We start from the raw sequence: 50675 nt of genomic DNA on the forward strand, positions 1-50675 counted from the left end.
AAAAGGAAATTGAGCTGTTGCACGGGAGCTTGGCCTTAATGAGTCGATGATAAGACGATGGAAACAGCAGCGTGAGGAACTGACTCAGTGCAAAAAGACAACAAAAGCTTTCAGAGGGAAGAAAAGCAGATGGCCCGAACTAGAAAATGAGCTTGAAGACTGGGTCAACACACAGAGAGCAGACGGCCGAGGTGTTTCAACTGTGCAGATCCGACTGAAAGCCAAAACAATCGCCACCGCAATGAAGTTTGAGGATTTTAGAGGTGGACCATCGTGGTGTCTAAGATTTATGAGACGTAAAGGCCTGTCCATCAGGGTACGGACGAGTCTGTGTCAGCAGCTCCCTCCCTCCCGACTACGAGGAAAAAGTTTCAAACTTCCGCAAATTCACTGATGCAAAGATAGAGGAGCATTCCATCAGCCCGCACGACATCATAAATATGGATGAGGTTCCTCTGACGTTTGACCTGCCTCTCACTCGGACTGTCAACAGGAAAGGCGAATCATCCGTCACGCTGAAAACAACTGGGCATGAAAAAACGCACTTCACCTGTGTTCTGAGCTGCACGGCATCGGGAGAAAAGCTTCCACCGATGTTGATTTTTAAACGCATGACGATGCCAAAAGAAATTCCCGAGAGGAATTGTTATGAAAGTCAACAAGAAAGGATGGATGACGGAAGGCCTAATGCATGAATGGCATATGGAGTGTTACGGCAAGCGACAGGGAGGATTATTTCACAAGGACAAGGCATTGCTCGTGTTGGACAGCATGAGGGCCCACATAACAGATTCTGTGAAAGAAGCCATCAAGAGGACAAACTCAATTCCAGCTGTGATTCCTGGGGGCACAACAAAGTATTTGCAGCCACTCGACATCAGTGTAAATCGTGCATTTAAGGTGGCGCTCTGTGTTCAGTGGGAAGCTTGGATGACAAGTGGGGAGAAATCCTTCACTAAAACGGGCCGCATGCGAAGAGCCACTTATGGTCAAGTCTGCCAGTGGGTCCTGACAGCGTGGAGCATTGTCAAAAAATCCACTATCATCAACAGGTTTCGAAAGGCTGGACTGCTGCATGTTGTTGAGGGCAGTTCAGCGGGGAATTTGCCTCCGGATGAAAGTGACTGAGAGCGACAATGAAACCGATCCAACATCGGATGAAGCAATTCTGAGGCTATTCAACTCCGACACCGAAGGAGATGACTTCAGTGGTTTCAGTGCACAGGAGGAGGAAGATAGTGACCAATGACTTTCTCGGTAGGCTACTGTTTAATTTTTGTTACAAGCCGTGTTTCGTTAAAGCCTATTTATTTTTGTTACAAGCCATGTTTTGTTTAAAGGCTGTGTAAAGTTCATTTGTTTCAATGTACCGGTAGGCACCTGCGGCTTATAGACATGTGCGGCTTATTTATGTACAAAATACTTTTTTAAATTTTTTATCAGTTGGTGCGGTTTATATTCAGGTGAGCTTAATAGTCCAGAAATGACAGTATATTAAAATGGTTTGTAAGAGCCAGTGTCAATAGCGTGACTCTGCGGTACTATGATGGAGCCAAGGTTTGTCCTGGTTTAGAATAAAAATTTGGGCTGCTGTTGATGATGTGATATTTTTCCTTTTACATTGACTGAACCATAATTGTCTGACTCACTGACACCTAGCAGCCCATAGCTACCCCGATAGAGGGCATGGGAAAGCGAAGGTTCTCAACCTGGGGGTTATCTGGAGACGTGTGGTTGGATGTTATCTCTGCTGGAGAGGCTGATGTCAGCTAGAACAGGGAAAGACCAGCAATGTTTAAGTGTGTATTACCTTTCTTGTAATGCTACAGTACAGTGTTTTAAATTGTTATAAACTGCACCAGTTGGGGAATTGTGAGCTATGATTTTAGAGCATATATTTTACTATACTTTACTATGCCTACACCACTAGCAAGGAAGGATATTACAAAGTGTCTGAGGTGATAAAACAGGTTCACGTTTTGGAGAAAGCTCCTTTGACGTATCAGTCAGAGCACACAGACCCTCTATCTCTCTATTTCCAAATTTAAAAAAAAAATGTTACGAAAACTGATCTTCCACAGTGAAGTTAAGTTTGATTTACACAGAAGCAGGGTTCTTACCTCAGCCGGCCATGCGGCTCCAGGCTTTAATCTGACTCACCAGAACTATGTTGACCTCAACACATGGCTGCCCAAACAGCCTGGAGAAAGACAAGAGACAAGGAAGACAGGCAGGTTAATAAAAAGACAGAGCGAGACTTAGAGTGTGAGTGACAGACATACAGACAGACACAGACAGATTTTGGCATCACTAGGACTTAACTTAATTTATGACAGGCTATATAGATAGATATACAACTGCTGCAGTAACGTGGATATATTCGTTGGAAATCTATGATTTCAAAAAACGATTTACTGTCCTGCTTGTTTTTAATTGATTTCCCAACAGCATCATCAGCATCGTAGTTAGTAACACAATTCCAAACTACTCAAGATGCTATCATGACAGAGACCGGAAAACGCACATGGAAATGTTAGTTGAAAGGAATCAGAGATCAGATTTACCAGATCACGTTTCAGAATGCATGGACGGGTGATGCATTTGAGATCATGGACATCCCCAAGATCAGAGCAGATGTTTCACAGGCATGGTGGAGCTGGTTTGGTTTTTTCTTCAGTAGCTGTTTGCTACATGGGAAGAGTGTTGGTGTGTGCCGTAGCAGTGCAAACCCAGGTTTTATAAAGGATTCTTCCCAAACATCTTCAACACCATAGGACTGTCATGTGTAAAAGAAAAGAGAGCAGTGCGACATGGATTTGTAAGACAATGGCACAACGTCTTGGTACATATTCGGGAAGGTTTTGTTTGATCTTTGACAGTTTTGCAAATTATCTTTGACTCTAGATGACCATAATAGGCCTGTCATATCCGGTCGGCCTAAAGAAGGAAGCAGCACAGCACATTATTTAGTCAGACCAGGCACCAGGAGCCAAAGCGTGACTTCCTGATTTTTGGACAACAACATGACCTTTAAAGGCGCTGCATGGTCAAATCCGACATCTGCATTGGGCGTGCAGCATTTATGGGGATACGGCCTCTGCATAAGTCAGGGCATTCATATTTCATGCACTTCACGGAGCAGCGCAGAACTGTTGTGAAGGAAGTTGTCAAGGATGTGAGTTTGTGTTTATACTGGACCTCCCGCCCCCACCTACCATCAACCAATCATGTCAATGCGGAGCTATACGGAGCCCTCCCTTGTTACAAAATGGGCTCGAACCAGGGACCCTTTCCACACAACGACAACAGTCACCTATGAAACCTCGTTACCTATCGCTCCACTTGCAGAGCAAGGGAAACAACTACTTCAAGGTCTCAGAGTGAGTGATGTCACCGATTGAAATGTAACTAGCCCGCACCGCTAACTAGCTAGCCATTTCAGAATGGTTACATACAGTGCCTTCAGAATGTATTCATAATCCTTTACCTTTTTCATATTTTGTTGTATTACAAAGCGGGATTAAAATGTATTTAATTGTCGTTTTTTGTCAACGATCTACACAAAATACGTACTGTAAACACAAATGTAGCCAATGTCTTATTTTTTATTGGCTTTACCATGGGAAAATTCCTCTACACACATTGCATTAGCACATTGAGAATGCACTGCATGCTCACGACATGGACAATTACAGATTACCCAAACATTATAATAAGATTAGCCAACCATCGTTGTTGATATGGCCTGTTAGTGACTTTGCCACGTGAAAGGTAAACAAATGAGCAGGGAAATAGCCTAACCTACAATCGATTTGACAGTTAGGTCCAACAAATGAAAGTCAAAGATGCCATTTTTTAACAGAATTCTAAAGGAAAAACAATAACCAGTCTATTCTATTGTATGAACCTGATGTTCCTAAACAGACTCCCTACAGTTCATTCAATGTGCATCGCATATAGGCCTTATGAGTCCAAACGTTTCACAGAAGCTGCATGGACAAAATAATTGACAATATAAAGAAAAAGTTAACTTGAATGTCTGTTGACTGTTTTGCTGCTCTGATATGGCAATAAAACATTGGTTATAGGTTACTAATTAGGATACTGTGTGATGCCATAACCAATGGATGGCATAACCAATTGCATTACCGCTAAGACCAGCTTTAAGGTTATAGGTTACTAATTAGGCTACTGTGTGATGCCATAACCAATCGATGGCATAACCAATTGCATTACCGCTAAGACCAGCTTTAAATAACAATAATGAGAATAATGAAATACCAGCTTTTGGTGAATCACTAGCGCTGCTTGAAATAGGCACACTGGCACACATTTTTAACGAACACACCTCAAATATTTCCGCCCCTCAGCACAAGGGGCTGATATAAGATGGTGCCTGGATTGGGTTGGAAAATACTAGAGTGCTGGCTTTTACATGTCGAAATTGCCAAAAAGCATGCGTTTTGACACTAGCGATGCCTTCCGTCAATTTAAGTACCATAATAAATCAATAACATCAAAATCCGTTGTTGCATGGGCTGAGTCTCAATTCACTGCATCCGCCTATGTCGGACTTTCACATCTGCGGTGGAAGGTGGCCAAGCTACAGCAGTGTTTGTCAGACCATGAGACATCCAGAAATTCGGTCTTGTCAGAAAAATGTCTGTAGCGTCCGAACGGTTTGGCCCACAAACTATTATGGAAAAGAGAGACTCTCACGAACACAGTGGTGTTGTCCGTTTTGACTCCCACAAGTGTCATGGGACTCATCTGAAGGTACCCTATATAAACGAGTGGAAGTATGGAGGTAGTTCTGTGTCAACTAAAATAAGAGGTTAAATATGTGTCCAAAAAAAACAAATATATTTCCTGAGCTTTCTTATATCTCCTAGATGTAGGACAGACACTTTAAAACTTTATTCCTTACGATTTATTTTTGACTGTCTTTTTTGACATTCATGCGATTCTATGGGCTATTGTAGTAAAGGCCAAATTCAATATTTTATCAAATATTTTGGGGAGGATTTATTTTTATACCTAAAATTCTAAATAAAATAGCTAAATGATCCATAGTATGATCATCTTAAAACAATTCCATATGTTAGCTTCATACTCCAGTGACATGATCCACCTGAAAGCCCAAGGGAATTGAATTGGAATTTGTGGCATTGTTGGGGATAATAATGAAGTGGGAATTGAATGATTGGAATTAACCTAACATTTGAATTGAGAGGAATTGAATTATCTCTGAATTCAAAGACCTGATCAGGTATTTGAATTGAATTAAATGGAATGTACAGGGAGAGGGAATTGAATTATAATTGAATTTGTGGAATTAACTGCAACCCTGTAACGTAATGTTTCTCCACTGATCAGCTACAGCAACACTAATCATTGGCCGGAGCATGCCTATTGATTATCATGATGATCTTTATAAGATGTTTAAATCTCTTAGATGGATCAGTGGACTGGTCCACTATTACAGTGCTTCCTTTGTTCTAAAAAAAATCCACAACTAACCGGCAGCTGTTGTACTAATCTGGAAAATAAATGTGGGGATGGTGCGAATGGGGGTGGGGGGCGGTGGGAGATATGCGGGAATCAAAGTGATATTCATATCATCCTGTCTAGGATCATCCTTGCAGTCTATTCATTGCCAATTGGATAATTGAATAGTCAGTTTGCATGCAGCTCTCATTTTCCACCCACAGAGGGCCTTGTGATCTAATGGTAAACACAGTAACCTCCCTTCCAGCATGACAGGAGAGCCTTCAAAACGTTATGAACAGTAGTAATTGATTGCCGATTGCCAATTTGTGATTTAATTTACTGATTTATAAATTCAGGAATATAATCCCAATGTTATATAAAGTGATAGTAAAACATTAACATGAGTTTATATTTTTTGCCCTCTTTCTGTTTGTGAAAACCAAGACACCGTGGGTAGCAACAGTCTACCCCTAACTCACAATGATTAACAAATGGCAATAAACAACGACCACTATCAAAGAACAGCAGAACCATGCAACAAATCACCTCCCACCCTCGACTCTCTATCCCACTGATATTCACCTGGAGAAAGCATCAGAGCGAGCGAAACAGGCCCTCTCTGTCTTACTATATCTAGCCCATGTATTTGATGCTGTCTGGATGATGAAGGAATTATCACAACAGCACCTGTCTTTTTACTAAAGAAATGTGTTAACTTTGTGTTAACTTTTCTTTTCTCTGCCCCACTTTTAAAGCACCTCATTGTTGCAGCTTAATTTAATTGAATTGCCATCATGTCGCGTGAAACAATGCATGGGAACTCTTGTCAGGGTGGATTAGTCCATTATTATGAACCAGACCATGGGTGATGAAAGACACTTGTTTCTAATATTATGAGAAAAATGTATTGATATTGATATTAAATATATGTATACTCTGTGTGGAAATGATTGATATATTATGAATAATTATGCGGCTGTATAGACGGGATGGTTGTTTAGCAACAAAACAGACACATGCGCAACGATGGGCCAAAAGATAAGGAGGTTGGCTTACATTGTTGATGTTGTAGATTTAGTCTCAAAATGTTTATTGAAAACATAAACACATTTGCACAATGAACACTTGTTGTCTCTTAAATACATTGTTACAGTTGTTGGTTAGCTAGCTAGGGATTTTTTTTTGCCATATTAGCATTGACATGAAATCAGCCAAAGCACCTCAAAACAGGAGATGATATCAAGAACAAGATCAAAACTAGCTGAAACATCAAGAACAAGATAAAACTAGCTGAAACGAGCCACCTACAATTCCCCGTATGGCAGTTTCTTGTCATTACTGCTAGCTACTGGTTCTAACCGTTCAGAATCATAACAAAGCACAGCTTCCGGCCACATTGATGCACGCTAATTATTTTCGTGAAGTTTTCAGACAACAGGTCTATGAATTCTTTTTTTTTTTAGCACACTGGCCAGGCAAACACACCCTCCCTCCCCATGTCCTTTGCAAATTTGAAGCTTCCTGAAGATTTTGCTGCTGCTGAACCAACTTGCTGAACCAACCTGTTGAACCAAGGGTTACGATAGCGATGAGCTAAGCAGCCCATGACAACGGTTCGTTTGTCGTGGGAGGAGGGGTTGGGGGGCCTCAAGTGGAGAATAAAAAAAAAAAATGTATTACTAGTATTTTTTTCTTATGCCCAGCTCACGAGCCCCCTTGATGATGTGAAGTCTGAGGCAATTGCCTTTTCTGCTTAATTGTAAGTCCATCACTGAGGGCAGAGAACTCTAGTTTTATGCCTCAGTCATCTTTAGGGGCTTGAGTTTTTTTCTGATCATACGATCTGAGCTGGAAAAGCTCTGGGCCCCAGTTAAAGACAATAACTAGGGAAAAACATTGTTTAATTTTTTTTGTCATTGCCTCTCTCTCTCTTTCTGTCCCACGTGACACTGAGAGGTCATGCTCTTGCTTACAGATGGAGAACAGCCGTAGTCTGTCATTCACTCAACCATAACCATTGGCAGAGATGGTTTACTTCACTCTGAACTCATTTCTCATAACTGAATGCTGGAGAACATAAAATGTAACAGATTCTGCTCAAACTTGCTCGAAGAGAGCACATACGTTGGCCCTAACTCAAACTGTATGCTGTATGAGTTCTGTATCCACTGGGCCGGTCACCGGGCCGGTCACTGAGTGAGAATGATACACTGAGGTTACCTGATCCTTCTGTCACCATCAGTGAACCTGGTCAAGGAATGGGAGCTATGCAAAGGAAATAGAAAATATGGAATTTAGAGAGAATAGAAGATGACAGAGAAAGATAGAGATGAACAAAGGGGATGTGATAACATGTCCAAATTGCAATCAATCCTGTTATACAGTGCCTTCAGAAAGTACATACCCCTCGACTTATTCCACATTTTGTTGTGTTAAAGCCTGAAATTAAAATGGATTATATCAGTGTTGTTGTTTTTTTACACACAATACTCAATAATGACAAATTGAAAACGTGTTTTTAGACATTTTTGCAAATGTATTTAAAATGAAATACAGAAATATACAATTTACATAAGTATTCACACCCCTGAATCAATTATTTGTAACAGCAGCTTTGGCATCTATTACAGCTGTGAGTCTTTAAGAGCTTTCCACACCTGGATTGTGCAACATTTGCCTATTATTCGTTAAGACACTCATCAAACCTGGCAAATTGGTTGTTGATCATTGTTGGACAACCATTTTCAGATCTTACCATAGATTTTCAAGTAGTTTTAAGTCAAAACTGTTACTCGGTCACTCAGGTAAGCAAATCCAGTGTTTTAGGTTATTGTCCTGCTATTTGTTATTCTGTACAGGCTTCCTTCTTTTCACTCTGTCAATTATGTTAGTTAGTATTGTGGCATTACTACAATGTTGTCGATCCATCATCAGTTCTCTCAGAACACAGCCATTAAACTGTCACCAATGGCCTCGATACCTTCCGGCAGGTTACAGTAGCATACTTTATATCAGTCAAATTCTCGCGATAGTTAGGACTTCCTAATCACACAACTTGTTGCTTCCTGGGTCTTCCTCTTGTTTGCAAGTTAAGACGATTAAGAAGAACGTTTGGACTACTGAATCGAAGCAAGATTTCCAGGTCTTATATCATTTTTGCTACATCGTAGTGTCATGAACAATGCATGTATATTTTTAACTAATGAAATGAAAAGCTGTTGCATTTGCAGAAATCGCAGTTGCATGCTTTAGCCCGCTGTATTTGCTAGGCTCAGTTACTACATCCAGTTGATTGCATGTTAAATTATTCGAGGTCACAAGTGTGATACAAAATCTAAAACTAACTGTGCAATAATGCATTATTTTTGTGAGAAAATAACACTGGGAACAATTAAATTATATGTATTCTATAGTTAGCAGGTCATGTGAGTTAAAATGGGGGCACTTGACCTCTCGTATACAACCATAGGTCTAAAGGGCTCTTCAGTGCAGGTTTGCCAGGTCTAGCTAAAATCTGCCCGACAGGTGTGAAAACTAGCCCAATATTTTTTCACGGGAAGAGAGTTGCCAGATTTATCCAATAAACCCTTTTTCCATAATGTTATTGAGCGAATTAAGAACAAATATCGACGTCATTTAACGACAGGCTAAGAAGCAACATTTGGTTTTCCATCAAAATAATAATTATTGCGAGTTTAATTAAGAATGTCGCAAGATAATATAAATCACCCTTATTAAACTTGCCAGGTAATTTTCCATCAATGAATGTTGATTTAACTTGTTTTGACTGCTATGATTAAGCAATACGAACCCAAGAGGTGTGGTATATGGCCAATTTACCACAGCTAAGAGTTGTTCTTAGGACTTTATTTTTTGTCATTCCCGTGCTACACGGCCTGATATACCACGGCTTTCAACCAATCAGCATTCAGGGCTCAAACCACCAAGTTTATAATTATTAATAAATCCTATTTGCGCATGTGCATAACTATAGATAAATATGATAGGAGAGTTTAAATGATCTAAGTTGTACAGAGGATCTCAAAACCTCTGGTCAAGAAACACTTGGACGAACTTCAAAAAAGTATTTTGGGCTAATTTCTGTCAAAAGGTGCTGTTATTATGTGCCAGATGTTAAGACAACAAACTATTATAAAAACCCTCTTAGGCCTCGCTCCCCCTGTCTGAGATATCTACTGCAGCCCTCATCCTCCACATAAAACACCCGTTCTGTTAAAGGTCCTCAAAGCATACACATCGCTGGGTCGCTCGTCTTTTCAGTTCGCTGCAGCTAGCGACTAGAACAAGCTGCATCAAACACTCAAACTGGACAGTTTTATCTCAATCTCTTCATTCCAAGACTCAATCATGGACACTCTTACTTACAGTTGTGGCTGCTTTGTGTGATGTGTTGTCTCTACCTTCTTTCCCTTTGTGCTGTTGTCTGTGCCCAATAATGTTTGTACCGTGTTTTGTGCTGCTACAATGCTGTGTTGTCATGTGTTGCTGCCATGCTATGTTGTCTTAGGTCTTGTTTTATGTAATGTTGTCTCTCTTGTCATGATGTGTGTTTTGTCCTATATTTTAATTGAATTTATTTTTAATCACCTGTCCCCGTAGGAGGCCTTTTGGTAGGCCATCATTGTAAATAATAATTTGTTCTTAACTGACTTGCTTAGTTAAATACAAAATATCCTATTTGCAAGATGTACTTGTCATTTCAATAGGGTAGGCTACTGACTAAAATCTGGGTTAATAATTGTAATTAATCTTTGCCATGGTTTGCTGAGCTAGATGCAGGTAGCCTATAGGCCCTGATTGGCCAGCCAACATGTCGAAGTCCACAATGAAACTGACATTAAATGTGGAGGATGATATATTAAGGACAGAGCTGTGACCATGATCACAATTGATCACTTCCAATTTATTTAACTAAACATGGCCATTACTAATTGCATAGATACACAAGGCTACAACAGCAAACTGAAATAATAGGCTATTTATTAAATATGTTTTCCAGCTCCAGGTAGGCTACACAAGTGGCACATTGATTTGCATTGACTCCAGTGATATCTTAATTTCAACATGTTTATTGTATCAAATGGTAGGCTACAGTAGCCTACAATGGCATATACACGAATAGCCTATTTGATGGCCAACAGATGCAAATGTATAATTCTACACATTTTAATGTCAGTTTCACGCGAGGGAGTTCCGTAACTACCATTTCAAATATCCACTCGCTCAGTGCTCCAGACCCTAGAACTGAGCATGCGTGAAAACCTTCGCTTTCCCAAAGGAAAAGTCGACATTAGAATGCGGTTTACTTTAAACCACCTCTGAACGAATTTATCTAAAGAGCTCTAGTTTTCCAATGCTTTGTCGACGCTATGTCAGTTTTAGCGCGTTAATATGAAATATGAATATAAAATAGGTGTCTCCGTAATGGCCAATCTAAATAGCCTACCAACAACTGGTAAAAAGTTGTCACGATGTGCGCGCATACTGCTCTGTCTCAGTGACTGCACCGCTCTAACAACCAATCCCCTTAACGCACACACCCCTCCGGCTCTTCCCCTCCTCACTCAGTAACAGCCTGCTCACTGCCTGATAGTCAGCAACAGCAGGTCACAGTGAAATATAGATTTTTTTTTAAGAGAGAGAAATGCCATGGCGGCCGCGGTGCAATTTAGAAGTAGGCCAAAAACCTGAAACCCACGAACAATACATTTTCACCCGCGACGTCGTTTTCAAAGTAGCCCAATTTTACCGGAAAACCACAAACATGGCAGCCCTGCTTGAGTGGGCACCTGGCTAGTCATATCTATTCATGTGAAAGAAGTGTGTCCAGTTGCTTTCTATCTCTGTGTTTTGCTGCTGGTCTCAATCAATCCAGTAATCCATCGAACTATCCATCAACCAAATAGTTTTCCCTATAAAAAAAAAGATTACCGTTTTGAAACTGCAAATACGGTCATTTCAGAATAACTGCAGTTACTCTGCAAACTTACTGCAGTAAAAAACAAAACGGTTATTCTGGATGCAGTATTTGCAGCATAATGCAGTTATACTGCACTCTTGACTACCATCGTTTTTACTAAGGAATATTTTTCTAGTACTGGAATATCTCATAACTAATAAGTTAAGTGTAATGTAGTAATTATAAAATATTCTATTCTGCAGGATTAAAACCCCCAGAGACCCAACCATTTCACCATGTCAGCCCTGAGCGGTAAGGTCCAGACGGTGTTGGGTCCGATAGAACCCGACCAGCTGGGTAGAACCATGACCCACGAGCACCTGACCATGACCTTTGAGTGCTGCTACTTCTCTCCGGCCCCGGGGGATGAGACTGTTGCCCAGGCCCCCATCCAGATGAAGAATCTATTCTGGCTGAAACAGAACCCTTACAGCAGGTAAACTCCCCTCCATATGTATTTCGACAGTGCACATTTTTATTTAATTTGGGTCTATACTCCAGCATTTTAGATTTGAGATAGAATGTTTTATATTAGGCGAAAGTACATAATGTCAGCTTTTATTTGAGGGTATTTTCATACATATCTGTTTTACTGTTTAGATGCATAAAGTCCTTTAATTTCTACTCTCACCATTTGAAGAAGTCATCATTATTTGGACACATTTACTTAGTTTAAAAATGTAGTCAAAAGTTTAGTATTTGGTCCCATATTCCTTGCACACAATGACTACATCTACAAACTTGTTGGATGCATTTGCTGTTTGTTATGGTTGTGTTTTGGATTATGTTTTGCATATAGGAACTGAATGATGAATAATGACTTCTGCCATTTGGAAGTCACTTCTATTGTAAGGAGAGATGTTTCTGAACACTTCTACATTCATGTGGATGCTACCTTGATTATGGATAGTCATGAATGATGAGTGAGAAGGTTACAGAGGCACAAAGATTATACCACCCCTCAAAATGCTAACCTTGCCTGTTATTGATAATGGTGCGAGGTTAGCATGTTTTGTTGTAGCCTCTGAACGACATCTCACTCATTATTCATGATTTGTGAAAGATGGTGCCGAAGAACATGGCTGACGTTTTACATTCTCCCAACCAATTGTTATAATTAATTTTTTTGTGTTTTGTGTAATTATGTTTTTTTTAAACTTATTTGTGTACATAATGTTGCTGTCTCTTACGACCGAAAATAACTTCTGGACATCAGAAAATAGATTACTCACCGCGGACTGGAAGAAACTAATTCCTTTAACAAGTCCGACGAGAAGGATGTCCTGCTTTCACTGGAACAGGCCCAGATCCACGCCTTTTTTATTTTTTAAAATTTTACCTTTGTTTAACCAGGCAAGTCAGTTAAGAACATATTCTTATTTTCAATGACGGCCTGGGAACAGTGGGTTAACTGCCTGTTCAGGGGCAGAACGACAGATTTGTACCTTGTCAGCTCGGGGGTTTGAACTCGCAACCTCACTGTTACTAGTCCAACGCTCTAACCACTAGGCTACGCTGCCGCCCCTTTTGCGTGAAGAGGGGACGCAGATCAGGGATCCTTCTGAGAATCCAAAGGCGAGCAAGTAAACTCCGAATGCCTTCCATTCTTCTTGCTAACGTGCAATCGTTAGAAAATGAAATTGATGACCTACTATTAAGATTATCCTACCAACGGGACATAAAAAACTGTAACATCTTATGTTTCACCAAGACGTGGCTGAACGAAGATACGGACAACATAGAGCTAGCGGGATTTTCCATGCACTGGCAGAACAAAGACGCTACCTCAGGTAAGACGAGGGGTGGGGGTGGGGGTCTTTTTGTCAATAACAGCTGGTGCGCAATGTCTAATATTAAAGAAGTCTTGAGGTATTGCTCACCTGAGGTAGAGTAACTTATGATAAGCTGCAGACCACATTATCTACTAAGAGAGTTCTCATCTGTATTATTCGTAGCCGTCTATTTACCATCAAAAAACGAAGCTGGCGCTTAGACCGCTCTCAACCAACTCTATAAGGCCATAAGCAAAGAAGAAAATGCTCACCCAGAAGTGGCGCTCCTAGTGGCCGCGGACTTTAATGCAGGCAAACTTAAATCAGTTTTACCAAATTTTTACCAGCATATCACGTGCAACCAGGAAAAATACATCCTAGACCAACTTTACTCCACACACAGAGATGCATACACAGCTCTCCCCTGCCCTCCATTTGCCAAATCTGACCATAATTATATCCTCCTGATTCCAGTTTACAAGGAAAAACGTATATGATTACGCGGATGTTACGCTACAGGACTGTTTTGGTAGCACAGACTGGAATATGTTCCGGGATTCATCCAATGTCATTGAGGAATACCACCTCAGGCATCGGCTTCATCAATAAGTGCATCTATTGATGTAGTCCCCACATTGATTGTACATACATATCCCAACCAGAAGCCATGGATTACAGGCAACATCCGCATCGAGCTAAATGCTAGAGCTGCCGTTTTCAAGGAGCTGGATACTAAACGCATTTAAGAAATCCCGCTATGCCCTCCGACGAACCATCAAACAAGCAAAGTGTCAATACGGGATTAAGATTGAATCCTACTACACCGGCTCTGACGCTCGTCGGATGTGGCAGGGCTTGAAAACTATTACGGACTGCAAAGGGAAACCCAGACACGAGCTGCCCAGTGATGCGAGCCTACCAGATGAGCTAAATGCCATTTTATGCTCTCTTCGAGGGAAGCAAGGCAAGCAGAACAGGGCTCCGGGCAGCCGAGCGGAAATGGAGGAAAACTCGCCTCCCTGCGGACCTGGCATCCTTTCACTCCCTCCTCTCTACATTTTCCTCCTCTGTCTCTGCTGCTAAAGCCACTTTCTACCACTCTAAATTCCAGGCATCTGCCTCTAACCCTAGGAAGCTCTTTGCCACCTTCTCCTCCCTCTTGAATCCTCCCCCCTCCTCCCTCTCTGCAGATGACTTCGTCAACCATTTTGAAAAGAAGGTCGACGACATCCGATCCTCGTTTGCTAAGTCAAACGACACCGCTGGTTCTGCTCACACTGCCCTACCCTATGCTCTGACCTCTTTCTCCCCTCTCTCTCCAGATGAAATCTTGCGTCTTGTGACGGCCGGCCGCCCAACAACCTGCCCGCTTGACCCTATCCCCTCCTCTCTTCTCCAGACCATTTCCGGAGACCTTCTCCCTTACCTCACCTCGCTCATCAACTCATCCCTGACCGCTAGCTACGTCCCTTCCGTCTTCAAGAGAGCGAGAGTTGCACCCCTTCTGAAAAAACCTACACTCGATCCCTCCGATGTCAACAACTACAGACCAGTATCCCTTCTTTCTTTTCTCTCCAAAACTCTTGAACGTGCCGTCCTTGGCCAGCTCTCCCGCTATCTCTCTCAGAATGACCTTCTTGATCCAAATCAGTCAGGTTTCAAGACTAGTCATTCAACTGAGACTGCTCTTCTCTATATCACGGAGGCGCTCCGCACTGCTAAAGCTAACTCTCTCTCCTCTGCTCTCATCCTTCTAGACCTATCGGCTGCCTTCGATACTGTGAACCATCAGATCCTCCTCTCCACCCTCTCCGAGTTGGGCATCTCCGGCGCGGCCCACGCTTGGACTTTGTCCTACCTGACAGGTCGCTCCTACCAGGTGGCGTGGCGAGAATCTGTCTCCTCACCACTGGTGTCCCCCAGGGCTCTGTTCTAGGCCCTCTCCTATTCTCGCTATACACCAAGTCACTTGGCTCTGTCATAACCTCACATGGTCTCTCCTATCATTGCTATGCAGACGACACACAATTAATCTTCTCCTTTCCCCCTTCTGATGACCAGGTGGCGGATCGCATCTCTGCATGTCTGGCAGACATATCAGTGTGGATGACGGATCACCACCTCAAGCTGAACCTCGGCAAGACGGAGCTGCTCTTCCTCCCGGGGAAGGACTGCCCATTCCATGATCTCGCCATCACGGTTGACAACTCCATTGTGTCCTCCTCCCAGAGCGCTAAGAACCTTGGCGTGATCCTGGACAACACCCTGTCGTTCTCAACTAACATCAAGGCGGTGGCCCGTTCCTGTAGGTTCATGCTCTACAACATCCGCAGAGTACGACCCTGCCTCACACAGGAAGCGGCGCAGGTCCTAATCCAGGCACTTGTCATCTCCCGTCTGGATTACTGCAACTCGCTGTTGGCTGGGCTCCCTGCCTGTGCCATTAAACCCCTACAACTCATCCAGAACGCCGCAGCCCGTCTGGTGTTCAACCTTCCCAAGTTCTCTCACGTCACCCCGCTCCTCCGCTCTCTCCACTGGCTTCCAGTTGAAGCTCGCATCCGCTACAAGACCATGGTGCTTGCCTACGGAGCTGTGAGGGGAACGGCACCTCAGTACCTCCAGGCTCTGATCAGGCCCTACACCCAAACAAGGGCACTGCGTTCATCCACCTCTGGCCTGCTCGCCTCCCTACCACTGAGGAAGTACAGTTCCCGCTCAGCCCAGTCAAAACTGTTCGCTGCTCTGGCCCCCAATGGTGGAACAAACTCCCTCACGACGCCAGGACAGCGGAGTCAATCACCACCTTCCGGAGACACCTGAAACCCCACCTCTTTAAGGAATACCTAGGATAGGATAAAGTAATCCTTCTCACCCCCCTTAAAAGATTTAGATGCACTATTGTAAAGTGGCTGTTCCACTGGATGTCATAAGGTGAATGCACCAATTTGTAAGTCGCTCTGGATAAGAGCGTCTGCTAAATGACTTAAATGTAATGTAAATGTAAGCAACACTGCATAAATGTGTGATTACGCTCTTGGTAGCCGACGTGAACAAAACCTATAAACAGGTCAACATTCACAAAGCCGCTGGGCCAGACGTATAACCAGGATGTGTACTCAAAGCATGCACGGACCAACTGTCATGTTTTCACTGACATTTTCAACCTCTGTAATATCTACCTGTTTCAAGCAGACCACCATAGTTCCTGTGCCCAAGCGAAGGTAACCTGCCTAAATGATTACCGCCCTGTGGCAGTCATGAATTGCTTTGAAAGGCTGGTCATGGCTCACATCAACAGCATCCTCCCGGACACCCTAGACCCACTCCAATTTGCATACCGCCCCAACAGATCCACAGATGTCTCAATCGCGTTCCACACTTCCCTTTCTCACCTGGATAAAAGGAACACCTATTTGAGAATGCTGTTAATTGACTACAGCTCAGCGTTCAACACCATAGTGCCCATGAAGCTCATCACTAAGCTAAGGACTCTGGGACTAAACACCTCTCTCTGCAACTAGATCCTGGACTTCCTGACGTTCCGCCCCCAGGTGGTAAGAGTAGGCAACAATAGGTCTGCCACGTTGATCCTTAACACTGGGGCCCCTCAGGGGTGTGTACTTAGTCCTCTTCTGTATTCCCTGTTCACCCACGACTGAGTGACCAAACACGACTCCAACGCCATCATTAAGTTTGCTGACAACACAACAGTGTGATGCCTGATCACTATGCCTGATCACCGACAACGATGAGACTGCCTATAGGGAGGTTAGAGAACTTGCAGTCGTGAAGAGGGCACGACAACACTTTTCCCCCCTCAGGAGACTGAAAAGATTTGGCATATGGGTCCCCAGATCCTCAAAGGTTCTACAGCTGCACCACATCTTGACCGGTTGCATTACCGCCTGGTATGGCCACTGCTCGGCATCTGACCATAAGGCGCTACAGAGGGTAGTGCGAACATCCCAGTACATCACTGGGGCCAGGCTTGCTGCCATCCAGGACCTATATAATAGGTGGTGTCAGAGAAAAGCCCATAAAAGAGACTCCAGTCACCCAGGTTATAGACTGTTTTCTCTGCTACCGCACGGCAAGCGGTACCGGAGCACAAAGTCTAGTACCAACAGCTTCTACCCCCAAGCCATTAGACTGCTGAACAACTCATAAAAATCGCCACAGGACAATTGACATTGACCCCCCTTTTTGAACACTGCTGCTTCTCGCTGTTTGTTTGTTACCTATGCATAATCACTTCGCCTCCACCTACATGTACAGATTACCTCAACTAGTCTGTACCCCTGCACACTGACTCGGTACCGGTGCACCCTGTATATAGTCTCGTTATTCTTATTGTGTTACTTTTTATTTTAGCCTACTTGGTAAATTATTGTCTTCTTCTTGAACTGCACTGTTGGTTAATGGTTTGTAGTTTGTAAGTAAGCATTTCACGGTAAAGTCTACTCTTGTTGTAATTCAGCGCATGTGGCAAATAAAGTTTGATTTGATTTTGATTTATTCATGATTTTTCTTAACCATGGCATTATCAGGATTAATTAAAAGTTTTCAGAAACATCTCATCTTCTCATTTAGAAAGAAAATTACTTCAGTCACAGGGCTCTATAAAATCTGTTTTATTTTTGCCCGATTCTGATTTTCCCCAAATTCTGTTTTCTCCATTGAGTTTTTCCAGGTTTCCGTTCATCAGATTTTTAGGTTTTCGATCTCAAAATCACACTTTTTTTAAAGAGTAACTTTTATGAAGAAAAAAAATAACATAATCGAAAACCAGATGTCTTAATTATAGTGAAACAAGTCAATTCTGGTCTTCATTTTGACTGTTCGTTACAAAAGTGATAGATTTGGGTCTTTCAGTAATAAATCTAGCTCTTTTTGCCCCTAGCGGTTCAACTCTACCATTGACATCATGATGTGTAGGCACCTTGAGAAGGTGCCTCTACCTCATCTCAAGGGAGGGGTTCGGTATGAAATACACTCCCTTCTAGATGTGCTGGGTGGTACCACCTTAAGCCTTACAATAAAAGTAGGCGACAGCACGCCTTATTTGGCAATGGTCTTGGTAAGTATAGTGTGCCAATATATTTTGCATGATGCTTTCTTGAATAGACAATTGAAGTTACACGAAATTCGAAAGGCAGTAAGGCACATTTCCTTATGACCAAATTCAACGTTTCATACACATTATGTGCTTTTCCGAAATAGAAAAAATGTCGGCTGAGGATTTTAAGTTTATATTTGTAGCTACATAATCTTAACAAGAAATAGATGACAATGGTTGTCATGACAACTTGGCTCATAGTTCAATGGTTGTGAGTTATTTAAAATGTTTAAAAAAATAAAAAATCAAGGTTAACTAGGCAAGTCGGTTAAGAACAAATTCTTATTTACAATGACAGCCTAGGAACAGTGGGTTAACTGCCTTGTTCAGGGGCAGAACGACAGATGTTTACCATGTCAGCTCGGGGATTCGATCTAGCATCCTTTTGGTTATGGGCCCAACGTTCTAACCACTACCTGCCTCCCCCTGCCGCCCTAATCCCACATGGGGCAGATATATTTTTTTCTCTCTTCATTTTCATCCCCAGCACACACACTTCTAATTCTGAAAACTGAAAGCATACCTTTGAGCAGGGCTGGATTAAGAAATCATAGGTACTTAGTTTTTTTTTTTTATAGCTTTAATAATACCACACAAATGACCAAAATGAGTGGCTACTCTGGACTGACAAACTGAGATCAATCTGGTCTTGAATTTTTTTTTAAACAATAGCCTAGGCCAAAGAAGCGACACAGATTGTACAAATACACTACCGTTCAAAAGTTTGGGGTCACTTAGAAATGTCCTTGTTTTTGAAAGAAAAGCTAATTTTGTCCATTGTAAAAGAACATCAACTTGATCAGAAATACAGCGTAGACATTGTTAATGTTGTAAATGACTATTGTAGCTGGAAATGGCTGACTTTTAATGGAATATTTACATAGGCGTACAGAGGCCCATTATCAGCAACCATCACTCCTAGCTAATCAAAGTTTTTATAGTTTTAAAAGGCTAAATGATCATTAGAAATCCCTTTTGCAATTATGTTAACACAGCTGAAAACTGTTGTGATTAAAGAAGCAATAAAACTGGCCTTTAGACTAGTTGAGTATCTGGAGCATCAGCCTTTGTGAGTTCCATTACAGGCTCAAAATAGCAGAAACAAATAACTTTCTTCTGAAACTAGTCTATTTTTGTTCTGATAAATGAAGGCTATTCCATGTGAGAAATTGCCAAGAAACTGAAGATCTTGTACAACGCTGTGTACTACTTCCTTCACAGAACAGCGCAAACTGGCTCTAATCAGAATTAGAGAGAGGAGTGGGAGGCCCCGTGCACAACTGAGCAAGAGGACAAGTACGTAAGCGTTTCTAGTTTGAGAAGCAGATGCCTCACAAGTCCTCAACTGGCAGCTTCATTAAATATTACCAGCAAAACACCTGTCTCAACGTCGACAGTGAAGAGGCGACTCCAGGATGTTGGCCTTCTCAGCAGAGTTCCTCTGTCCAGTGTCTATGTTCTTTTGCCCATCTTAATCTTTTCTTTTTATTGGCCTGTCTGAGATATGGCTTTTTTTTTGCAACTCTGCCTAGAAGTTGACGTTGAGACTGGTGTTTTGCGGGTTTCCAGCTACAATAGTCATTTACAACATTAACAATGTCTACAATATATTTCTGATCAATTTGATGTTATTTTAATGGACACAAAATGTGCTTTTCTTTCAAAAACAAGGACATTTCTAAGTGACCAGAAACTTTTAAACAGCAGTGCATTTACATTTATATATTCTTAGTCCATTCCTTTACTTAGATTTGTGTGTATTAGGTATTGGTTGTGGAATTGTTAGATATTACTTGTTAGATATTGCGGCACTGTCGGAAGTAGAAGCACAAGCATTTCGCTACACTCGCAATAACATCTGCTAACCATGTGTATGTGGAGCAGGTGGTTTTTAATGTTTTGTACGCTCAGTGTGGTCGAGCACCCTAAACAGCAAGTAGTCTATATAGCCCGTACAGCAGGCAGATTTCTAGAACCATACAGCAGGTAGTCTAGCACCTGTACAGCAGGCAGTCTAGAACGTGTTCAGGCTGAAGCCAATAGACAAATCTCTGTGTCCCTGTAACAATCTTCTTCAGCCATGAAAACCTGCTGCTGCTGCAGGAGACCAATGCTGTGCGGGAAGAGCTGCATGAGTACCGAAAGGCAGGAGGGGGTACCATCGTAGAAAACACTACCCAGGGTATCGCCCGGGATCTGCCCTGCCTCAAACAGCTGGCCAAGAATACGGGCGTCCACATCATAGGAGGGGCGGGGTACTATGTGGACGCCACCCACTCTGAGGGCACCAGGAAGATGACCGTGGAGAAGGTGGGGGAGGTTTATGGTAGTTTGTGTCTGTGTGAAGGTATACTGGCCCATTTGTAGAAGCCCTCAGTCAAATGTATCCAAGTGGCTTTGGTCAGCTGTCTCCCACCTGAGGGAGCTATGGCCAGTTTGTGTCCATTGTCTGCCACTACTTCCCCTGACTAACACTCGACTTCTCTCTCCAGCTCACAGACATCATCATCAGTGAGGTTCTCCACGGGGCGGATGGGACCGAAATCCGCTGCGGTGTGATTGGAGAGATCGGCTGCAGCTGGCCAATCACAGACAGTGAGAAGAAAGTGCTGCAGGCCACTGCACATGCTCAGACCGAGCTGGGCTGCCCAGTCATCATCCACCCAGGACGGAACCCTGGTGCACCGGCTGAGATAGTGCGTCTCCTGCAAGAAGCTGGAGGTGACATCAGCAAGACCGTTATGTCACACCTGGATAGGTGAGAGCTTTCATTCAGGGCCCAGAGTGGAATGGAGGGGTGGCAGGACTTTTTTTCCTGGTCAGTCACATAGTCAGGAAAATGTCAGAGGCCTACATGGGTTTATAATACAGTATGAACAATTATACTTATAAAGCAAGCTTCTACAGTGCATTCGGAAAGTATTCAGACCTATTGACTTTTTCCACATTTTGTTACATTAAAAGCAACAACAAAAAAGTACCACATTTTCATAAGTATTGAGATTCTTTACTCAGTTCTTTGTTGAAGCACCTTTGGCAGCGATTACAGCCTCGAACCTTCTTGGTTATGACGCTACAAGCTTGGCACACCTGTATTTGGAGAGTTTCTCCCATTCTTCTCTGCAGATCCTCTCAAGCTCTTGTCCCAAAGCCACTCCTGCGTTGTCTTGGCTGTGTGCTTAGGGTGTGACTTCCGTCTGGCCACTCTACCATAAAGGCCTGATTGGTGTGGAGTGTCCTTTTGGAAGTTTCTCCCATCTCTACAGAGGAACTCGGGAGCTCTGTCACAGTGACCATCGGGTTCTTGGTCACCTCCCTGACCAAGGCCCTTCTCCCCCGATTGCTCAGTTTGGCTGGGAGGCTAGCTCTAGGGAGAGTCTTGGTGGTTCCAAACTTATTCCATTTAAGAACGATGGAGGCACTGTATTCTTGGGGAGCTTCAATGCTACAGAAATGTTTTGGTACCCTTCCCCAAACCTGTGCCTCGACACAATCCTGTCTCGGAGCTCTATGGACAATTCCTTGGATCTCACGGCTTGGTTTTTGCTCTGACATGCACTGTCAACTGTGGGATCTTATATAGACGTGTGTGTCTTTCCAAATCATGTCCAATCAATTTAATTTACCACAGGTGGACACTAATGAAGTTGTAGAAACATCTCAAGGATGATCAATGGAAACAAGATGCACCCTATTTAAATTTCAAGTCTCATAGCAAAGTGTCTGAATAATTCTAAGGTATTTCTGTTTATTTTTGTATACATTTGCGAACATTTCTAAACCTGTTTTCGCTTTGTCATTTTGGGGTATTGTGTGTAGATTAGATTTTTTTTAAATTATTTTAAAAAATCTATTTTAGAGTAAGGTTGTAACAAAGTGTGGAAAAGGTGAAGGGGTCTGAATACTTTCGGAATACACTGTAATTGTTCAGGAATGTGTTAAGGCGTATTGTGGAGAATTTTAATCTGCTGATGCCTCAAAGATCGCTTCAGTGAGTGACTAAATTATTCATGGTTTGTTTTCCTAACACAGGACCATATTAGACAATGGAGAGCTGCTGGAGTTTGCAAAGATGGGGAGTTACCTGGAATATGACCTGTTTGGAACAGAGATGCTGAACTATGCCTATAACCTGGAGGTGGACATGCCCAGTGACAGCCAGAGAGTCAAGGCGTGAGTGCTCTTTGCTACCGAACTACCTACTAGACAACTGCAGCTAAACTAGGTCAATTTGGTTGTGTGTATCTACTTCACGATACTTTACTAAACCTAAAAAGTTAAATAACGCCCATGGATCTCTTTTGATGTGTGTGCGTGCATCAAATCAAACTTTATTTGTCACATGTGCCGAATACAACAGGTGTAGACCTTACCGTGAAATGCTTACTTACAAGCCCTTAACCAGCAATGCAGTTCAACAAAGAGTTAAGACAATATTTACCAAATAAACTAAAGTAAAAAAATATATAAAAAGTAACACAATAAAATAACAATAACCCGGCCATATACACAGGGTACCGGTACCGAGTCAATTTTCCGGGGGTACAGGTTAGTCGAGGTAATTTGTACATATAGGTAGGGGTCAAGTGACTATGCATAGATAGTAAACAGGGAGTAGCAGCAGTGTAAAAACAAACTGGGGGGGGCAGCAATCTATATAGTCAGGGATGCCATTTGATGAATTGTTCATCAGTCTTATGGCATGGGGGTAGAAGCTGGACCTAGACCTGGCGTTCCGGTACTGCTTGCCGTGTGGTAGCAGAGAGAACAGTCTATGACTTAGGTGACTGAAGTCTTTGACAATTTATTTTACTTTCCTCTGACACCGCCTAGTAAATAGGTCCTGTATGGCAGGAAGCTTGGCCCCAGTGATGTACTGGGCCGTTCGCACTACCCTCTGTAGTGCCTTACGGTCAGATGCTGAGCAGTTGCCATACCAGGCGGTGATGCAACCGGGCAGGATGCTCTCGATGGTGCAGCTGTAGACATTTTTGAGGATCTGGGGACCATTGCCAAATCTTTTCAGTCTCCTGAGGGGGAAAAGGTGTTGTCGTGCCCTCTTCATGATAGTTCTATGGTGATGTGAACACCAAAGAACTTGAAACTCTCAACCCGCTACACTACAGCCCTGTTGATGTTAATGGGGGCCTGTTCGGACCGCCTTTTCCTGTAGTCCACAATCATCTCCTTTGTCTTGCACACATTGAGGGAGAGGTTGTTGTCCTGGCACCACACAGCCAGGTCTCTGACCTCCTCCCTATAGGCTGTTTCATCATTGTCGGTAATCAGGCCTACCACTGTTGTGTCGTCTGCAAACTTAATGAATGCGTTGGAGTTGTGTTTGGCCACGTGGTCGTGGGTGAACAGGGAGTACAGGATGAGACTAAGCACTCACCCCTGAGGTGCCCCAGTGTTGAGGATGAGCGTGGCAGATGTGTTGTTGCCTACTCTTACCACCTGGGGGTGGCCAGTCAGGAAGTCCAGGATCCAGTTGCAGAGGGAGATGTTTAGTCCCAGGGTCCTTAGCTTAGTGATGAGCTTTGTGGGCACTATGGTGTTGAACGCTGAGCTGTAGTCAATTATCAGCACTCTCACATAGGTGTTCCTTTTGTCCAGATGGCAAAGAACAGTGTGGAGTGAGATTGAGGTTGCGTCATCTGTGGATTTGTTGGTGCTCCGGAATCCTATAGTAGGATTCAATTTTAATCCTGCATTGACGTTTTGCCTGTGAGGGCATAGCTGGATTTCTTGTAAGCGTGCGGTATGCAAATTGGAGTGGGTCTAGGGTATCTGGGATGATGCTATTGATGTGATCCATTTCGAAGCACTTCATGGCTACCGACGTGAGTGCTACTGGGCAGCTCGCGGCTGGTGGTCAGATGACGCGGATGCTACACTACAGGACTGTTCCATATTGATCAAGTCACTGGTACTTCCTGCTTTAGTTTTTGCTTGTAAGAAGGAATCAGGAGGATAGAATTATGGTCACTTTACCAGATGGAGGCCCGGGGAGAGCTTTGTATGTGTCTCTGTGTGGCGTAAAGGTGATCCAGAGTTATTATTATTTTCTTTTTCTCTGGTTGCACATGCTGGTGGAAATGAGGTAAAACTGATTTAAGTTTGCCTGCATTAAAGTCCCCGGCCTCTAGGAGCGCCGCTTCCTGATGAGCATTTTCTTGTTTGCTTATGGCCTTATACAGCTGGTTGAGTGCTGTCTTAGTGCCAGCATCGGTTTCTGGTGGTAAATAGACGGCTATGAATAATATAAATGAGAACTCTGTTGGTAGATAGTGTGGTCTACAGCTTATCATGAGGTACTCTACCTCAGGCGAGTTATACCTCGAAACATCTTTAATATTAGACATCACCCACCAGATGTTATTGACAAAATATGACACACACCCCTGCCCCTCGTCTTACCAGATGCAGCTTTTCTGTCCTGCCGATGCAGGGAAAATCCCACCAGCTCTATATTATCCGTGTCGCTGTTCAGCCGCAACTCGATTAAACATAAGATATTACAGTTTTTAATGTTCCGTTGGTAGGATAGTCTTGATCGTATTTCATCCATTTTGTTTTCCAATGATTGCACATTGGCCAATAGACCGGATGGCAGTGGAGGTTTACTCACTCGCCTACGAATTCTCAGACGGCAGCCCGACCTTCGCCCCCCTTTTTCTCCGTCTTTTCTTCACTCAAATGACAGTGAATTGGGCCCGTTCCTGAGAAAGCAGTATATCTTTCATGTCAGACTCATTAAAGAAAAACATCTTTGTCCAGTTCGAGGTGAGTAATCGCTGTTCTGATGTCCAAAAGTTATTTTCGGTCATAATAGACAGTAGCAGCAACGTTATATGCAAAATAAGTTGCAAACAATGCGAAAAATCTCATAAAACAGCGTAGTTGGTTAGGAGCACGTAAAACGGCAGCCATTAGACGTGTGTGTGTGTCTCCCACCCTCTCTAGCTTGGCGTTCCTGGTCCAGGAGGGATATGAGGACAACATTGTCATTGCCCACGACATCCACACCAAGAACCGTCTCACCAAGTACGGAGGGCACGGCTACTCACACATACTGAAGAACATCGTGCCCAAGATGCTGAGGAGAGGGATTAACCAGAACCAGGTGGACAAGATCCTCATAGACAACCCCAAACGCTGGCTCACGTTCAAATGAAGGATCAGAATCAGATCACCCAGAAGATAAAGGCTGCTCCATAGGCCTTTATCCTTTTCAACAGCTACTGAACTCGCAGTAAAAAAAAGTGTTTAGAAATGTTTTATTACTTGCAAATTACCAAATGCAATTAATGTCAGAAGTTGACATGTTTTATTCTTGCTACTTGTCTGTGATTTACTGAATCAAAGTGTTCTATTGAGAGGTAAACAAGGGGGAAAAACCTTGGATTGAACACTAACAACATTCTGATAGGTGAGTGAAGAGTAACGTTAAATCAAATATATTTGTCACACAATTACTTGCCATGACTGAATCAAAGCTTCAATTAATGTTTGTAATTAATTATTAATACTGTAAGCAAATAAATTAAACCATCCAGCTAGAAAATAAGTCGTAGACTAAATCTAAATGTGGTGCCAATATACACAGAAACCAAATGTCATTTAACAAGACAAAGCGACAGTTTCTGCCCCAAACAAACTCAAGGACGTGGACTGCACATCGTCTGCACCTGGTGCTCTACTCATAAATATGGTGCTTTCCGTTCTGACTAGTTTTAGTGAAAGCCATAGGAGTTTTGTTTGTAGTAATGACGTTTAACATAGATTCTTTGTGAAAAGTAGTAACATTGTTCCCGTTTTAGATTTTTAATTTTTTTATTGCTAAAAGATATTGGGGTACCAAAAGTTTTCTTTATTAATATGCTTGTTAGATGAGTTTTCATGATGTCACACTGTGACTGGGTGGATTTTGGAGGGAGCTGGTTGGCTGGTAGGTCATCCTGAAGGACATGGTCTTCCCTTCTGAGAACAGGTGGCATCACAGAGGGACTTCACCACATGAGCATCGACATCACAGCAGACGATACATAACCATTGTGTCACTTTAGGACAGTGTGTGATAGGATTTAAAAAGTTAGGGAGTAGGAGTGTATTTTTTTCTTTCTGATACATCACCAAATTGAACATCATGGTAGTCTGCCATTCAGAGGAAAATGTGACCCAGGAATATTTTCTTACCATTTTTAATGCTCTGCTAAAATTAGAACTGACCTGTTGATTTTTTTTTTACATGAATACTGTACCAAAGTCATTAAAATTGGTTTTGATTTATTTTCTCTAGTGGAATGTTTTTCTTCCATATAATGCATCGTTTCCATTTCAAATACTGGCTATAGACCTAATTAATCTTAGTGGAGTAGCACTTAATTCATTTTCCAGGAAAAAGTTGAATTGGACTGTGTATGAGGATAATGATAGCTCTTTTACACTTAATGCAGTAGTCTTATAAAGCATTTGTACTAGATCAGCACTGCAGTAAGATGCAGACAGAAACACACCAAACATTACTTTATACAGTATAGTTTTAATCACCTCTGAGTATTATTTCCTATTCTATAGACTAACATGAACTGAGATGTGTTACAAGACCAATTGAAATGAATTGATTAGTTGACCCAATGTCAAAAGCCATGAACAGCAATGAAGCATTAACACCATTCCTGTTTAACCATTAATATTGGTTTATACAGATGAAACGTTCACTCGTCACCTTCCTTGTTTCCACGTGTCCAAGTTTCTGTATTGGACATTGCATAATTTGGAGATTTTATGCACAAAACTAAATGTCCATTTTAATGTTAATTCAAAGGTTCATTTCTGACCCGCCAAACCGTGCTTCTTAACCCAGAAGCCAGCTGCACCAACGTGTCGGAGGAAACACTGTTCAACTGACAACCGAAGTCGGCCTGCAGGCATGCTACAATATCTTCAAAATGGTCACAGCAATTCCCTGTGCATGAGTGTTTGGAGAGAAGAGGGGAGCAGGGAGAGATGGTGATAGCTCTGATATTAGATGCATGTTGAGGGAAAAGTACTCCAATTCATATATTATGTGATCTCTTCCATCAAAAGGAGAGATTTTTTGCAATTTCATATTTGAACATCCACTAAGAGGCATGCTGTTTATAGAATGGCGTTTCTGGATGGCCACAGAGGACATGGGCAGTATGTTTTCTTGGTACCTGGCCACACCTCAGCTCCCCCTGTGTCCAATTAATCACTGGAGAAAATCAATAAAGCCACAGAGGGAGAGCATTAGGTGGGAGTTGGTTGTAGGGCATGTTTCCCCATACACATTAGCAGTGGCGATTTTAGCATGTAAGTCTTGGTGGGGTGAACTCCCACATTTTTTGGGGATGCATGCCAGCAAATCCACAACACAACACTAAACAGACAGAAACGGTTAGGGCCTACATAAAGCTGTCCCAACAGCAGAGCTTTCTTTTAAGCACCATGGAGTGAATCCTTAATACCTGGCTGTCAGGAGAGCCTTGTCTGACAGTGAAACAGTTCATTCAGCCTCATTTACTGCCTTTAAAAAAAACATGGCCGATATGGCTGACCTGCTTAAATAAATGTGGTTTCTACTGACAATTGATATGTACTAACTATGACATAAGGGGACGACGAGTGAATAAGAGGCTCTGTAATTTTGATTAAGACAATTTTGATTAAGCTCGGACGGACGTCAGTAGTTCAGCACTTTTGAGATGTACAGCGAGAGAATTCAGAACATGGGCCATTCTTACAGTATTCTCCCTATACACCAAGTCAGAACTGTAGGATAAATAAAGGGGTCAAATAAGCAGACAATGAAAGCTATTACAATATTGGATGATCATATTATAGGCTACATGTGCACCATCAAGTCAGAACAGTAGGCTAAGTTATGAGTGTGAAAGGGAACAAATATTTAGGATGAGACACATGGGCACAACAACTTACTACACAACATACACTTAGTATTACTTTCTTAGCTACAGTATACATATCTCCCTGGAATATTACATAATTTATGGAACAGCATACAATACATTTTTGGACAATGGTGCTGTGCTCACTTGAATAGGAAGGTGGCACGGCGATCCTTCATGTGGGCAAATTTTGTCATGAAACTTTGTCATCAAAGTCTGGCATTCTCTGGATTTATGGTGCTTTCAAGAGAACTGGGAACTGGGAACTCGAATTATGACGTCAGTGATCTTCAGGTCAGAGCTGTAGAAAGAGGCGCGACTTTGAATTCCGAGTTGGATGACCGTTCAAAACGTATTTTCCCAGTTGTCTTGAAGTCACTGAAGTCTAAGGTTTCCCAGTTACGAGTTTCTAGTTGTTTTGAACGCAGCAGAAGTCATTCTGGATTGACAGCATGGCCAATATTAAACCTTTTATGGCCCAATTAAGCTTGGAAAAGAGACCCTTAAACCCAGACTTTGGACCAAACATCCACTCCATGGAATAGCAGGCTAGTGATTGCTTTGCAATGCTTGCAGTTAGCCATGGATTCCTTCCAAACCACTCATTGTTCAATTTGCGATTTCCAACTTATTTTGTAATGTTTATGTCCAATGGCCGATGAGCACCGATATGTTTTAGATCATTTCTCTTCATATGATGGAAAAGGATTTGGCAGTAGATTGTCGACTTGATTCATGATTATGACTGCTTTCTTGCTTGCAAAAATGTTGAAAGTATGATGTTGATATGATCAGTCCAGTCAAAGCTACAGTAGATATAACGTGATTTAACATTTTATCTGTATCCAATGACCTTGAGCCTTCTTGGATGGGCACTTCTAATGTAACTCTATGGCAGCACCCAAGAGGCTTGAATTTTCGAGCTCTACCCGTAGGTTTTGCAGTTATGATGTAGTTCTGTGTCCCCATGGGTAACGGAACAGTGAGCCAATCACGGTGCAACTAGAGAACATTAGCAACCCCTACGCTCCATATTTTCTGCTGGCTGCCCCACCAGCACAGAAATCAAATCAAATGTTATTTGTCACATGCACATGTTTAGCAGATGTTATTGCAGGTATAGCGAAATGCTTGTGTTCCTAGCTCCAACAGTACAGTAATGTCTAACAATTCACAACAATACACACAAATCTAAAAGTAAAATAATGGAATTAAGAAATATATAAATATTAGGACAAGCAATGTCGGAGTGGCATTGACTAAAACACAGTAGAATAGAATACAGTATATACAATTAGTAAAGCAGTATGTAAACATTATTAAAGTGACCAGTGATTCCATGTCTAAGATGCAGGGTTGAGTAACCGGGTGGTAACCGGGTGGTAGCCGGCTAGTGATGGCTATTTAACAGTGGGCTTTGAGATACAAGTTGTTTTTCAGTCTCTCCGTCCAAGATTTGGTACTTCTGTACTGACCTCTCCTGGATTATAGCGGGGTGAACAGGCCGTGGCTCGGGTGGTTGATGTCCTTCATGATCTTTTTGGCCTAACTGTGACATCGGGCGCTATAGGTGTCTTGGAGGGCAGGCAGTGTGTGCCCGGTGATTGCGTTGGGCAGACCGCACCACCTTCTGGAGAGCCCTGCGTTTGTGGGCGGTGCGGTTGTCGTACCAGGTGGTGATACAGCCCGACAAGATACTCTTGATTGTGCATCTGTAAAAGTTTGTGAGGGTCTTAGGGGCCAAGCCAAATTTCTTCAGCCTTCTGAGGTTGAAGAGGCGCTGTTGCGCCTTCTTCTCCACACGGTCTGTGTGGGTGGACCATTTCAGATCATTAGTGATGTGTATGCCGAGGAACTTGAAGCTTTCCAACATTTCCACTGCGGTCCCGTCGGTGTTGATAGGGGAGAGCTCCCTCTGCTTTCTCCTGAAGTCCACGATCAGCTCCTTCGTTTTGTTGATGTTGAGGGAAAGGTTATTTTCCTGGCACCACTCTGCCAGGGCCCTCACTTCCTCCCTTCCTCTCTCGTCATTGTTGGTAATCAGGCCTACTATGGTTGTGTCATCTGAACTTGATGATTGAGTTGGAGGCGTGTGGGGCCACGCAGTCATGGGTGAACAGGAAGTACATGAGGTGGCTGAGTATGCACCCTTGTGGGGCCCCTGTGTTGAGGATCAGTGAAGTGGAAGTGTTGTTTCCTATCTTCACCACCTGTGGGCAACCTGTCAGGAACTCCAGGACCCAGTTGCACAGGGCAGGGTTCAGACTCAGGGCCCCGAGCTTGATGATGAGCTTGGAGGGTACTATGGTGTTTAAGGCTGAGCTATAGTCAATGAACGGTATTCTTACATACAGTTGAAGTCGGAGGTTTACATACACCTCAGCCAAATACATTTAAACTCAGTTTTTTACCATTCCTGACATTTAATCAGAGTAAAAATGCCCTGTTTTAGGTCAGTTAGGATCACCACTTTATTTTAAGAATGTGAAACGTCAGAATAATAGCAGAGAGAATGATTTATTTCAGCTTTTATTTCTTTCATCACATTCCCAGTGGGTCAGAAGTTTACATACACTCAATTCCTATTTGGTAGCATTGCCGTTAAATTGTTTAACTTGGGTCAAACATTTTGGGTAGCCTTCCACAAGCTTCCCACAATAAGTTAGGTGAATTTTGGCCCATTCCTCCTGACAGAGCTGGTGTAACTGAGTCGGGTTTGTAGTCCTCCTTGCTCACACACACCTTTTCACTTTTTCAGTTCTGCTTTGTGATGGCCACTCCAATATCTTAACTTTGTTGTCCTTAAGCCATTTTGTCACAACTTTGGAAGTATGCTTGGGGTCATTGTCCTTTTGGAAGACCCATTTGTGACCAAGCTTTAACTTCCTGACTGATATCTGGAGATGTTGCTTCAATATATCCACATAATTTCCCTGCCTCATGATGCCATCTATTTTGTGAAGTGCACCATTCCCTCCTGCAGCAAAGCACTCCCATAACATGATGCTGCCAACCCCGTGCTTCACGGTTGGAATGGTGTTCTTCGGCTTGCAAGATTCCCCCTTTTTCCTCCAAACATAACAATGGTCATTATGGTCAAACAGTTCTATTTTTGTTTCATCAGACCAGAAGACATTTCTCCAAAATGTACGATCTTTGTCCCCATGTGCAGTTGCAAACCGTAGTCTGGCTTTTTTATGGCAGTTTTGGAGCAGTGGCTTCTTCCTTGCTGAGCGGCCATTCAGGTTATGTCGATATAGGACACGTTTTACTGTGGATATAAATACTTTTGTACCTGTTTCCTCCAGCATCTTCACAAGGTCCTTTGCTGTTGTTCAGGGATTGTAGTCTGGCTTTTTTATGGCAGTTTTGGAGCAGTGGCTTCTTCCTTGCTGAGCGGCCATTCAGGTTATGTCGATATAGGACACGTTTTACTGTGGATATAGATACTTTTGTACCTGTTTCCTCCAGCATATTCACAAGGTCATTTGCTGTTGTTCTGGGATTGATTTGCACTTTTCGCACCAAAGTATGTTCATCTCTAGGATACAGAAAGTGTGTCCTTCCTGAGTGGTATGATGGCTGCTTGTTCCCATGGTGTTTATTCTTGCGTACTATTGTTTGTACAGATGAATGTGGTACCTTCAGGCATTTGGAAATTGCTCCCAAGGATGAACCAGACTTGTGGAGGTCTACAATTTCTTTCTGAGGTCCTGGCTGATTTCTTTTGATTTTCCCATCATGTCAAGGAAAGAGGCACTGAGCTTGAAGGTAGGCCTTGAAATACATCCACAGGTACACCTCCAATTGACTCAAATGATGTCAATTAGCCTATCAGAAGCTTCTAAAGCCATTACATCATTTTCTGGAATTTTCCAAGCTGTTTAAAGGCACAGTCAATTTAGTGTATGTTAACTTCTGACCCACTGGAATTGTGATACAGTGAATTATAAGTGAAATAATCTGTCTGTAAACAATTGTTGGAAAAATGACTTGTGTCAGTTCAATGGCGATTGCATCGTCTATGGATCTATTGGGGCGGTAAGTATTTTGAAGTGGGTCAAGGATGTCAGGTAAGGTAGAGGTGATATGATCCTTAACTAGCCTCTCAAAGCACTTCATGACAACAGAAGTGAGTGCTATTGGTTGATAGTCATTTAGTTCAGTTACCTTTGATTTCTTGGGTACAGGAACAATGGTGGACATCTTTAAGCAAGTGGGGACAGCAGACTGGGATAGGGAGAGATTGAATATGTCCGTAACCACTCCAGCAAGCTGGTCTGTACATGCTCTGAGGACACAGTTAGGGATGCCGTCTGGGCCGGTGGCTTTGTGACACGCTTAAATGTCTTACTCATGTCAGCAACGAGAAGGAGAGCCCACAGTTCTTGCGGACTGTGTTGATGGCACTGTGTTATCCTCAAAGCGGGCAAAGAAGGTGTTTAGGCTGTAACATATACGCAGGGAAGCAGATGCAGAAGGGGAGTTTAATAATAATAATAATAATAATAATAATAATAATGACGAAAACACAAAATAGGAGCCATGTACTGAACAATACTGCCTAATGACTGAGGCTACAGAGGGCTATATGGAGGGAGTGTAATCAGGGTGGTGATGAAGGCCAGGTGTGGTTAACGATCGGGAGCAGGCGGTTAGTAGATGGCAACTTCGAGCTCTGGAGGGAGGGAGCAGGTGGAGGCTTGACATAGGCCTACTTTACTTGCTTAAAAAGGTTGGAAACCTGGTTAGTGAAAGATAAAATAACTTGATAAACTACCTCTGAAAGATAACGCAATCACTCAAAAGACAGCAGAGAGATAAGCTCATTAATTAAAGTTGTTCAGATATTAAATTCGGTCTTGGGGTGAGACGTTAAACCGATGTCCTAGACATTTTATCTGTCTCATCTATATTTTTTAAGTCACTCTAACAAAAGAGTTGATCTAATATTAAGTCATAATCTAAGTAAGTTAGATTTATAAACGTTTCATATATATACCATTAGGGGAGCCGAAAGATTATATAATCCATTTTGAATAAAGCAGTCAAATTTAAGGTGAGTGTGTTTTGGGGAAACTGCCCCACTCCAATGCAAATCAATGGTATCTAAAAGCATTTTCCAAATCATGTCCAAATCATCTACAATTATTAACTTAATTGAGTTAAACAGTCATTTTTATGACACTTTAGGATTATTTGGACATGATTTGGCACGAAAATTAGAAGAGGCACCTTACATCAAAACCTCATAGTGAAGATATTAATAGTGAGATGTGCAATGATTTAATTCATTAAAATGAGTCAGAGTAAATAAGTATTTTATCCATTAATAATCTGTCCTGTTTGTTGGATTGTCCACATTGTTCAAGGGATGTAGGCCTAACCACCATGGTGCTTTTCACACAATCAGCTCTTTCTGCAGAATCTTTACATGGATGTGTCAAATTGTATGTCCTCCCCCTGTGACCACACCACCAACCCCTCAGAGTGTCTTGTAGCTGATCAGTGGTTACATCACCTCTAGAACCTTCAATCAATTCCAATAAAAAAAAATGGTCTGGGTTCTAAACTAGAAACCTCCCAAACACAAAAGGACTGTGATCTGAGTTCATATTTCGCAGAATGTATTTTTTGGGGTGCTCTTAGTTGCTTATGTGTTTTTGACATCAAACATTTGGTGCTACGTGGACTTAGTGCTCGGCATCCTGAGACAGTAAAATGAACCTGCCATGCGAAAACTGCAAAGGATTATTACAGAGAGAAACTAGACAAAAACAAATCCCCCAAATGAAAAAGAGAGGATGGATTCTTAAAGGAGCACCGATCAATGTTCCACTTGCTGATGACATCAGGGGGGGGTATGTCACACTCTCTGCCAATGCAATTGAGCGGTGGCGAGGAGCTTAGTGGCAAATTAGATGGAAGATTGTCAACATGCCAGGGAAACACAGGGACACCGATCGATCAGGCCAGCCTGGGAATAACTAATTACCCTGGCTACAAGAGGTTCTGAGGTGCTGTTGGAGCCACAGAGAAACCAGATCACATCCTAGCAATCTCCTACTCCACTTGCTTTCACTCGCTCTTAATATTTCTTACTCCTTTCATTAGGCATAGGCCTACATGTGTTACGTAAAATACAGACTCTGGCATGTTGAAATGTGATGGCAGAGGTTTATGGATGAGTATGAGAGTGTAGGTGAAAACGGTGCCGAGGGAGAGGTGAGAAAAGAGGTGGGGTTTGGGGATTGAACAGAGGTCGGTGGGAAAGAAGAGAGAGAGAGAGAGAGAGGGATGAGGAAAGAGAGAAGACAGAAAAACAATAAGATGCAAAAGAAATTATTGAAGTGTGTGATGGAAAAGGAGTGGTGTAGAAAACAGAAGGGGATAATAGAAGCCTATAATAGTTTGCTACAGGGAGCTAGACAAGTGGCAAATCAGACAATTATAGGAAAACCACACAGAAGTAAGTTGCCTTCCCCTCTTCTTCACTCTTCAAGTCTGTAATTACATTCAAACCCAACTACTGAGCATTAAATCAGGCTCAGCTCAGTTCAGCAATTGCTCCACCACACCCTCTGATTTCAACATGAGTGGTGGCTGCATTTGGGTTGGGTACGAGCTCTGAAAGTAGCCACGCTTAGCAAACTACACTATCATCCATCACATGCGACCTTGAAGATGCATGGAAGAGAACTGTAGTAGTAGAGAGGCAGGGAAACAGAATCATTAATATGAGAATTGCAAGTTAGGCTTTTGTTCAAGAGCCGGCAAAATGGTGCAGCCTGATGTTGACTGTCCCTCTGCTGACCCCGTTTTATGGTGACTTTGACCTCCACAAATATTTTGTTTAGGGGGTAGATCAGCTTTTATATTGCAGATAGATTGTAGCTTCCATCAATGTAATCGTCTGCATCCCTTCCAATCCCCCATATATTTTTTTGCAGGTATATTTACATACAGCACCAGTCCAAAGTTTGGACACACCTACTAATTCAAGGGTTTTTGTTGATTTTTACTCTTTCTACATTGTAGAACAATAGTGAAGATATCAAAACTATGAAGTAAAACATATGGAATCATGTAGTAACCAAAATAGTGTTAAAAGAAATCCAAATATATTTTAGATTCTTCAAAGTAGCCACCCTTTGCCTTGATGACAGCTTTGTAACACTCTTGGCATTCTCTCAACCAGCTTCACCTAGAATGCTTTTCCAACAGTCTTGACATATGCACATATACTCAGCACTTGTTGGCTGCTTTTCCTTCACTCTGCATTCCAACTTATACCAAACCATCTCAATTGGGTTGAGGTAGGGTGATTGAGGAGGCCAGGTCATCTGATGCAGCACTCCATCACTCTCCTTCTTGGTCAAATAGCCCTTACACAGCCTGGAGGTGTGTTGGGTCATTGTCCTATTGAAAAACAAATGATAGTCCCAATAAGCACAAACCAGATTGGATGGCGTATCGCTGCAGAATGTTGTGGTATCCATGCTTGTTTTTGCTAAAAGTATTAGTATATTATTGATCGATTGTCTATGACTTTTCAGATCACCCAGTAGTGCTATCTGCAGGGTTAGCTCCAGGTAAATATTTCAATTCCTCAACCATTCCTGGATCTGTGACCAAAAACAAGCTAGATATGGACCAAATCAAATGATCTTAATGACTATGTCTCTTCGCAGCAAAATCTGCAGAGCTTGGAAGGTTGTACCCTCCATGTCAATAACATTCTGTTGGTTGCATTTAAATTGAAAAATTCTACGTTTTGAATCCGCCGCCGTTTTGCGTATCAGTTCATAAACCATGTGCCACGGAATCGCTACGTCAAAAATCTCTTCCCAACTATTTTGCAATCTATATAGCACAGCTGTCAATGTTTTGGTCCTTTAATGAAACTGGTATTCTTTTTTATTTATGACAGTTATGGTCTTTAATGCAGGGCCGACGGACAAGTTCCTTACTTTTTCCCCCTTCCACTTTCCTCTTCCATTTTTTGCTGTAATTTTGCAAGTAGTTGTTTGTAATTTTGGATGAGCAGACATTTCCATGTGTTTCTGTTAGCCGCATGTCACATTATCCAACGAGTCCTATTTATGATATAATTTACGAAGATTATACATTCTTTTTAAAACATTCTTTTAAAAAATAACGTTTTTTTTAATCAATTAGTATATTTGAGTTTAACCACAATATTGGTTGTATTATTTTTCTGTATTTTCTGGTGGATTCAATGGAAATTGCAAATATACAGGTTGCCTTTTGTCGTCCTACTCTGACCAAGGTCAGATCAAACGAGTTGATGGTGACTGTGTAAAACAAGTTCACCCAATGCAATTAGTGAGGACAGGGACGTGTGGCTGACTGGACGGATCTAGCCGTGAGGGGGGATTGTAAAGAGCTACAGAAAGACGAAGAGGTGGTTAATTACGAAAGGGGCTCTGCTTTGTCAGGGATAATGAATGTTGGCAGCCACTGTAGAGGACAGGAGAGAGAAAGCGCTTTACAGACTAAAAGCTATCCCCTTCCCTCGAGAAATAAAGTATATGTCCAACAATATCTTGATCATTGTAGATTATAGCTATAAGATGGAAGTGGGGGTTATACAAAGCACGGCTGTCAATGTTTTTGGTCCTTAAATGAAACTGGTGTACTTTTCTATTTATGACAGTTGTGGTCTTTAATGCCGACTGACAAGTTCAATAAATACATTCACGTGACATCATTAGAGATAATATTAACAGGAACTGATCTCTCAATAAAGCCTGTGAAAGCAGGCCAGCCCTCAAGGAGAGCTCAATCTCAGGGGACAACCTCTCCCAGCGTGTGTGTGTGTGTGTGCGCGCAGTAGGCTCCTGACTCACTCCCCATGATAACTGCCATGAGCTGTTGTTCTTCTTCATAATTCTACAAATCCTTGACCGCATTTCTTTTCATTTTCATTCTCCTGCTGTTCAAAAACTGGTCTCTGATTCTTCTCCCTGCGGTCTCCTCTTTGTCCCGTTTTTTCCCATGAATTTGGTCTAAAGAATGTGAAGGTACGCTACTCAATTGAAAGTCAAGGACATTCTTTGTAGTAGATGTATGGGTTGTGACAAGTGTGCCCTCTTGTGGAAGTCTAGCACTATGACGGCAAGTTCCACACAAAAAAAGAGGCAAAAATGTTGTATTTATGTAGCAAATATAATAAAATCATATTTCAATTAAAATCATTATGTGAAAGCTTCTCTTACATAATACTATCTTATACAGTGCCTTACTACCAATACTGACAACATTTCTACAGAGTCTGGAAATATTCTAGTAGCTCTTTCCATTTCATACACTACTACTAGTCCAGCGTCGCTCAGTTGGTAGAGCATGGTGCATGCGACGCCAGGGTTGTGGGTTTGATTCCCATGGGGGACCAGTATGAAAATGTATGCTCTCACTACTGTAAGTTGCTCTGGTTAAGAGTGTGTGCTCGATGACTAAAATGTACTATACTGTCATACTGGCCTTGACTTGTGTGATCATGCCACACAAGTGTGTGCACAGACACACAACCGAGGTGACAATGAACATCAATTCAATCAAGTTATTATGTGTGTCAGATAACATTAAAAAAACTCCAACTCCAAACTAAGTCTCCTTGGTGTTCACAACCACTACATTTTTACATGTACAGTCTGTGATTCCACCATTCCTTGGAATCTTGTAGGCCTAGGAGTTAAAGTGCATTGTCATGGTGACCGAAGATGTAGGCACTTATTGACAGATGATTTCTGATAGGTTGGTTGGTAGATTGTGCACATACTGGTCTGTGTCCTATTCTCTTCTGATTTGGTGAAAGTTAGGAAGTTAAGGAGGATGATTAAGAGTACTGCCGAGTGAATTTCTGGTGGAACTCCTTCACTTTAGCCAGTAAGAGCTTCAGCTTGTCTGTGGGTGGCAGAATGGTCATCCTGGAACAAGGAGGGAGAAAATGAAAGAGAACATCATTAAAGAGCTGTAAAATAAATAGTATACTCCACACCGTGGTAATCTACAACAGCTTGGACTTAATGGATGACAGACGTTACTTATGTTGCACACATTCCTACTTTGGGATGTATGCCCATTTTATGCTGAGAGAGGTTGTGATAACATGTTTGAGTAAACTGCGATGGCCATACCTGAAGTGGTAGGTCCCGTCTTTCTGTCCAAAGCCACTTCCCGGCACCAGACAGATGCCAGTCTCCTCCAACATCTTCATACAGTAGAACATGTCCGGTGCCTGGCCCAGAGTCTGGAGAGAGAAGCAGAAATGACAGCATTAAAGCAGGCTCAGAAGCATAAGTGAATTACGGTATTGCAGTAGGTTCACACGTCCATAGAGTAAGTATTTCACAACCAGATTTTTACAAAAGGGTTTTGTTTCAAATGTCTTGCTTAATGTTTCTAGCCCTCTTTTATTAAAGCCTTTTCTTCGAAACGGTTGCTCACTGTAAAAGAGCGTTGTGATTTTTATCTGTAAATGAAAAGCGCTCTTCAAATGCAATTTATTATTAAAATAAAATGGAAATTAATTTCCTGAATTTGACTTGTTTCAGTTCCTAACAGCAGAGCAGAAGTAATTTGGGCTGACTAACCTTCGCCTCTTTGATGGCTTTCTGAGGCAGGCTGATGTTGGGGAACGAGTACATGGCTCCCTGGACAGGGTTACAGGTGATCCCAGGTACAGTGTTCAAAATTTCCTCTGTCAACTTGGCCTTCTCTGCCAGCAGACTGAGGGTTGCTGTTCGCTCCTGAACACAGGGAAGATGGTGTGTGCGTGTGTGTGTGTGTTTGATTTTGCGAATGGGCCACATACAGTGAGGTCCGAAATTATTGACACGCTTCACAAAGATGAACAAAAATGAATTATTTATTTTATACTGTCAAATACTGATCTACAGTACTAGTCAAAGGTTTGAACACACCTACTCATTCAATGGTTTTTCTTTATTTTTACTATTTTCTACATTGTAGAATTATAGTGAAGAAATCAAAACTATGAAATAACACCTATTGAATCATGTAGTAACCAAAAAAGTGTTAAACAAATCACGCCTCTTGCATATATTTGTATTTGAGTAGCCACCCTTCGCCTTGATGACAGCTTTGCACACTCTTGACGTTCTCTTAACCAGCTTCATGAGGTAGCCACCCTGGAATGCATTTCAATTAACAGGTGTGCCTTGTTAAAAGTTGATTTGTGGAATTCCTTTCCTCCTTAACGCATTTGAGCCAATCAATTGTCTTGTGACAACGTAGGGGTGGTAAACAGAAGATAGCCCTATTTGGTAAAAGACCAAGTCCATATTATTGCAAGAACAGCTCAAATAAGCACAGAGAAACAAAAGCATCATTATTTTAGGACCTTTTTTTCTTTCTTTACCTTTATTTAACTAGGCAAGTCAGTTAAGAACAAATTCTTATTTACAATGACAGCCTACTCCACCCAAACCTGGACGACACTGGGCCAATTGTGGGTCTAATTGTGACCCTATGGGTCTCCCAATCACGGCCGGATGTGATTCAGCCTGGATTCAAACCAGGTACTGTAGTGGCGCCTCTTGCACTGAGATGCAGTGCCTTAGACCGCTGCGCCACTCGGGAGCCCAATGAAGGTCAGTCAATCCGGAACATTTCAAGAACTTTGAAATTTTCTTCAAATGCAGTCGCAAAAGCGCTATGATGAAACTGGCTCTCATGAGGACCGCCACAGGCAAGGAAGACCCAGAGTTACCTCTGCTGCAGAGGATTAGTTCATTAGAGTTACCAGCCTCAGTAATTGCAGACCAAATAAATGCTTCACAGAGTTTAAGTAATAGACACATCTCAACATCAACTGTTCAGAGGAGACGGCGTGAATCAGGCCTTCATGGTCGAATTGCTGCAAAGAAAACATTACTAAAGGACACAAATAATAAGAAGAGACTTCCTTGGGAAACATAAGATAAGGTCAGATAAGTACAAATTAGATTTTTGGTTCCAACTGTCGTGTCTTTGTGAAACGCTGAGTAGGTGAATGGATGATCTCTGCAAATGTGGTACCCACCATGAAGCATGGAGGAGGTGTGAGGGTGTGGGGGTGCTTTGCTGGTGACACTGTCTGTGATTTATTTACAATTCAAGGCACACTTAGCCAGCATGGCTACCACAACATTCTGCAGCGATACACCATCCCATCTGGTTTGAGCTAAGTGGGACTATTATTTGTTTTTCAACAGAACAATGACCCAACACACCTCCAGGCTGTGTACGGGCTATTTGACCAAGAAGGAGAGTGATGGAATGCTGCATCAGATGACCTGGCCTCCTCAATCACCCTACCTCAACCCAATTGAGATGGTTTGGTATAAGTTGGAATGCAGAGGGAAGGAAAAGCAGCCAACAAGTGCTCAGCATTCCAGGTGAAGCTGGTTGAGAGAATGCCAAGAGTGTGCAAAGCTATCATCAAGGAAAATGGTGACATCTTTGAAGAATTTAATTATATATGTTTTATTTATTTAACCTTTAACCTCAAATATAAAATATATTTGATCTTTGTTTAACACTTTTTGGGTTACTACATGATTCGATATGTTTTATTTCATAGTATTGATGTCTATTATTCTACAATGTAGAAAACTGTAAAAAATAATGAAAAATACTTGAATGACTAGGAGTGTCCAAACTTTTGACGGGTATTGTATATTGTATGCAAAACAAATTATACAATTGCCTAGAGAAAGCATAAAGTCATGTTTTTTCCCCCTCAAAAATGAACTCTTACATTACCAATGCATTAGCTTGCGAGGAAAACGGCACTGAGCCTTTTTCTAAAATGTTCTTAGCTCATTCCTCCATACAGAATCCTTCCAGATCCTTGATGTCCTTAGTCTGTGCTTAAGGACTGCCCTCTTCAATTCAAACCACAGGTTTTCAATGGGTTTCAAGTCTGGAGACTGAGATGGCTTTTTGCTAAATGTAAACTTTGTGGCCAATTAACAATGTATTTGTGGATTTTAATGTGTGCTTGGGGATATTGTCTTGCTGTAAGATCCACTTGTGGCCAAGTTTCAGCCTCCTGGCAGAGGCGAACAGGTTTTAGGATAACATGTCCTGGTTCTGGGTAAAGTTCATGATGCCGTTGACAATAACAAGGGCCACAGTACCAGTGGAAGCAAAATAGCCCCAAAATATTCCAGATCGACCACCATATTTTACAGTAGGTATAGGGTTATTTTGCTCTTATGCATTCTCATTTCGACACCAAACCCACCACTGGTGTGCGTGGCCAAAGAGCTCTATTTTTATGTAATTTGCCCAAAGCCCCCGTTCCAATCCAAGTGCCAATGCCATTTAGCGAACTCCAGGCGTTAACATTTGTTAGATGACGTGAAAATAGAGCTCTTAGGCTACACACAGCAGTGGTGGGTTTGGCATCTAAATGAGAATGCACGAGCAGAAAAGAACCCCACACCTACTGTAAACTATGGCGGTCGATCTTTGATGCGATGTGGTTTGAATTGAAGAGGGCAGTCCAGAAGCGTAGACGAAGGGTATCAAGGCGGAGGCAACCATTTTGAAAACAGGGGTGTCAATCATTTTTACCCCTATCTTTTTTGAGAAAAAAAAGTTTAACTTGTTAAACAAAATCTGTCTCTGAGCAATTGTATTAGTATAAAATAATATAATTTCCCCAAAATTCTTTTGGAGCACACAATATTGCTCAGAATTTGTTTTATTTATTCATACAGACATTTTTGCTCATCTTTATCAAGGATGTCAATCATTTCGGAGCCCCAATGTACTGTATGTTAAATATGTGTCCCTGTCAATGTTAACAGTCGGGTAAGTCATTTTCTATCAAAAAAAATGTCTGTTAAATAACCATATAACCAAATGATTACCTTCATGAAGGTGGTGTACGAAGGTTCTCCTGGCTGTGGGGAGTTGACCACCAGGTCCATTAGAGCCTGACCAGGGACGGCGGGACACAGTCTGACCGACACCAGCTTAATGAGCTGGGCTTTCACCTCTGGGTCCATGTTGATCACCTCCATGTAACCCCCACGGAAACCACACCTGGGGGAGCAAAAGGGGGAGACCAGTTACAGCACAGTGGTTCTTAAAGCAACGCATCACCGTACCATTACCATATCTATCGGCGATACAGGATATACTGGTTTAAATGAAGCCATATGATGGTTGATATGTCAAGTCAGGTTACTGAGTATTGCTCTTGAGGTTTCTACAGAAAATAATGCAGATTCATACCCAGTCCTCTTGGCCTGCTTGTGTATCGTTTGTGAACGGTTCAGGTTATGAGCATGAAAGAGCGAGAGTGGGAGAAAATGTCTTACTCTCCCATGTAGCACTTGGAGGTGGAGTGGAAAGACACCAGCTCTACAGTGTTTGAGTACTGTGGTCCCAACTCAAACAGCACCTTCTTAAAGGAATGGAACTGACAACCCTCCGCATACACATTATCCTGGTACACCTGAGGGACAGGAGAGGAGAGAAGGGGATGTTAGTGGTATACGTAAAGGTATGCACAGTTGAAATTGTGTTTGTGAGGAGGATCAGGATGGTATTGGTAAGGGACAGATCTAAATTTACCAGGGGGAAGGCAGAGGCTGGTCCAACTCAAGCTGTCCTTAAAAAATGCGCCCCCTTCTTCAAAGTCAATTTTTTTTCACATGACCCTCCCCTTGTACTGTCAAATCTATTTAACAACCTCCCCCCTCATAGGATTAACTCAAAATAATGTTTATGATCACAAATAACTAACTGTAGCGACCCTGTGTTTATAAATGTGGATATCTACTTTGCTTTTTTGTCACAGTCAATGCCACACACACTATGAAATAACACATATGGAATCATGTAGTAACCAAAAAAAAGTGTTAAACAAATCCAAATATATTTTATATTTACATTCTTCAAAGTAGCCACCCTTTGAACAATCTTGGAATTATCTCAACCAGCTTCACCTGGAATGCACTTCAAGGGTGCCTTGTTTACAAGGGTGCCTTGTTAATTTGTGGAATTTCTTTCCTCCTTAATGCATTTGAGCCAATCAGTTGTGTTTTGACAAGGTAGAGGTGGTATACAGAAGATAGCCCTATTTGGTAAAAGACCAAGTATATATTATGGCAAGAACAGCTCAAATAAGCAAAGAGAAACGACAGTCCATCATTACTTTAAGACATGACGGTCAGTCAATCTGGAACATTTCTTTAAGTGCGGTCGCAAAAACCATCAAGCGCTATGATGAAACTGGCTCTCATGAGGACCGTCACAGGAAAGGAAGACCCAGAGTTACCTCTGCTGCAGAGGATTGATTGGTTCATTAGAGTTACCAGCCTCAGAAATTGCAGACCAAATAAATGCTTCACAGAGTTTAAGTAACAGACTCATCTCAACATCAACTGTTCAGAGGAGACCGTGTGAATCAGGCTTTCAGGGTCTTATTGCTGCAAAGAAACCACTGCTAAAAAACACCAATAATAAGAAGAGACTTGCTTGGACCAAGAAACACAAGCAATGGACATTAGACCGGTGGAAATCTATCCTTTCGTCTGATGAGTACAAATTCGAGAATTTTGGTGTCTTTGTGAAATGCTGAGTAGGAGAACGGATGATCTCCGCATGTGTGGTTCCCACCGTGAATTATGGAGGAGTTGGTGTGGTGGTGTGGGGGTGCTGTGCTGGTGACACTGTCAGTGATTTATTTCGAATTCAAGGCACACTTAACCAGCATGGCTACCACAGCATTCTGCAGCAATACCACATGAATTACACATGTGTTATTTCATAGTTATGATGTCTTCACTATTATTCTACAATGTAGAATATTGTAAAAATAAAGTAAAACCCTTGAATGAGTTGGTGTGTCCAAACATTTTGACTGGTACTGTATGTAATTATGTTAATAAATTAAATAATGTCTAGGCTTTTCGGAAAAATTTGACATATACAGACATAGCCTACAAATGTGAAGTCTGTTCTACCATTAAACTTCGCCTGGGATCGCATAAGGCACATCTATTTAATAGTAAAGTGGGTACAATCAAAATGGGATGAATGGTGACCTATCCTGACTTTTTGTCGGCCTACAGGCTATTTTGTTGGTATTAAACTGTCACAGTCAGAAAAGGTGAAGAATGTATTCTGCAATGATCAAGGAAGGACATGTAATAAATCATTGGGAATAGATTTCTAATTGTTTTTCGAACGCAACGATAAAATGTATTCATTTTCGCACTTCTCACTAACAGCATATGATTGCATCTCGTTATTATATTTAGCAACAGATGTTTTGTTTGTTATAAGTCATCATATATTCCCTATTTGCAGAAAGCTACTAGGCAACTTTTTGACGTCTTGCAAAGCAATACTTCAACCATTAGAAACTGTGCGTATGCGTGGTCTAAAGTTGGCGGGACGATAAAGCACATTCTTACATCAAGTTCAGTTTTTAGAAATGCCAACTTTTACGTGACAACTGGCACACGCATGTTTCGGGGCATATTTTATGGGTACTCAACCTTTATAAACGAGGGCCCAGTTCTTGACCTTGCCTGATTAGTTTACCTCATCAGCCATCAGGAAGAGATGCTCCTTAGCAGCGAATCGGATCACATCCTCAATGCACTGTCTACTCTGGACCTGACCTATTACAGAGGAGGAGAGGGAAAGGTTCAGATTCATATTGGCAGAACTGGACATTTTGGTTTATGTCTAAGTGGGATCTCTGTCCTCTGGCGCCGTCTAGTGACATGACTGGGAGGACTGTGAAATCGCTATGTCAACCTATACATGACGCATCATGAATTCCGTATGTGTTAAGCTTCGGCTACTTACCAGTGGGGTTTCCAGGGTTGATGATGCAGAGGACTTTGGGGTTGCAGTGCTTCCTGGCCTCCGCTAGGGAGCGCTCCAGCTCACTGAGGTCCATGCTCCAGCACTTCTCCTCATTCAGGTAGTAGTTGACCTGCACAGCACCCAGCTCAGCCAGAGCAGCTGAGTACAGAGGGTACTGAGGGATGGAGATCATCACCCCTGTCTTCGACGCACCCTCACCACACACCAACAGCTTCAGCATAGTCTGGGAGAGAGAGGGGAGCAAAGGAGGACCGATGGGTGCATCTCAAGTCTAGAGTCCTCAACGCTCTCCTCCTGCCCTCCCCTTTATCTGCAGTGAGAAGTTTACTTGAAAAATCGAATTGTTTGATTTTTGAGTTTTTACCACGATGCCGTCGCTGGCGCCGCTGGTGAGGTAGACGTTGTCTGGGTCACAGGGCACGCCCCCGTCCCGACGCTCGATGTAGCGAGCTACGTCCTGCCGCACACAGTCTATTCCCTGACTGGCACTGTACGCACCTGAGAGAGAGGGAGAGAGAGAGAGACTCAATACACTGCGACTCTCCAGGATCGGGGTTGGCCACCCTAGACTGCGCAAGGTCATTCATTGCTTATGCAGACACTAACAGGCTGACACAGGCTTATTGGCTAAAATATCCCCTTTGTGTATTTTATCTTAACTTACATCCTTCCAATACACAATCAATCAAGTATCTGAACAACATACCCAAACTTCTCCCTCCACAAGCCTGCAGAATGCGGCGCGCTCTGCTTTTGGCATCCTCTGGAAACATATTGTCCTTCAAGAGTTCCGGGTAGGAGCAGAGTGCCAAGACCTTGAGGAGGAAAAGAGGACAGCGAGAGCTAGGTGAGGAACAGACAGGAATTGATGCAGGATAATGTACACAAATCAGCATGAAACCCTGCATGAATCTGCATGAAAATGTCACAACGTGATTTTGCCATAGACAGAACGGTTTCAAATGACAAAGGAGAATGAAAGACACCCTGCAGTCAAAAAGAGAGTTGTTTTAGATAAATGGTTTGGAACATAGTGGATAAAAGCAGACCTGGCGGAAGAAGGTGATTGGCTGCTGGCCCATGGCATGGGCGTCACCGATATTGGCCTTGATGACCTCAGTGAAGGGCTTCTTCACTCCCTGCAGGACAGAGAAACAAGACACAAAACAATGAGAGAGGCAGAGAGAGAATGAAACAATTAGGGCAAGGAAGAAAGAGAGGGATGAATACAATGTGTTCTTGGGAAACACTCTTTTCACACCACTTCGATTCCCTGTTCTTGGGAAACACTCTTCACTCCATTTCGATACCGAAGTGACTTTTTCATTGAAGGTTAGGGGAACTTGCGCAGCAGGTTAGGAGACTGAGGTTGAGGTTAGGAAAATGGTTAGGGATATCAAAAGTGCTCTTTGTATCGAAGTGGTGTGAAAAGAGTGTGTCCCATGCGTTCTTGGGTCACAGGGGTGTGCAGGGGATAAAGGGAGTCCAATACTTTACTTTATTCTTTATAAACTCATAATTAACCATGTATAACTACTTATCTGAGCGCGTCCCTCTCAGTAAGACATGAGTATGAGGTCACTTGCTGCTGGAATATGAGGTCACGTCTAAAGTTAACCCGGTACCGGGCCGAAAAATGAATGGAAGTGAATGGGGCAGTTCCACATTAAAGGTTTACAGATAATTCCACATGTAACTTTTATTTTATTTTCTGAGCTTTCTTATATCTCTCAGATATTGGACAGACACTTCAAAACATACTTCCTTTATTTTTACACTGTTTTTCCATGTATGAATCTGTTATTCAATGCGTTTCTATAAGTTAATAGGCCAAATTCAATATTTCATCAAATCATTTTTATATAGATATTTTTTTTTATACCTACATGGGTCCTAAAATTCAAAATAAAATAGCTAAACGATCCTTGGTATGACAATCGTAAAACAATTCCAGATGTTAGTTTAGTAGAAACCCAGCCCTGAGCCCTGAGACCTTTAAATAGACAACCCTTAAAGCCAAACAGCTCTTCATAATTTCATGTGTTTTTACATAAACTCTCAAGCACAGATACAAAATCAGGTTTAGTCTTTGCCAGGAGAAATGACTTGGCAGCCTGCATTGGTTTAATATGTGCTTTCCTCATCCCTTGCTTTTAGGTCCTAAAATGTAGGACATCACAGGAGACCTTTTGCCAGGCCGTCGTTGTCCTTAATTGACTTGCCTGGTTAAATAAAGACTAAATTAAATAATACCACAAGAAAAAGATAAAACACATGAGTGACAGAATCCAATTTGAGCTTTTCCAATGTTAGGGTTTCCAACTGTACACACTTACCTACAAACACATCATATGCGTGTTTGGGAGCAGAGTGGAGGAAGTCAAAACAAGTTGTTCAGCCCAACTACTGTATATTTTAACATATTAAAGGAGAGAAAATGCTGTCTGGAAAGCAAAAAGAAACACACAGTCCCATGCTGGCTGCTGCCTGGGAGGCTTGTCAAGTGATATATCAGCTAGTTTCCAGCTGTAGAAACAGACGACAAGTGTAAAGTAGGTGTCAAATGCCGTGTAAAAAAAACAGACTGCAAAACAGAACTGGTCATGGAGATGGGAAAAAAATATTAATTTGGGGAGGTTGTCAAGGAATGGTGATGAAATGATGTTCTTATAGGCCAATGGTAACACTAGCTGTCTGTTCCCTTTTCTCTGTCCTTAGGCTCCTCAGTGAGTGTCCAGATGCTTGGTATTTGACAACATGGACAGTGGATCAGTGGCCACAAGTGTAACTCATTCAAACCCAGTGGGAAGCAAAGCAGCCCTGCTGTTGTTCTACCCACCAGAGACTTTATCCAATCTAATTGGGCCAGCTGGACCAGCAATGACCACCAAAGTTCACAACAGAAAATAAACCTCCTACATTCCCATTGGTCACAAGACAGAGGTGTCTCTCAGTTCAGACCAATCACAAACAGCAGGGGAGTGACACCCACTGAATTACAAAGGACCTCCTCACATTCCATTCATACGGAGAGTAGAGAGCAGTTTACATTTTACTGCAACGAGATATGTTGCAACAACCAAAAAAAATCAACAAGTGACGAGAGTATGTTTTATTAAAATAAAAGTGCACAAAAATAACTACAAAAATCAGTCCCCCTCTTTTTCTGGGAACTTTTAAAGTATTTTTAAGTGTTCTAAGTGCTACTAATCAGGTATTTTATCTCAGGGAGTCTTTTTACATTGTCACATAAAGACCACATTGCAGGCCCCTTGTTGAAAAACCTTCACTGATTAGGCCATGTGGCTCTTGTCAGAGTACTTACTGCCTGTTGCATGTTCTTCATAAGATGATTGAGACTAGCCTACAGTTGATTTTGCCCATTCTCTCTCTACCTCCTTACCCAGTTCTCTAGTTATTTATTTTTATTTTTTTGCTCTTTCTGCGTGTGTAAGTTTATTTGCCTCTTTTTCTGTCTCTGGTAAGTAGCATTCTAATTGTTCCGGCAAAACAAATTCAAAGTCTGGCAAAATAAAGTTACAACCTCATGGCTACTAGTTTACTCTTCAAAATTAGCGAAGTAGCAGAGGCAGGAGATGAAATGTAATGTCTTTCATTCATTAAAAGAAAGTCACAGTGTGCCGTGCTACTCAGCAATCCTCCTGCAGTCTCCATGGAGACCACTGGGGCGGTAGAATGTATCTCCATGGGCCTCTATAGCCTGGTCCTCGAGCTGTTATTGGGTTGAAGTTGTTTTGCTCACATTCTACTTAGTGTTTTTTCTCTTCCTGCTAGGCTAAGAGGGGAATTAACTAATGACGGCAATTTAAGTCGTATCAGATTTCAGGAAATGAACTTTATCTACACCTGAAACATTACAGTTCATCTGAGCCCTCAAAATAGGCATGTGTGTTAGTAGGAGAAAATAGAGAGAGGGTGAAATGGGGATAGAGAGGGAGTGGAGAAAAAGAGAATGTATTTTGTGTGAAAGTGGGTGTTCCTTCCTTACCTTTTTTTAAAGCAAGCAAGTGAATGTAGGCTTTGTGCCCTGTTTTCACAAAGAAATCGAACACCCATCAGAGCTCAGTATGAAAATCAGGTTAGACTTGGAATAGCCTACAGCTAGTTCACCTGATACAGCACAGATTAACAAGTTTCATATTTTCAACCTTTTTGGAGGTTCCCCTAAATAACATAACAGACTTGTTTTCAGATTTTTTTGGTGTATTTTTTTTTAATACCTTTATTTAACGAGGCAAGTCAGTTAGAGAACAAATTCTTATTAACAATGACGGCCTACCCTGGCCAAACACGGATGAAGTTGGGACAATTGTGTGCCGCCCTATTGGACTCGTCAGCTTCTATCTCAAGGCCATCAGACTGTTAAAAAGCCACCACTAACATTGAGTGGCTGCTGCCAACACACCGTCATTGACACTGACCCAACTCCAGCCACTTTAATAATGGGAATTGATGGGAAATGATGTAAATATATCACTAGCCACTTTAAACAATGCTACCTTATATAATGTTACTTACCCTACATTATTCATCTCATATGCATACGTATATACTGTACTCTATATCATCGACTGCATCTTTATGTAATACATGTATCACTAGCCACTTTAACTATGCCACTTTGTTTACTTTGTCTACATACTCATCTCATATGTATATACTGTACTCGATACCATCTACTGTATGCTGCCCTGTACCATCACTCATTCATATATCCTTATGTACATATTCTTTATCCCCTTACACTGTGTATAAGACAGTAGTTTTGAAATTGTTAGTTAGATTACTTGTTGGTTATCACTGCATTGTCGGAACTAGAAGCACAAGCATTTCGCTACACTCGCATTAACATCTGCTAACCGTGTGTATGTGACAAATAAAATTTGATTTGATTTGATTTTGATTTGTCAATCACGTCCGGATGTGATACAGCATGGATTTACAGGTGCTCAATATGATATAAGGATGTAATAACTTCTTATTAAACCCCTGATGTAGACTACTGAAAGACAAAAATCAACCATATCCAATTTTATTTGTCACATTCGCCGAATACAACAGGTGTTGTAGACCTTACCATGAAATGCTTACTTACAAGCCCTAACCAAAAATGCAGTTCAAGAAATGGAGTTAATTAAAAAAAAATATTGACTAAATAAAATGCAGTAAAAAATGTTATAAAAAGTAACACAATAAAATGACAATAACGAGGCTATATACAGGGGGCACCGGGAGCGAGTCAATGTTCGGGGGTACAGGTTAGTCAAGAAAATCTGTATATATAGGTAGGGGTAAAGTGACTATCCATAGATAATAAAGAAAATGTGGGCCTTCCTCTGACACCCTGCCAGGTATATAGGTCCTGGATGGCAGGAAGCTTGGCCCCAGTGATGTACTGGTCCTTACACACTACCCTCTGTAGTGCCTTACGGTCGGATGCCAAGCAGTTGCCATACCATGCGGTGATGCAACCGATC

The 50675-nt window shown here is 42.0% G+C and overlaps 2 protein-coding genes and 1 long non-coding RNA gene across 5 annotated transcripts in view; 1 reads left to right on the plus strand and 2 right to left on the minus strand.

Moving 5' to 3' along the window:
* Positions 1-6553: 6553 nt before the first annotated feature.
* Positions 6554-8381, minus strand: LOC118394837 (uncharacterized). Its single transcript, XR_004827824.2, has 3 exons — positions 8246-8381; positions 7895-7929; positions 6554-7755 (listed from the first exon to the last, which is right to left on the minus strand). It is a non-coding gene; the product is annotated as an uncharacterized LOC118394837 (long non-coding RNA).
* A 106-nt stretch (positions 8382-8487) lies between these two features.
* LOC118394836 (phosphotriesterase-related protein) lies at positions 8488-26653 on the plus strand. The gene is made up of 6 exons (XM_035788419.2): positions 8488-8632; positions 11674-11906; positions 20440-20671; positions 20854-21119; positions 22394-22534; positions 25328-26653. Exons 2-6 carry the CDS (start codon positions 11707-11709, stop codon positions 25536-25538), a joined length of 1050 nt encoding a protein of 349 aa, XP_035644312.1. The 5' UTR covers positions 8488-8632; positions 11674-11706; the 3' UTR covers positions 25539-26653.
* Positions 26654-37452: 10799 nt separating this feature from the next.
* Positions 37453-50675, minus strand: part of LOC118394838 (alanine aminotransferase 2-like) — an 18726-nt gene continuing 5503 nt past the window's right edge. For all 3 annotated transcript variants that reach the window (XM_035788422.2, XM_035788423.2, XM_035788421.2), the window contains 10 exons: positions 46227-46316; positions 45884-45992; positions 45542-45675; positions 45157-45400; positions 44887-44966; positions 42654-42790; positions 42201-42375; positions 38913-39068; positions 38457-38569; positions 37453-38246 (listed from right to left, as the gene is read on the minus strand). In XM_035788422.2, the coding sequence (XP_035644315.1) occupies positions 38156-38246; positions 38457-38569; positions 38913-39068; positions 42201-42375; positions 42654-42790; positions 44887-44966; positions 45157-45400; positions 45542-45675; positions 45884-45992; positions 46227-46316 (1329 nt within the window). In that variant the 3' untranslated portion in view covers positions 37453-38155. The remainder of the gene's footprint in view (positions 38247-38456; positions 38570-38912; positions 39069-42200; positions 42376-42653; positions 42791-44886; positions 44967-45156; positions 45401-45541; positions 45676-45883; positions 45993-46226; positions 46317-50675) is intronic.

Source organism: Oncorhynchus keta, chromosome 15 (assembly GCF_023373465.1).
Source record: "Oncorhynchus keta strain PuntledgeMale-10-30-2019 chromosome 15, Oket_V2, whole genome shotgun sequence".
NCBI classification, from domain to species: domain Eukaryota; kingdom Metazoa; phylum Chordata; class Actinopteri; order Salmoniformes; family Salmonidae; genus Oncorhynchus; species Oncorhynchus keta.

Coding starts and splice junctions, on each gene's coding strand:
- LOC118394836 (XM_035788419.2), top strand. CDS start 11,707: ATGTCAGCCCTGAGCGGTAAGGTCCAGACGGTGTTGGGTCCGATAGAA. Junction 11,907..20,439: donor AAACAGAACCCTTACAGCAG/GTAAACTCCCCT, acceptor AATCTTCTTCAG/CCATGAAAACCTGCTGCTGC. Junction 20,672..20,853: donor GGAAGATGACCGTGGAGAAG/GTGGGGGAGGTT, acceptor TTCTCTCTCCAG/CTCACAGACATCATCATCAG.